The 71,555-nt window shown below is 42.2% G+C and overlaps 2 protein-coding genes across 3 annotated transcripts; both read left to right on the top strand.

Moving 5' to 3' along the window:
- Positions 1–3,075: 3,075 nt before the first annotated feature.
- On the top strand, positions 3,076–29,612 carry Anxa4 (annexin A4). Of its 2 annotated transcripts, none has more exons than XM_051203444.1 (12): positions 3,076–3,100; positions 7,673–7,760; positions 11,415–11,509; positions 14,222–14,335; positions 15,355–15,445; positions 17,792–17,871; positions 18,859–18,915; positions 19,659–19,752; positions 23,357–23,452; positions 23,877–23,935; positions 25,201–25,323; positions 29,423–29,612. In XM_051203444.1, the coding sequence occupies exons 1-12, from the start codon at positions 3,098–3,100 to the stop codon at positions 29,480–29,482; spliced, it is 960 nt and encodes a 319-aa protein (XP_051059401.1). In that variant the 5' UTR covers positions 3,076–3,097; the 3' UTR covers positions 29,483–29,612. The 2 variants fall into 2 exon arrangements, with proteins under 2 accessions (XP_051059401.1, XP_051059399.1); XM_051203442.1 differs by lacking the exon at positions 3,076–3,100 and adding an exon at positions 3,195–3,218.
- A 3,847-nt stretch (positions 29,613–33,459) lies between these two features.
- Gmcl1 (germ cell-less 1, spermatogenesis associated) lies at positions 33,460–69,965 on the top strand. Its single transcript, XM_051203283.1, has 14 exons — positions 33,460–33,898; positions 39,723–39,846; positions 42,702–42,798; positions 43,893–43,990; positions 46,389–46,501; positions 47,022–47,087; positions 49,686–49,770; positions 51,966–52,056; positions 53,183–53,320; positions 56,089–56,158; positions 56,946–57,021; positions 60,718–60,863; positions 63,675–63,762; positions 68,668–69,965. Exons 1-14 carry the CDS (start codon positions 33,645–33,647, stop codon positions 68,794–68,796), a joined length of 1,575 nt encoding a protein of 524 aa, XP_051059240.1. The 5' UTR covers positions 33,460–33,644; the 3' UTR covers positions 68,797–69,965.
- The last annotated feature ends 1,590 nt before the right edge of the window (positions 69,966–71,555 follow it).

The following is a 71,555-nucleotide window of genomic DNA, read 5'->3' as shown; positions in this document are numbered from 1 at the left end:
ATAGGAGAAACAAGTCTTCATAAATGAAGACCCTGAACACCCAAGGAAAATTCTGAGTTGTTTTTGTTTGTTTTGTTTTTTAAAAACAGGGCCCCACTGTGTAGCCCTGCTGTCCTGGAACTCACTGTATAGACCAGGTTGGTTTCAAACTCATTGAGATCTGTCTGCCTCTGCCTCCTGAGTGGTAGGATTTAAAGGTGTGTGTCACTGCACTAGGCCTGGGGAAACTTCTGACTTTATGTTTAGGTTCTGTGGAGAATGTATAGATGTGTGGAAAGACTACTGAACAGAAGGCTTGACCCAATAGTGGTTACCTGAGGCAGAGGGCCAGCAACACCTCTGTTGGGATTCTTCTTGGACTGTGCATTCCTTTCTCCTGAGTGTCATGCAAGAGCCACCTGCAATGAGAGTCCCATGATTTACTGTCAAACAAGAGAGATAAGAGATTTTCCTTATGGCCAGCTTCTACAAAGAAATATAGGAAAAGGTTAACTCAACATTCTAGGCCCTGTGGCTTACTCAAGGGGAAGAGCTCTAGAAGCCTGGTTTCCATGACCGATTTTGGGAAAGTCAAATTGGGAAGAGACCAGAGGGCAGGAGAAGGCCAGAGACCTGGGTTCTGAGAATGTTTTGAGGCCTTCCATTCTCCATAGTTAAGGGACTCTGCCTGCCAGTCAAGTGCCAGCAACCAGATGTTGGGGTGGTGGTTTCCCACACCAAGCAATTTTCAGTTCTTTCTTGGCTCCAAGTGGGTACCCTTCACCTTAATTCTGCTCCAATACTATTAAGAGCTGAAGGCTCTGTCCCACCACACTGCCTACTTCGGATGCCACTCCCAAGCCCAGGAAGTGCTTCTGGCCCACAGACAATAAACCAGGGGATCCCATAGTTCCCTTGTGTTTGAATGCTGGAGTGGCTTGCAGAACTTAGGCCAAGAGTTTGCCGAATTAATCACCAGTACCTTAGAAAAGATTTATCTCAGAAGCAGGTCTAGAAGGCAGGTATAGCAGATGCCGATGCTCCCTCCCTTTTGTGGTTGTCTTATTAGGACCTACAGAATCACTGGCCACACTAGCTCATTTCTGCCTCAGGGCCTTTGCACAACTCTTCCTCTACCTGGAAGAGACCTCTTGGAACTTAATGAGACTGCCTCTGCCCAGAAGTAGAGCCTTGTTCAGCTAAGCTGGGACTGCAGCTCAGTGGGCTGGATGCCTGCCCAGCATGTACTGAGCCCTGAGTTCAATCCTCAGCAGCAGATGAACGGAGGCATGGGTAGGTCTGTAATCCCAGCACTCAGGAAGTGGAGCCAGGAGGGTAAAATCAAACTCATTTTTTTACTATATAGATGGAGTTCAAGGTCAACCTGAGCTCTTCTTTCAGCGTAGATGGCATTTCCTCAGAGGTGGTTCTGGGTTATGCTATCGGGCCTGCTCCTTCCTGGTATCCTAATCATAATAACCTCCATGTTAAAGACAAAATAGCAATGAACCTAGCTCTGTAGATCTTAATGGACTTTGTTTATGATCCTGGACCCAGGCCAGAGCCCAGATCAAAATGGTCAGAACACAAATTCTGCAGCACCAGGTTTTATTTAAAACCAGTGTCCCGCGCTACCGTCTCGCCAGCAAGAACGCAGCACACTCAGGATCCTTCTGCAGTAAAGCTTTAATGCATCTTGAGAGGGAGAGCATAAGCTTACAGAGCGGAGACCCCAAACATCCAAAACCCAACCCTTATATAGGTTTACAACCTTCGCCTCGGACGTGTCACCTCCTGATTGGCTGCAGCCCATCGGCCCATATGACGCCATGGGAGAGGCAGAGGCCAAGGGAGGGAAAATCACCCTGCACCTGCGCACTGACTTGTTTATTCTCAACGCCAGCCGGATGCAGGCGCCATCTTGTAATGGAGAATGCAGGGACGGCTCCCTACAACCAGAAGAAAGGAAAGGGAGTGATGTACAGAAAAAGGGAAGGGAGGTATAAGAGTCTCAACTGTCTTATCAGAAGTTGGGTAGAACAGCTGCTGCTTGTGATTAGCTGATACTTAGCTGCCTGTCACAAGAGTAGGTTCCATGCTGGGGCTCTGGCCCAGAGGTTACTGCATAGTAGACAAGCATTCTACCAACTGAGCTACATTTACAGCCATGTCTCACTGTGTTGACCAGGCTGGCCTTGAGCTCACAATTGTCTGCCTCGGCCTCAGAGTTCTGTGAGTACAATCATGTTGCATCCAGCTGATTCTGCATTTTTCACAAGCTCCCAGATGTCTTAATCATTGGTTCCAGGAAGACTCTTTGAGTGTCGAGGTGCCACGTGCACATCACTTAGATGGGAACTGGAAGCAGTAGGCCTGTTCCTCACAAGGATGGGAGCACATAGGGAAATTTTTGCACACAAGCTTTCCTGATGAAGAAGGGGGCACTGAAAACAGAGACCAAATGTGAATATGTGATGTGTCAATGAGGGAAAGTCCTTCTAGTCCTGAGATGGTGCAGTAAAAATAGCATCTAGGAAACGAAGAGTCCAATGCTGGGTGGGCTGTCAAGACACATAGACATTTACACATATTTATGCAGACTCATGCATGTACACAAATTCAGGAACACACGTGATGTAGGTACATACACATTCATACACATGCAGGCATATGTGCAGACATCCTGGGCAGTCTTGAGTGCTGTAGATTCCTGGTTGAGATCTCTTGTCCCTTCTCTACTCTGCTCTGACCTGCAGTAGTGTAAGATTCAGAATCTCTGTCTGTCCTGAGGATCAGTTACAGCACTTCACCCCAACAAAACAGCAGCACAGGTGTAGTACACACCTCCAAACACAAGAGCAAATAGAAAGCTGCTGTTGGCACAATAAACTCAACTGTTCAACTCTCTTTAATGATTAGCCTAGTCCAGGACCTCTGGCTTCTTCACAGGTGACCTTTTGATGAATTTATGTATCATTTCCTCTTGGCTCAGCTTCATGCAAACTCGCTGCCCTAACTTAGCATTAATGCCACATCCCTGGTCATAGTAATTTCTCTTCTGCTTTTTCTCATAGGAGCTTCTACTGGGGTGACTGAATTCTCAACTTGACCTATAGACATGGTAAGTGCCTCACTCCATCTGGTGCCAGCCACAGGCAGGCACAGGATGTGTACTTAGGGACTGGTGGTTTAAACAAAGCTCTGTTTGTTCAGCAGTGGGCAGGGAAGATATGAAGCAGGCAAGTAGTTTCTCTCTGTGTCTCTCTCATCTCTCTGTCTCTTTCTGTGTGTGTGTGTGTGTGTGTGTGTGTGTGTGTGTGTGTGTGTGTGTGTGTGAGTGAGTGTCTCTCTGTCTCTTTCTCTGTAGGATCCTTCTACATAGCCCTGTCTGTCCTGGAACTCACTATGTATACTGACAAGAACTCAGAGATCTGCCTGCCTCTGCCTCTAAAGTGCTAGGATTAAAGGTGTGTGCCACCTAGCCTGGCTTGCTATTTCTTCCTTCCTTCTTTCCTTCCTTCCTTTCTTTCTTCCTCTCTTTCTTTCTTTTTAACATCATTTAGATTTATTTCAAAGTGGTGACTTGATCTGAAAATCAATTCTCAGACTCCCTCACATGTTTAATGTCCAGAGAATATAGAAACAAATGATGTTTTCCTCTCTGTAAAACAACTGTTTGTTTTAGAATAACAAGGCTAGTTCATAGGAAAGCCATTTTCTACTCGCAGCAGGGAATCACTTGGGATAGCTCTGTCATCTTAGGCTTGCCAAGAGGGATGTTTCCTTTGTATTTTGGGGAAGAGAGCACATGCTCCCTGTGTGGGAGGTTAGAGCACAATTTTGTGGAATTAGTTCTCTATTGTCTTTACATGTGTCCCAGGGATCCAACTCGGGTCATCATGGGGTAGGTGACAATAGCCCTATACTTACTGAGCATCTTGAGCCAGCCCTAGAGGGATGTTTCTTAGCAGTCCCCAATTACCATCTGCCCCCTTCTCACAGCTGCAGTCAGATTTCTTGGGACATAGTGATCTGGTCTTTAGCACAGGCCTGAGCTTGGGTCCCTTTGGGAGCTCAGTGAAGTAGCATGGAGGTAGAAGCTGGGCCTTTGGGCTACGTTAGGCTGGCCCATCTGCTGTCGCCACTCAGAGAGGTTTCTGAATTGGTAGACAACTGAGTCAGAATGAATGTGGACCTCTCCCTCTGAGCACCGTTTTCTCCAGTGTACCTGCTGTCCTTCAGTGCTCAGCCGTGGTCATCGTCTATCTTCTGCTCCATCTCATCTCACATCTTCCCTATTCCTGTAGTCACAATAACGTTTCTTCCGTTGTAGCATGGACCCCGTTTCTAGTGTTCATTTGTCATTCCTATGTGGTTGTCTTAGTTAAAGTCACTATTGCTGTGGTGAAACACCATAACCAAGACAACTTGATGAGGAAAGGGTTAATTTCACTCACAGTTCCATATAACAGTTCATTATAGAAATCAGTGAGGGCAGGGACCTGGAGGCAGGAGATGCTGCAGAGGTCACCACCCCAGAGATAACACCACCTGTAATGGGCTGGGCCCTCCCCCAATGATCACTTAATTGAAAATGCCTTAAAACCAGATCTCATGGAGGCATTTTCTCAATTGAGGTTCCCTCCTTTCTGATTATTCTAACTTGTGTCAAGTTGATGAAAACAAAACATCAGGATAGTGATGTTTCCTTTGCTACCACAAACTTTCCTGGTGTAGATGGACATACCCCCCCCCCCCCCCCCGTCTTCCTTGAAAAGATAATTGTGCATTGTGACCTGGAATTTGATCAATACAGACACTTATAAGACTGAGAAGGGAAAAAAGCTCTTGACCTTTTCTCTAGAATAAGAAAGAGTTACTCATAATGTTAATAGGTAAATAGAGTCACCCTGGCCAACTTCTCTATCGATTCCTCTCGTTGGAATTGATTTTCATCTTATAACAGTGTCATCAGCAATGCAGATTAAACTTGAACTTAGTGTTTGAGAACCATCCAAAAACCTTTTAGTACTAGAATTCCCAAGAATCTCAGGGGTTTCCTATATCTCCAGGGCGACTTCTCTCATTGTCATGCTTGATGGCTGGTCAGTCTTTGCTGGGCTGGATGTATCCAGGCTGGGAGACCCAGACTGGTCCCAACGCTGCTGCCTTCACACTTCACTTCTCCATAAAGGATCTCAACAAACCCCATCCAGTGCTGTTGGGCAATAAATGTGTATTTTTTAGGTGAACCTCTAGACTTGCCCTGTGGATCACTTCTCATGGGTGCTTAGCATGATGCCTAATAGAAAACATTTTGGCAGTAGAACTTTTAAACCTCACACCTGTCATGTCAGATGTGGCCGTCCTCACTCGGTGTCCCCTCTGGATAAATGTGGCATCACAGTACTGCTCTGAAATTTGAAGGCCATCTTTGATTTTTTTTTTTTTTTTTTTTTTTTTTTTTTGGTCTGTCTCCACCTCCATGCTAATCTGTCAACAGGTTCTGTCATCTTTGCTTAAAAACATGCGTGAAGTCTGACAGTGTGCATCCATCTTTTTTATTTCACCCTGTCCAGCTATACACCTCACCTGCAGCTCAGCCCTTACTGTTTCTGGTCTCTAACTCCACAGCAGCCTGAGTATATTCTGGGCAACGTCAAACTCTTTGTTATCAAGGATGGCCTTGAATTCTTGGTCGTCCTGATTCCCAGAACCATAAAACCAGGCATGTTGTCTCATACCTGGTATCCCAGCACTCAGGATCTGGAGGCAGGAAGGTTGGAAGTTCAGGTTCATTCTCATTTCAAGGCCAGGCAGCCTGGACTAGAGACTATCTGTCTCAAAAAAAAAAAAAAAAAAAAAAAAAAAAAAAAAAGGAAGGTGCGTGTAGGTAATTACAGTGCTCGTATGTGTGTGTGTGTGTGTGTGTGTGTGTGTGTGTGTATACATCTTGAGGTATGGAAATAGCTCAAGAAGTGGGTGTAGCAATGTACACTGGTAACTCAAGTATAGGCAAAGACAGGCAGATCCCTGGGGTTTTCTGGCCTGTCAGTCTAGCCAGTCAGTGATCTCAGGGAGAGACCCTGCCCTGGCTCAAAAAAGAGAAAAAAAAAAAATGGTACTAGATAGCTGGCTCACAGTTAAGAGCTCTTGTCACTCTTGTAGAATCCTGAGTTCAGCTCCTAACACCCACATCAGGTGCTCACAACCACTTCTAACTCCAGCTCCAGAGGGCCTGATGTCATCTTTGGGACTTTGAGGGAATAAAATTTTAAATTAAAAACCAAGATGGAGTAGTTGAAGTAGCACCTGGTGTCAATTTCTGGCCTCCACATGCATGCACACACACACACGTACACTTGAAAATAGTTATCTTTACCAGGAGGAAATAGCAGTTTTTGCTGGACCTCAACCAGCTCAGCTGCCTCTTCCCCCTGTTCATCCATCTGTAAATGTCCTTCATCCAATGCTTTACATCTTAAAGATAAGCTATTTAATATGTCCTTCTCCCTTAAAACCAGTGTTAACAGGGACACCAGAGGGACCAGAGATGATGAGAAAGGGGCTGTCTTCAGTGGTCCCCATGCCTGCTTTCTTCCCATCTCTTTGGTTAATTACTAACTTGCACTCAATTTTGTGTCCTATTTATCTCTACTTCCTCCCACCTGCGTTAGTTATTTTGAAGGTGATTCCAGATAACCTATCTTCTACCAGTGAGTCAGCTGTATAAAGGTAAACCTCTTAAAATGTAATCTCAGACTGGAGAATCTTAGGACTGACTCCCTGTGTTATAAAATGTCAGTTGTCCAGCTGTTTTATAACTGTCATGTTTCCTTATTCACTCCCTCCATTCAAATAAGGTTAAGCCCTATGACTTTTTTTTTTTTTTTTTTTTTTTTTTTTTTTTTTAGTGGTGGGGTGAGTTTGGTTGTTTGGTTTAGACTTTGGGTTTTGAGACAGGATCTCTTTAGCTTAGGCTGGCCGTGAACCAGGTATGTGGCTGAAGCTAGCCATGTATTTACTACTCTGGATTCTCCTACTTCTGCCTCCCAAATGCTGGGGTGACAGGCCTGCAGCACTGTGCTAGCTGCTGTTGGCTGCTGTGTCTTTTTAACCTCTTGAACTTCACTCCCTTCTACCACTCCTTCACAGTCTCCTTTGCAAGTTTATCCACTGGAGAAGCTATATTATTAGTTTGGCAATTACTTGTGAGTTATATTCATAGCTAATGCTTTTTTTTTTTTTTTTTTTTTTTGCTCTACAGACTTGAACTGATTGAATTCATGCCCCCCACTGGGAGATTGCATCACAGGAGGTGGTGTGATTTCTTCCACCAGCTTCTGGTTCCTTCAAAGCTAGTAACAGCCCCAGGGCCTTTGGGGTAGCATTTACTTTGCCTGTAGCTCCTTCCCTCCATTGTTGTATGCCCAAGTGCCTCGTCTGAACCATCTCTCAGCCTAAATGTCAGCCCTTCCTGTAGCCCACCAGGACTCTACTCACTTTGTGGCACCTCTCCTAGCGTGCTGTTTATGGGATGTGCATGTGTTGGTGTGCTCACTGTCTGCCTTTCTCAGAAAGGGTGGCAGCTCTACCAGAGTGAGAGTCTTCATGGTTGCTGCTGTTGCCCTAATACCTGGAGTAGAGCCTGGGATTCTGAATCTGTCAGTTATGTCGTTTTCTGTGCTTTCAGGCAACCAAAGGAGGAACTGTGAAAGCTGCTTCAGGGTTCAATGCAATTGAAGATGCCCAGGCCCTGAGGAAGGCCATGAAAGGACTTGGTAAGTATCTTTCTGAGTGTGAACTGTACCTGGTGTGGTATGTCACAGTCATGAGGAGGGCACCACAGGGACTGATATTTATGAATTGTTCACCTTATAGAAAGTTTTATTGGAGATATAGCCAGAGATATAGCACAGTTTGTAAAATGCTTGCCTAGCAGGCACAAGGAAGGCCCTTGGGTTCAATCCCCTGTACTACAAAACAACAGCAAACAAACAAGAATGATTGTCCAATCAAGGCAATTTGGATGGGATAGTGTGTAGTAGTGAGTTTCCTGCTACTTTAATAGATACCTTTAAAATACCTTTAATACCTTTAAAAGGGGGAAGGTTTATTTTTGGATCACAGCTTTGGAGATATCAAGTCCATGGTTGGCTGGTTCATTGATTTGGAACCTATGATTAGATAGCACATCAAGAATAAAGTTGATTCATATTATAGTTAGAGGAGAGAGAGAGAGAGAGAGAGAGAGAGAGAGAGAGAGAGAGAGAGAGAGAGAGACCTGAAGTAAGCGATTTATGAACACATCTCCCAAAGACCTAGCCTCCTCCCGTTAAGCTCTACCTTTTAAATGTTCCATCACCTCCATTACACTTGGGCTGCTACCCTGACTGTGCAGCTGAGTCAGTGCTGACATGCAGATAGCAATTGTATGTGAGCAGGCAGGGATGATGTTTCCCTGGCCTGGCCCTGCAGTTGTCTTCAGGAGGGCAGGTGCAGTTGTACAGCCCTGAACAGCTGTACTGTCAGCTGTCCTGGACACATTTCTGCCTCAAGGCTTTTCTTGTTGAATATGAGAAAAGAGACACATCCCCAGTTCCTACTTAGCACTGAGAATCTCTGAAATTTGGGTAAAGACTCTTGGCAACAAGACCTTGTTTCTCAGTGATTATATCTCAAACTCATTTTCCTTAGACTGTCTAATAACAGTGACCAGAGTGTCAGGTATTTTTCAATCTCCATCATATTAGCCTAAAGGCAGAGGCTTCCCAAGGACTATTGGCTTTTTACCCCAAGGGGCTGCTCATGAGAAGTAGGGTGTGGGGAGGTGAAGGAGTAGAGGGAGGTGATGGGAGATGTCATTCTGTAAATGTTTCTCATACTGGTTAATGAATAAAGCACTGTTGGCCAATAGGAAAGGAAGATAGGTGGGACTAGGAGATAAGGAGGAAAGAGGAAGGAGTAAGGAGGGTCAAGATGGAGAATCTGGAGAGAACAGAACTGCCATTCCTCCGCTCTCAGTAAGACCACGTGGAAATACATAGAAATGGGTTAATAATTAAGATAGAGCTAGCTGATAAGAAACTAGTAACTGAATGTTTGTTTTCATTTAATTGGACTTTGTTATATAAAATTAAATAAAAAAAAAGAAACTAGTAACTGGCCAACAGGTAACTGAGTTGACCCCCCAGGCTATCAGAACTGGTGAGAGGCAGGATGCTGGGAAACTGCAGGTAGGCAACCTCTAGCCATCAGACTTCACCACAGGGCAGGTCTAAGCATTGTGACTCTGCCATCCATCTCTGAAAGAATGTCATCCTACACTTATGTAGACCCCACCATCATTTTTGGTCTGCTTTTAATTCTGTATATTGCAAAAACAGTATAGTCCAGAATAGTCCAGAGTGTGTAGTGTAGCAAAGTGTCCAGAACTCCCAGAGCAAGAATCAGGAGACATTTGGCACAACCAGGCCTTTTCCACTGCTGATATGCACTGATGAAGTGAGCTATTGGAGGAGACAAGGATAATAAAACCTATTCCTGGTGGTCAGGAATCCACGGCTAAGAGTGTATAGAAGGGCTGGAGAGATGGCTCGGCAATGAAGAACATGTTCTTTCAGGGAATCCAAGTTATGTTCTCATCATCCACATCAGGCAGCTCACTGTGCATAACTCCAGCCCAAGGGGTGGAAGAACGTTTGCCTCTGCAGATACCTGCACAATCATACAACATGCACACAATTTAAAATTAAATAAAATGTAAAACATCAGATGGGCCAGGCAGTGGTGGCACAGGCCTTTAATCCCAGCACTTGGAAGCAGAGGCAGGCAGATCTCAGTGAGTTCAAGGCCAGCCTGATACACAGACAAAATTCTAGGACAGCCACGGCTACCTGGGAAAGCCTGTCTTGAAAAACGAAACATACAAACAAACAAGAAAATCAAATGGGCATGGGTAAGAACTCTGTGGGGCTAGGACTGTTGCTCAGTCAGTAGACTTTGTGTAGTAACCTGCACAAAGCCCTGGGTTTGATCCCTAGTAAAGGAGAAAGATAGGGAATTCATGGTCTTAATAAGTTTGAAGCCAGGCTTGAATGCATGAATCTGTGTTTTTAAAAAAAAATGTGGTTCAAGGAGAGGAGATCATCTTTCATCATCAGGCAAACCTTGGAGGTGTGGAATTTGAGATGTCTTGGGAGGTGGGTGGAATTTTAATAAGTAATGAAGAGAGAATGTGTTTCTGAAAGTAAGGTTGAACTTAGAGGAGTCACAGTGAAAAGTTGCAAAGCAGGAACCAGCCAGGGAGAGCTTCCTGAGATGGCAAGTCCTAAGGGGGATTCCAGAGATGCTACTGAGAAAGTCATCAATTGAATCATAGCCCTGGAGGGGTGGCCCAGAAGCAATGGCCAGGAAACCACAGGTATCAGAATTAGGGTGCTAAATGGGGAGACTGCAGGAGACAGAGAAATTGATAGACTGGTAATGAAGGGGTCAAAAGAGCCATGAAGAGGGCAAGTGGGAAAAGCAGAGCAATTCAAAAGCAGATTTGGAGCTAGGCATGGTACCCATCTGGAATCACCATCCTGGGGAGGCAGAGGCAGGAGGATTGAGAATCCAGGATCAGCCTGGGCTACATAGGAAAGCCCCAAACAAACAATAGAGAGCTAAGCTTATTAATCTGCCTGCCTACTCTCCTTGTTCATTCATATATTCTCCAGAGAACGAGAGACTGTGGGTACCCAATATGGTAGCCCCATTAGACCCCAGCTGACCACAAGGAGTCATTGTGAGTTTCTGAGCAGGCAAGGTGTGAGCTTTGTTTTTCTTATAGGAAAAAGTGAACCTAGCTAGAATATGAGAATTTAGTTAGGTTTCTACAGGCCTATGGAAAAGTCTTGAATGCATGTAATGCACAGTTAAAAGCTGAGTGTGAGTACAGCAAAGGTGTGGGGCCACACTTTGCATGGCTTGGAAGGAAATTTGAATCTGGAGGAAGGTGGGGCATTTTTTTTTTTTATTCTGAAAGCTAATTTTAGGGTTCAAAGCAGGAAGGGCTTCTCCTCCCAATGCAAAGAGCTCTGAAGGTTGGATTTGAGAGTCCTATGATCCTCCCTCCAACCTCTCCTTTCCGGATATTTAAACTTGTGATTCCTTACACATTCAAAACTTTCTCCCTACAGTATTTTAGCAGAGCAGTTTCTATGACCCCCCCCACTCCAGCTGTTTCTTCCATAAACAGAAAAGTCTTCAAACACAGTAATATCCAGCCTCCACCAGACTGCTGGGTGATAGGGCTGACGTCATTCTTGCTTCTAGGTTCTGTTTTCTTAGCAAACATTCAGCCTCTAAGAGGTAACTCCAGTGGCCACAGGGGAGACCATTTTCTCATGCCAGCAAATCATGGTCCCTTGCTGACTTCATCTTGTCCCCAGGTACTGATGAAGATGCCATTATCGGAGTCCTGGCCTACCGCAACACTGCCCAACGTCAGGAAATCAGGACTGCCTACAAGAGCAACATCGGCAGGGTAGGCCCAGTTTTTCCTGATCTTAAGGAGACCAGGGATTTGTCAGGTACAATGGAAGCAGAATACCCCACCCCTATCTCAAACTAGACTCCTGAAGTGGCCCAGTGCTTTAAGACTATCAGTGAGGTTAGGGTTACCAGAGTTTAGGAAGACTGGGAGAAGAGAGGAGATGCATCAGGTATGGGAGAGCAGCTAGACGAGAGGGTAACTCCTGAGGCTCTGTAGCATGGGAGAATGACTGTGGGTAACCCTTAGTCAAATACCTCACAATAGTGGTAGAGAGGATTTGGAATGTCCCTAACAAAAAAAAAAAAATGACAAACACCTGAAGCAACAGGTGTGCCAGTCACTTTACTTGATTATCACACATTGCATACAAGGATTGAAATGTCACACTGGGCCCCATTAGTATGACAACAACTGTGTGTCAATTAAAAACAATGATATAAGATGGTAGCTCAGTGGGTAAGGGCACTGGCCCCAGAGCTTGATGACCTGAGTTAAATACTTATGACCTGCCTGGTGGTAGGAGAGCACTAACTTCACAGGATTGTGCACTGACCTCCATATGTGAGGTCATGTTCATGGGTGCGCGCATACACACACACACACACACACACACACACACACACACACACAAATATGAAAAGAAATTTTAAAGGATATTTTTGCAAAACTCAAAGCAAAACAAGGTTTCCCCACATTTTAGGGAGCTGTTGGCTCATAGCCTCATGGCCAGGCTGGGTCACTTCCCACCCAAGTCCTCACAGGGCTGTGGGTTGTGTGCTATGGAGCCAGGTATACTGCACCTGCAGAGCTGTTTGGGCCTAGTGTTGAAGATCCCTGGCTGAAATACTTAGAAGTCCATCTAGTTCGTCTTCACTGTGCTTTCCTGGAATTTAGTGCCGTGACCTCTGCATATAAATACACGTTTAGATAGTCACCCTTTGATGGACTTCAGTTGAAAGACCTTCACACCCCAGAGTGGGGCTTTCTGCACAATTGCATGCACATGCATGGCAGCTTATAAACTCACTGTTCACTCTGCATGTGTTAGATTTTTGTCTGAAACTCATGCCCGTGATGAGTCTCAACTCCATTTCCAACAACCCCTTCACTAGAATTATTCAGGCCAGTCTTTCCACATCAAAGCACCCCCAACTGTCATGTTTATTGACAACCTCAGTCTGAGGAAACAGCCAATAAGTATCTGGGTAATCAGCATCAGTGACTTCACACCCAAGATATCTGTCTGTCTTGGGAGATGTCACAGACAGGAAGATTGAGGCACTGCTAGGCAAGGTATGGAGGGATGGGCAGAGCAGAGCTGATTAGCTGCTCTCCAGAGTGTCTGCGGGTGAACTCTGGGCATCTGTAGGGAATAGGACAGACTGTCACTGACTGTCTCCAGAGTGCCATAAACTGTTCTGCATCCCCCAGGAACTGAATGCACAGTGAGGTGTGAGCTACACATCTAACTGCTGTTGCAATACACACTTGGGCTTAACGTCAGAACTCAGCTAATCTATGGTAGTCAAGGTGAACAGTATTAATGGATTGTCTAATTTCTAATTCATTCCTTCACTCATTCATTCAATCCAAATTTGTGGATTCCTCATAAAATGTGCATGGTAGAAATATATATATAATATATATAATATATTTTATATATATATATATATTACATACACACACATATAATCCCAGTGATAAGGAGAAGACAGGAGGTCTATTGGCCAACCACCTAGCTTACCTATCAGTGACCTCCAGGTTCAGTGAGAGACTGTGTCTCCCAAAAATAAGGTAGGGAGCAATTGAGGAAGACATCAGACATTGACAACTGGTCTTTTTCACACACACTCGTGCTTATGTATGCATGCACACACACACACTCACATCTGCACACAAACATCTACACACATATGTTGTGTGTATGTCTAGACACAAACAAACAAAAACGTAGGGCCAGTGTATAAAAGTGCTTGCTACCAAGCTAAACAGCCAGAGTTCAATCCCACAGGATAGAGAGAGAACCTTCTCCCTTAGATTGTCCTTTGACCTCCACTTGTGCACTGGAGCACAGCTCCACACACAAATAAATGAATGTAATTACACATTTTAAAAAGAGAAAAATAGGGCTGGAGAGATGGCTCAGCCATTAAAGGCTAGGCTCACAATAAAAAATATAAAAAGAGAAAAATAGCCGGGCAGTGATGGCACATGTCTTTAATCCCAGACTTGGGAGGCAGGCAGATCTCTGTGAGTTAGAGGACAGCCTAGTCTACAAAGATAGTTCCCAGATAGCTTAGGGCTGTTACACAAAGAAACCCTGTCTCAAAAAACAAGAGGGTGGGAGGTATGTTTCAAAAGTAAAATTTATTAAGAACAATAACAAAACAAAAACAGCATTTAATGAGAAAGCTGGCATTGTTTTACAAATATCTCTAAAATGACCACACTCTTCTTATTTGCTGTACTGTGTGGTTTTGGTTGAAGTCAAATAAAATCTGATCTTAGACAGATAATTGGAAAATCAGTCAGTATTTTAATAGTCTTCTGGTGTGACTGAGATGTGCAGAAATGTCAAATGACCTGCTTCCAGTAAGGTGACAGCACAGAGAGAATCTTAGTGCCCAAGACATCCTTGCACCATAGAGAGGGTGGCATGAGAGACAATAGCAGATAAAAGCAGGCACCTTCTTCTCATTTCAGGATCTGATTGATGACTTGAAGTCAGAGCTGAGCAGCAACTTTGAGCAGGTGATTGTGGGGATGATGATGCCTACCGTGTTGTACGATGTGCAGGAGCTGCGCAGGGCTATGAAGGTCAGTGGTCCTCTTTGCACTCAGTGTCCTCAGCGCACATGGTGATGTGCAGCCCTTCAGAAACATGGCCAGCAGAGCTAGAGAGATGGCTCAGTGCCTAAGAGTGCTTACAACTCTAGCAGGACTATTGTTCACTTCCCAGCGCACATTGGGTAGCTCACAACCACCTGTAACTCCAAGGATCTGACATCCTCTTCTGGTTTCCTTGGACACTGGACTCACAGGCACAGACACACACATATAAAATAAAACCTTAAAAAAGGAGAAAAAGAACTATAGCTAAGCCCTTCTGAGATGCGGGAGAAGAGAAAGTGAGAGTCAGGTTTTTCCCTCTTGATACCTTGAAACATACATGGCAGATGTTATCTAAAAATTGTCCACCTCCAAAGTTTGCTGAGTCATTTGCTCCTTCCTGGGGCTGAATGAAGAGGAACTGGTCTGTGGTGCTGGTAGGATCCAGGCATCCTTACGTATGCTTCCTTTATAGCTGTCCTCGTTGGACATCTCAGTGAATCTGAGATGGCAGTATAGTTTCTTACCAATAATAAATACACATTGTAGAAGGTTCTGGGCTAAGCTCTTGGGAAATGAAGGTAACAACGTTTTGCCAGGACACCTGACTTTGAGAGAGAGAGAGAGAGACAGAGATAGACAGAGAGAGACAGAGAAAGAGAGAGAGAGACAGAGAAAGAAAGAGAAAGAGAGAGAGAGCATAGAGGTCAAGGAAAGAACAGGACCACAGAAAGCAGAAACTGCACCTAACTTGCTGTGACAAGCAACAGGTGGCAACCAGGCTGTTCAATAACAATTATGGTGAACACACTGGGCTTGGATATGCCAGTTAAAAGTTAACAGGCCCTGCTCCTGGACCCCAGTGGATTGGCCTTATACACTGGAGTTTCATACCTATCTTCCTCTGAGTGTGGGACTCCGTTTTTAAGTTGTAAACTTAATTATATTGTTTTATTTGTTTAACTTGATCCACTGTTTCATACCATTATCTCTGGCCTCACACTTAGGGAGCTGGCACAGATGAGGGCTGTCTGATAGAGATCCTGGCTTCCCGCACTTCTGAGGAGATCTGGCACATCAACCAGATGTACCAGCAACGTGAGTACCATCCTCCAGTGTAAATGGAGTTCTTAATTAATTGGTCTAGATAATAAAAAGCTGGAGTCAGATATGGAGGGAAATGCTGAGAGATCAGAGAGAAGGAGCAACCACAGCACACCTTACCTCCTTAGCATTTCAACAGACAAAAGAGTGATTTCCTGTTTCTCCCTGCTTATATCCTGTTTCTGCCCAGCCTACCTCACTTCCTGTCTGTCTGTACAGACCTCTATAGTTAGCTATTAGTAAGCTAACTATAGAGGATAGAAGCTAGCTATTAGTAAGGATCCATTCTCTGATCCTCAGACAGGTTTTATTTGTACAAGCAAGATATTGTCACACTCCAGGCTATGGAGTCAGGTTGTCTATGACTTAAAAGCAAGGCTGGTTGGTGATTGTAATATCTCAGCTATGAGATTAAGGTGGAGTTTTCTCCCCTTTATTTTACTTATTTTTCCTCAGTTTTCTGCCATGTGTATGTATCACTAAGGATGGGCCCTGGGGTCTCTTACAAGCTAGGCCAGAGCTATACCCCAGCACTAGTGTTCCTATGTTTTCAGAGTTAATATGCATCATTTCTGTGGAGAAAACTGTTGTGCAGGTTTCAGAGACTGAACCCAAACCATGAGAGTCTGGAGTTAGCTCCTGATCCTGAAAGTTTTGGATTTAGCCCCCCAACCCTGATTTCAGCACTGTGGGGGTTCTCTGTGACACCACAGTCAGAAGAGTAAGGAGAGGCAAGAAAGCAATTTGGTTCAACATGACTTTGACCCTGAGTCATTTATTTTAGCCATATTTAAGCACAGCACAATTTGATGAAAATTTTCCTGGTCATAATTAACCCAACCCTGTGTGCATAATAAAATTTAAGATATAACTACATTGAAACTCTTTGGAAAGTATCTGTGATGTCTTCCATAAAGATGGGTTCTATAGATTGATTACATGTGACACCTCCCATAAAGATAAGTTCTATACATTGACATGCGCATGATAAGGGTCTGGGGAGGATCTGGTGTGGTCTTGTCCACAAAGATAGCACAAAGGTCATCAGGCTATTAACCATGTCTGCTCTCAGACTTCTGGGTAGATAATAGGTTGTGTGTCCCTTTCTTTGAAGGAACAATCCTGTGTGTTTTACACTCTTGGTTGCCCTAATGCTTATCTGTGAGCACAAAAATCTCCATGCTTCTCACACAGCCCCACCTAAAGTTAGACTTAGCCCCTTACCCTGGCATGTGCCCACATTAGCTTCTGGTGGCTATGGAGAGTGTCATTCTTCAGAAAGATCTGTTAGAACCTCTCTGGGGACCTCTGTCCTGTGAAACTTCTCTAGCAGACTTTTTCTTTTAGGCCATTAACCAATTCCCAAATCATAACACAGAGACTTCTTATTAGTTATGAATACTCAGCCTAGTTTAGGCTCATATCTGGCTAGCTTTTTTCCTTTAACTTAAATTAGCCTATATCTCTTAACCTACATTTTGCCTTGGAGCTTTTTAACTTTCTTTTTCTATATCCTACCCTGCTGGCTGGTGGCTTGTAGCTGCCTGGCTGGCCCCAGGCATGTTCTTTTCTTTCTTCCTCATTCTCTTCTCTCCTTCTAAGTTTCTCTTCCTATTAATTTCTCTGCCTACCACTCCTGCCTATCCTTTTACTGCCTAGCTATTGGCTGTTCAGCTTTTTGTTAGACCAATCAGGTGACTTAGGCCAGCAAGGTGAAACAAATGTAACACATCTTTACATCATTAACAATGGCAGTAGAAACAAATATAATGTGTCTTTACACAGTTAAAGTGATATTCTGTAGCATAAACAAATGTAATATATCTTTACCTAGTTAAAGTAATATTCTACAACAAGCTTCCATTCAGACACATGCATAGAAGAGTCTCAGACAGAAGGAAACCAAGGAGGACTCCTGACCTGCTTTCTTGATCCTGTTCATGTTAAAGAGACAGCCATATTTACTAGGTCGTATTTACCATTTGTTTTGTTGTTGCCATTTTTATGACTTAAGGAGCTTCATTAGAATTGATTACAGGAGCATGGGTAAAGGGTTACCACAGGAATATGGGTAAAGGGTTACCACTGGAGCATGGATACCTTACTGATTGGGACACCACTGAAGGAATTGCCTCCCCACCCCCAGCAACCATCATTTCCTTATAGACCCTCAGGGAGGACTGGGCCACACAGAGTTCAGATTTTGAAAACCCTGCACAGGGTAGCTCCTTGGTTTGAGCTGCTCCAGTGAACATACTGCCTTGGAGGGACAGCTTGCTGGAGGGCAACAGCACTAGGCAGATCTCTGTTCTGATGTACCCACTTTCAATTTCTTCATAGAATATGGAAGGAGTCTTGAAGAGGACATCTGCTCTGACACATCCTTCATGTTTCAGCGAGTACTGGTGTCCCTGACAGCAGTGCGTGACTTCCTTGGTCGAAGCTTCTGATAGGGCATGCTTGGTTGATTGAAACCTGTCCTTCATCCTTTCAGCCTCCTAATTATGGGCATTCCCCAGGTGTCATTCTCGGGCTGCTCTGTCCCTTTATCTTATTTCTCCTTCAGGGACCCTGGCTAGGTATGCATGCCCAATCATTTCTTCTACTTTAATTTACTGGTCACATGTCCCATGTGCCTGCCAGCCACCTCTATTACAAAGTGCATTGGATTACAAGGATTTAGGGAGATAACTTCCTGTGTTTCAAATGTTTATATGGTAGCAGGGCTGGAGAGGTTGAGAGTGCTTCTTGCTCTTGCAGAGGACCTGAGTTAAATAAACCCCACATCCATGTTGGATGACTCACAACCACCTGTTCTCCAGATCCAGATTGGCTATCCTCTTCTGGCATCTGTAGGCATCTGCACACACATGACATACACATACACAACACATGCACTTTTTTAAAATCTTTTTTTTTTTTTAGAACAGTCTTCCAAACTAGAAGGCAGTGCTGTCTTATCACTCATTAGTACCCTTCAGGGGCTCCTGTGGCCCCCATGGTGGAGCTGCTGTATTTGGCACTGACATTTCATCAGCTCCAAAAATTCCACCTCAGGTCTAGCATTCTCTTGACCAATGAAGACTGATTAGTTAAGAAGGCTGAGTCAGCTGGGTCAATGGGGGGGGGGGTTAGAAAGATGTTAATGCTCTTCTACTGGAAGAGACAACTTCGAAACATCAGGAGTCACAGTGGGGTTCACACTCCACTGGGAACATCTCCAGGGCATAGGTCTAGGCCCTGGTGACACAAGATGGCAGTCCTAACTCTCTAACCTGAAGATCCAGCTTTTATTGCATCTTGTCTCCAGGCTTCTGCCTTAAGAGCACCCAGGGTGGCAGGGAGGAAGGGAATTACCTGGGTGATGTGCATGAGTACTCCATCACTCTTGTCTGTTTCACCCACAGGGTGGCAGGGATGAAGGGAATTACCTGGATGATGCACTTGTGAAGCAGGATGCCCAGGTTAGTAGACTGCAAATTCCTTCTTGCAGCTTCTTCTCTAAGACAGGCCTTACTTGGTTGGTGGGCAGCCTCTTCTACTTCAGGGTGTATTAGTCAGGCTGAGGTGTGATATGAAAAAGACTCCCATAGAAAATCTTCTATCAACAGGATTCTTTCAGGGATACATGGGACTTGGGGCAGCTCAAGGCACTATCTACACTCCTAGATTCTAAGTCTTCTTCTCACACTGGGGCCATAGGCCATATGAGGATCCCAGAGAATCATCCTATCATCTATTTTATCTATCTTTCTTTCTATCTATCTATCTATCTTTCTATCTATCTATCCACCTATCTGTCTGTCTATCTATCTATAGCTATATTTCTTTCTGTGTGCACGCACCTGTGGTGTGTGTGTGTTGCCAGGGAATGAAACCTAGAGCTTGGCTCATGCTATACAAGTGCTCAAACTATATAGACTGGCTCAGAGAAAAGATCAAAATTCAAACTTTGGAGCCTGATTTCATGTCAATATGAGGTTAAAGTAATTGAAGGACGGAGTGTGTGCATACATGCATGCATGAATGTGTGCATATGTATATAGTGTTTTTTTTGTGTGTGTGTGTGTGTGTATACACAGCATGTTCACCCTTCCAACTAATAAAATAAAACCAAGCCAGCTCAACTCTTAGAAGTTTTAGACCTATTTGCCCAGGTACTGGCACATCTTTTTGATGTTTAGACTCATGTTCTGTTTGGCACCAGGACCTGTATGAGGCTGGAGAAAAGAGATGGGGGACAGATGAGGTGAAATTCCTAAGCATCCTCTGTTCCCGGAATCGGAACCATCTGCTGCATGGTGGGTACCTACCTCACCATCTCACTCAAGTCTGCTAAAATGGTTGATAGTCTTAAAATTTTTAAGATTAATTCATTTTATTTGTATGAGTGTCTTAACTGAATGTATGTCTGGTGTCCTTGGAGATCAGAAGAGGGTGCCAGATCCCCTAGAACTGGAGTTACAGACAATTGTGAGCCACCAAGTGGGTTCTGTGAGGGGACCTGAACCTAGATCCTCTGTAAAAGCATCAAGTGCTCTTACCCACTGAGCCATCTTTACAGCCCCTGATAACCTTAAAAAAAAAAAAAAAAGAATATCTTGTTGGTAGTGGTATCACACGCCTTTTATCCCAGCACTTGGGAGGCAGAGACAGGTTCATCTCTGTGAGTTTGAGGCTAGCCTGGACTCCAAAGCTACAGAGAAACCCTGTCTCAAAAAACAATAACAAAAAATATTTTATTTATTCTTTGGCAATGCCAAACATGTATATAATGTGTCTTGATCATAGTATTCCCCCAGTTTGTGATGACCTTTCCCCCACCAGGATACAGAAAACAAACCAAACTGTTAGATTTTTACTGTGTAAATGTGGGAGTAAAATTATGTGAATGAAGGCCAATTTTGAAAGATTAGTTTAAGTAATTGACAGATATACGACATGTTGGTAATAATTTACCATTCCTTATCCCTGGAAAGCAGCCTTCATAGTTGGTCCTTCTAGTACAGCCCTAAGATAGTCACTTCTCATCACTTCCATGAGAAAGTAAACTACCTGAGGGACCAATTTAAACAAATGTCAGTTGATATTTATTTCTACTTAACATCACTGATAGATTTCTTCAGGGAGTAAGACGAGCCATGGGTAATTTCACTTTTTATTTCCTCTGTGTGATGTCCCTAATTTGCTTCTGGTAATTTCTAGACTTTGCAATGTGCTTTTAACTTCTTTGGGGGGAACGAACACTAAGCCATTATAGAATATAGTTGTCAGGCTGAGTCTTCTTATAAACAGCAGTAAGGGCTCAATAGGGCAGTTCTTCTTGTAGATGAGCTCTTTAGACCTTCATGGGCATCATAATTTTATAAACTACCATCTCCCTGTCAGAGGCATGGAGTTTCAGAACTTGTGGGGAATTTGAGGAGAATGAGTTTGCTAAATTGAAAATACAACGTAACTGCAAAGTTAGACACATTTACAAGTTGTAATTATCCTAGATACTCCCCAGCGGCAAGTAGTAATAATAATAATAATAATAATAATAATAATAATAATAATAATAATAAGCAGTTATTCCTGTCCGTAAATCATACACCAGTGTGCAACTTGGGGCCTAATGCTTTATTTTACTGGCTCCCTTTGCCTGTTTATAATGTGTGCTCCCCCTTGTGGCACTTTCCCAGAATTGCAGGTCCTGGGAGGCATTCATTAAGAAATGGTAAAACTCCTTATCTGTAGTTGGGCAGTTAAAAAATGACCTGTTCAAAACAAAACAAAAAAATTCCCTGTTGATACTGGACAGTAGTGGTGCACACCTTTAATCCCAGAACTCCAGAGGCAGAATCAGGTGGATCTATGTGAATTTGAGGCCAGCCTGGTCTACAGAGCTAATTCCAGGACAGTCAAAACTACAAAAAAAAAAAAAAAAAAAAAAAAAGAAAGAAAATTACTTGTTCATAAGTTACAAAGACAATATTTTAAGCACTGTTTAGGTAGTGTAAACTGAATAATCTTGTTACCAACCAACAATAATGGCCAGAACTAAGCTTTTGTTAATAATTTTCTGTCTTGAAGCCTTCATTCCAGTTTGTAGTGGGGGTCTGATTAGCTTCTTTGATTCTGGACAAACATAAACCCACAAAAAGGGAAATGGAATGTACCAGTGGCTCTCGAGATTAGAGGGAGATCTGAAACCCTTCATGAGAACAGAAATCAAACTGCTTCTGAGTACCTCCCTGGGAACAAACAAAAAGCTGGTTCCAGCATGCAGCAGTAATTCTAGGCAGGAAAGATGGGAGTAGGATGATTCTCAAGGCTCATCGGCCAGCCAGTCTGCTAATTGGTGAGCTCCAGGTGCAGTGAGGACTATCAAAAAATACAGTGGTGGGAAGATGGTTCAGTGTCAGTGGGAAGTGCTTGCTAGGGAGCCTCGAGGGCCTGAGCTTGAACTACACACACACACACACACACACACACACACACAAGCCAAGTATTGCCACATGTGCCTGTAAGTCCAGCATGGGAAGGCAGGGACAGATGGATCCCAGGAGCCCACTGGCCAGCCAGCCGAACTGAAATGGTGAGCTTCCACTTTCCTGAGAGTCGGTGTCCTAAAGCAGTAAGACAGTGGGTGAGAGTGGAAGACACCTGCACCCTTCTGTGACCTTTATATGCATGAGTGCAGGCATAAGCAGTGGTGAGTACATTCAAAATAATTTATCAAAATAAATTAAAAAGTAAGAAGACACCTGACACCAACTTTTGCTTTCCACATGCATGCACACACATTAAAACATATTGGACCACATCCCACACAATTTGTTTTGAGATAGGGTCTCACATGTAGCCTTAGCTGGCCTGGAACTTGCTATGTAGTTCAGTGGGCTCAAATTCACAGAGATCTTCCTGCCTCTACCTCCCAAACACTTGTTTCAATGATGTGCACCACCATGCCTGACCACACAAAATTAAAAAGAAAACCATCTCATTGCAGGGCAGGTTACTTTGAGGGACATTGCTGGGCCAAGGTGATGATGTGATTTGCTGGACATTGGTACCCTTTGACTGATAATTGAGAATCACATGGATGGAGGGGATAAGACAGTATGCCAGTGAAGGCCACTAAGGAGATAAACAAAACAGCAGTCTCTGGAAGAAGAGAGGGAAACATTCAACACATCAAAAAAATCCTTGGCAAAAAGCAAGAAAAAATTAATTATGTGAAAAAATCTATTAAAAGATGCAACCAACTGTTACCAGATGTGACTCAGTCTTGAGGAGACTGAATTGTTCTCATTTTAATGAGCCAATTGCAAGGGGAGTACATAAGTGACATCCAAGGCTGACATTTCATGTAGTTGATGCTGGCCTTGATCTCAGGTGACTGAGGAACTGCCAATCTTGCCTTCACCTGCCAGGTGTGAGCTACCATACCCTGTGTGCTTAAACAAGAAGAAAGCAAATGTACCCAAAGGCTCTCTCAGGGTCTGGTGCCCTACATATATCTCAGTACTCTTCCTCCTAATGGGCCTGGTCCAGCAGGCCGCATCCTGCCTGAGTTCCCACACACAGTACTAATTGGTTTCCTCTTGAAATATGCCAAAATTTAAGTAACATAAACTTGTTAAAATGTGTTCATTCTCTCCATAAATTTTAGTGTCCTGCATTTAAACTTTTATTACATTTATTTATATGTTTACTTATATATTTAGAGAAAGTGTGTGTATGTGTCATAGGTGTGTGTGCCCACATGCATGTGTACATGTGTATGATATGCAAATGCCACAGATCACGTGTCATTTCTCTTCTTCCACCCCGTGGGTTCTGGCTTGGCTGCAAGTGCCTTTAGCAGACTCATCACACTACCCAGATTTCTAAGTCACACTACCTTGTTATTGATTTTAGTGTTTGATGAATATAAGAGGATCTCACAGAAGGACATTGAGCAGAGTATTAAATCTGAAACATCTGGTAGCTTTGAAGATGCCCTGCTGGCTATAGGTAAGCTGGTAAACCTCAGAGTTAATTCTGTTGCTGTCCTCCTCAGTACCCAGATGTTGTCACAAGACATAGAACTGTTTTTCTGAAATTAAAGTTGTTTCAATTACTGAGGGTACATCCTAGAATTAAAAAAAAAAAAATGGATTCTCAGTAAGTTGACCAGGCTGGTCTGCAGCTCCTGGACACTTACCTTAAGTGGGTCTAGCAAAGCAATCAGGAAATAGTTCTTGGAACTTTGTAGAAACAGAGAATGTCTGTCAGCTTTCTTTGTTCTTGGATTTTTTTTCTGTAATCTTTCCACTCTTTTTTCTTTTTATGGAAACAAAGATAACTTATTAAGAGGAAGAAAGAGCTCCTGGAATGGGAGTGGGCTAGCAGGCAGGGGAGTGGCTTGTGCTCATTCTTTTGTTCTTTTCCTCCACAGTGAAGTGCATGAGGAACAAGCCTGCATATTTTGCTGAAAGGCTTTATAAGTCCATGAAGGTAAATGGCTTTGCTTTTATCATTTGAAATATTGTGATTTTTTTTTTTTTGTCCACTTTCTTAGGTTTACCACCTGAATTCCACCCTGGAATGTCCAACTTGATTCTGGGCTGTATTCCTCACTGAATACTGCTGCTGTTTATAGAGTGCTGTTCTCGGTGTACTTGTGATGTGTGGAGCCTTGCTCCCAGGGCATTACGTGTATGGATTAATTTATCCCCACGGCAGAAACAGGGACACAAACTGTCTTGTTTTACATGTGGAGAAACTAAGGCATAGTTTGTTTACACTGTTTGTGGAGGGAGAGTGCCCCAGGGAGGCACACTCTAGCTTCAGAAGCTAGGTTCTCAGGGCTGTGCTGGACTCTGTGCAGGTTACTCTGCCAGGGACCCCAAGGGGGATAGGAAACCAGGAACATAAGTGCTAGGGTTTTGTTGCTGTTCTTCTGAAACAAGTTCCCATGTCACCCAAGCAGGCCTGGAATTCTCTATGTAGCTGAGGATGTCCTTGAACTTCTGATCATCTTGCCTCAGCCTTCCAAGTTCTGGGGTCACAGGCCCGTGCCATCATGCCTGGTGGGAATTCTTTACTCTTGAAGACTATCTGTCCTTGAAGAAAAAAGCAAGCATGCACAAAACACCAACAATAAGTCATCCCACAATTATAGGAATACAAAGGAGAGTGTAGATTTTCAGTATTCTTGAGGGAGGATTTGAAAAGAATATATATGGAAATTGGACCCAGGCATGCTGGCACACACCTGAAATTCCAGCTCTTGGGAGGCTGAAAAAGGAGGTCTGCTTAGTTTGAGACCAGCCTGGGCTATATAGAAAGCCCTTATCTTAGTAAGAAGAGAGAGAGGAAGGAAGGAAGGAAAGAAAGAAAGAAGGGAGGGAGGAAGGAAGAAAGGATGGAAAGAAGAGCGAAAGGAAGTGGAAAAAGCAAAACAAAGACAGCTTGTTCTGTTTAAGCAGACCCTTAAGGGAAGCCTTGTACAGGGTGAGGGAGGGGTTAGCAGGCATATGTGGCTGAGCAGCACAGAGCCTGTCTTTGGAAAGGCAGAGCATTGTCTTCTGGTCAAGACACAAAGTGTTGTAAAGGTAGGCTGTGTCAAGCTTTGCGTCCTAAGTTAAGTCATGAGGATGTTCCTTGGGCCTCCCAGCTCATACAGCAAAGGATACTGTGGCAGAGTCACTATTGCCTTGCCTTGTCTTGCTGGACCACCAAGAGCATCAACTGATGCAAGATCTTTCTCCCTTCCTCAGGGCCTGGGCACTGATGACAACACCCTCATCAGAGTGATGGTGTCCCGAGCAGAAATTGACATGCTGGACATACGGGCAAACTTCAAGAGGCTCTATGGAAAGTCTTTGTACTCTTTCATCAAGGTAGGGCAGGCACCACAGTGAAGACAGGGCCTGGTTTCAGTGTGCATTCCCAACAAAGAGCCATCTGCCTCAGGGACCCCAAGTCCTTCCTTTCTCATGGTGTACAACACCTTCTAAACACAGTAATAAGGTTATGTGGTCCCAAACAAGAATGGAAATTCTGGGGCAGTGCTTCCGAACTGCTTTGAATAAAAATAATGTAGTATAACAAGCCCTAACATTTTAAGGAATTGACCTGTTCAAGTGAACAGAGAGCATGGAGGAAGAGCATCACCCCAGACCTCAGTCTCAAATATCCTTCTACCCAAAGGTTAGAATCCTAGGGGCTGGAGTTAAAGGCTAAGCAGTTAAGAAAACTGACTGCTCTTTCAAGGGACCTCAGTTCCATTCCCGGCACTCACATGACACCTTACAACCACCTGCAACTCTAGTTCTAGAAATCTGACACCCTCTTCTACCTCTTCTAGCCTTCATGGGTACTGCATACATGTAGTGCATATATATATCCAAATTACCCAGACACAGAAAATAAAAAATAAAAGAAAAAAATGTGTGTTAGTAATAACCTCACATAATTTATCCCAGTATCTGATATTGCAAACTTTAGGGCCTTTGAGATAGTAAAACCTATGTCTGTAACACCCCATTATTTGAGCCCTCAATTACTTTGTTTCTCTGTTTCTTCCCTCCAAGATCTGCCACCTGCCTGCCGTAAAGGCACCCAATAAATGGGGAAATAAATTGGACAAAAATTGTATGCTCAGCCAGGCATTGGTGGCACACAGAGGCAGAAGGATCTCTGTGAGGCCAGCCTGGTCTACAGAGCTAGTTCCAGGACAGGTTCCAAAGCAATACAGAGAGACCCTGTCTCAAAAAATCAAAACAAAACAAAAAAAATGTATGCTATCATTTACTTTTCATTGCTGTGAAAACACCAAAAGCAGCTTAAGGAAGGCATAGCTTATTTTGGTTTATAGTTCCAGAGATGGGAAGGCCTGGGAGTAGGCCAAAGGAGCAGGAAGCTGGTTGCTCACTTTTTATCTGCACACTGAAAACAGAGTGAACAGCAAGTAGAGTGAGGCTGTAAAACCTCCAAGCCTGCCCTCAGTGACATACTTCCTCCAGCAAGGCAACTCCTAAAGATTCCATGACCTCTCCAAAAACTTAGAGACCAAGATTTTAAACACATTAGCCTGTGGGAACATTTCTCATTAAATAGCCCATCACAAATTCCTATAGTCTACATGTTTCTCACACAAGATGCTTGTAATGAATGTGAAGGTGCTTACTGTTGGTCATGTATTCTCATGCGAAACCCTCTTCTCCACAGCACTAAGTTCTGTGACCCGTGAGGCGGACAGTGCCTATTCCCCAGGGTGAATACTTCTCCTTAGATTCTTGTATACAGCAATTGCAGTCACTTGTGGTTCCTCATTCTTCCTCTGAATATCAAAATTGAATGAATACTTGTATGTGCGCACGTGTGTGTGTGTGTGTGTGTGTGTGTGTGTGTGTGTGTGTGTGTGTGTGCACGCGCATAAGTGCATGCTGAGGACTGAACTCGGGGCTTTAGGTTCTGTATCACTGAACTACATTCTCAACTCTTAATGAAGACTTTTAAGAGTACAACTTCCTCATCTGCTTGGTAATGACAGCAGAAGCAGCTGAACCTAGAATTCTTTGCAGGGTCTGCTGGAAATGTGAGAAAGTATTCCCCGCTCCCAACCTCACATGTTTACTGTTCTTTACTTGGTACCAGACAGCCAGGAGTTCTAAGATGGCGTGGGTGTGGTGAAAGCTGACTCACCCCTCACAACCCTTCATTAACTCCTTTGCTTCTTTAAGAAGCCCGAAGAGTCTTGTAAACACGAAGCTGAGACTAATTTCTGAGAAGCTTGGGTTGCAAACTTCACATCAAGATTTGACCTGTGGATTAAATATCCCAAAAAGTAGGGAATACACTGATCATTTGAGAGCTGCTGCTAGGAAGAAAGAGTGTCAGGCATGGGGACATAGGGCTGGGGTGGATGGCTCAGTGGGCACAATGCTTGCTATATAAGCATGAGGACCTGAGTTTGGTTCCCCAGCATCCACCTAAAAGGGATAACAGCAAGTACCCTAGTGCAGGCAAAGGCAGAGACCAGAGCATCTCTGAGGCCCACTGGTTGGTGAGCTCCAGGTTCAATGAGATAGATACCTTGTCTCAATAATGTATAGAGTGATAGGAGACACCTGATATCAGCCTCTGACTTATAACACACACACACACACACACACACACACACACACACACACAGTTGGGGGTGGGAGGAGAGGGAGAGAATAAATTGTCACAAAGCTTTGGAACTCCTGCCTGTGTTGGTTAGTTGTCAACTTGACATGAACTAGAGTTATCTGAGAATAGGAAACCTCAGCTGAGAAAATGCCCCTACCTGATTGACCAATAGGCATGCAAGCCTGTGGGGCATTTTCTTCAATAATTGATGTGGGAGATACTAGTTCACTGTGGGCCTGGGGTGCATAAGAAAGCAGGTTTAGCCAGCTATAGGGGAGCAAAGCAGCAAGAAGCATCCTCCTTGGCCTCTGCTTCAGTTCCTGCCTCTAGGTTCCTGCCTTGAGTTCTGCCTTGGTGTCCCTCACTGAACTATGACCTGGGGTATATATGCCAAGTAGACCCTTTCATCCCCAAGTTGCTTTGATCACAGTCTTTATCATAGCAATGGAAACCTAACTAGGACAGACCCATAAGAAGACAATGGCAAAAGTCCTGTCAGTAAGCAACTTTACTACATACTTACTCTTTCACAGGTAATGGGACAAATTAATAATATACCACTTCATTTTGACAGATATTAAAATTTGAACTCTTTTTTTTTAATTTGAACTCTTAAAGTCAGAGGCCATATCTGTTTTAGTGCCCATTAAGAAGTAACCCAAACTGATTTATTGGGCTTAGGGTATTCCTTGTTTAGTGTGTACACAAGGCCCTGGGTTTAATCCCCAGTGGCAAAAACATAAATAAATAGGAAAACCACAATGTATTTATTAGGTCATAAACATTTGCATGTAGAAATTATAGGACCTCTCTGGAAGGCTATTTTGCAATGATATGAAAAGTATTAGAAAAAATCTACCATTTTAATCTAGTAATTTTCATTTTATGAAAAGTATCCAAAGCAAATTATGGGGAAAATTCATAAAAACTCAGCTTCAAGGTGCTTTATACAGCAAAGTTTGCTAAAATGAAACATCAGAGGCCACATAAGCATCTGACAATGGGGTGGGAAATGTTCTGTAATCATTAAATAATATTGTAATAAGAAAACTTGGGGGATCAGGGGTCATAGCAGGGAGGGAGGGACAGGGAACTGGGATCGATATGTAAAATAAGAATATATATATATATATATATATATATATATATATATATATATAAAAGAAAAATCAGGATAGTGAGGTTGAGTGTATGGTTCATTGCCTACACTTGCTTAGAATGAGGATGGCCATGAGTTCAGTCCCTGGCACCACCAAAAATAAAAAGAGTAAAATAGAGGCATAGATAATTACTTTACAACCTCATAACATAGAGATCTACATGCACAGAGAAAAGCTTGGGGATATGTCAGAATATAATTAATCATGGGATTATGGATGTTCCTATGCTCTTCTTTTAAGTGCTTTTTTAAAGACACAGAACAAATATTGCTTTTACTTTTAAAAGATTGTTATTTATGTATATCTGTATATATGTTTTAAATGTGTGTGTATGTGTGTATGTATGTATATGCCTCATGTGTGCAGTGACCAAAGAGACTAGAGGAAGGTGCCAGGTTCCATTGGATCTGTGGTTATACAGAACTGTGAGCACCAAACACCAAACTCAGGTTCTCTGTGAGAACAAGAAATGAAGAAATGCTCTTAGTTCCCAAGCCATCTTTCCAGCCCGAAGTATTACATTTGAAATAAAAAAAGTTTTTTTTAAAAGGACCTAAGAAAACTCTAGCCAAGCTTGCAAATGAACTTAGGTGATTTTGAACTATGTAACCATCAGAAGCATGAAGCATGTAACTGCTGGTAACCGTGCTCTCCTTTCTCCCAGGGTGACACTTCTGGAGACTACAGGAAGGTTCTGCTTATTCTTTGTGGAGGAGATGATTAAAACAAGATGCAGGACAGAAGGCTTCTTAACGATGGCTTTTTTTTTTTTTTAACTTCATTTTTCTGCACTGCTATTAACATGATCTCAAATGCTTATTTCCAATTAAAACGCCTCCAGTTGCCTCCTTTGATCCAGCCTGTGTTATTATCGTTTATAATTAATCATTTTGATGCTTTAAACTAGTTCTTTCAAAGTTTTAAAGACCTAAATGGAGATTTAGAATTAGAAATTAAAATGTCCTCCACGTCTTGAACAGATTATTTCCTCGTGCATGTTTTGCAAGGATTGAATGCACTAAATCCTTTGGGGTTTTCTTTTCAGTAAGAATTTTATGGGACAGAAGTGGTTCTCTTCTCTGGAAAGCCAGTCATTTCTTCATGAGGGACACTGGCATCTGCTACTAAGAATTTCCATCCGGTTTCCTATTTTACACAGCCGTAGTCTGAACTTCTCATGAGCCTCCTTTCTTTGGCTTTGTCTATCAAGGTAGCTGATAGTTATTGCGTTTGGTATGGCAGGCTTCATCTCCTGCATTGAAGTGTAGCAAAGTCACCAACTCATCAAACAAGTTCAATTTCAAGCGTGGTTAAACAGAGCTCATGTGTCTGTTCATCACACACACTAAGCATTCCACAGTCTTAGGGTTACTGTCCTAATCTTGCTCCAAAGTGATGGGAAAGAGTAAGGTTTAACTGAGGTTGTTCTGGGACATGATGCTCTGGATTGTAGCTGACCTAATGAATTTTTTTCTGCTAAAATTAATCTCTTTAGATTGTTGATTTGATTCCCATTGTGCCTTTTTGATCTTATAATCATTCAGAAATGGTGCTACATGTTTGGAAGTTTGGGTTATATACAACATGATAATTTTTTTTATTAAAAATGGTGACTTTAAAGGCATGTGTATTCTTTCTCTATTTGGTTTCTGTAAGACCAATGTTTACACTGGGGAGGTAGAAGCAAGAGGATCAAAACTTCAGGCTCTCCCTAGCTACATAGCCAGTGTGAAGCCAGCCTGAGCACATGAGTCCCTGTCTCAAAAAAGCAAACTAAAGTCTGAAGAAATGACTCAGTGAGTAATATGCTTGATGCCCAAGCATGAGAGCAGTGTTTGGATCCCTGGCACCAATGTGAAGGGCAGGAACAGCCAAAGGATGTATGCCTGTAGCTCCAAAGCTGGAATGTGGGCAACCCAATGGATCAGTGGGCAGCCCTTATAGATGAGTCAATAAACTTCAGGTTCAGTGAAAACTCTGTGTCTGAGGAGGAGGTGGATGTAGAGAGTAAGACACTGATAACAACTTCTGGTTTCCACATGGGCACACACAGCCACTCTCAAACACACACACAAACACACCCAAATAAATAAATAATGATGACATTAAGATAGCCTAATGGGTAAAGGCCCTTGTTTCGAACCCTAACAACCAAGGCTGACCATCGGAGTTCAATCCCCAGAACCCACATGGTGGTGAGAAAAAGGAATGCACCCTTCTCTCACACCAAAACAAAAACAAACAAAATCGTTAACATTTATGTATGTCAAAATTACTCAATGATATTTAACAACATGGTAGCTTGCTCTCTGAGTGATACTATGTCAGTGGAGCACTTATAGTAAATGTTACATTTAAGGACAGAGATGTAGCTCCGTGGGATAAAGCTATACCTTGCTTTTAATAGCACTACAAAGGACAAAAGTTATAGTCGTATAAAGAACACACACACACAAATCCCTTTGTTCCTTCTGCAATGGGGACTGCACTTTGGTGTGGGGATCACTGACAACATACCTACACGACCAGTCATTCCAATTAACACAGATTCAGGAATCAACGCTACCACCTCAGGACTGTGGAATCTCTACCCCAACTTCATTATGTTTTGAAAGCATTATGAGGTTCTTTGTCTTGGTTTTACCTTTAAATGACATCTTAGCTAGAATTTTAAAAACAAATTTCAAAGGTTGGTAAAGTGCTTTGTGGCTGAGTGAGTTCAGTGAACTGATTTTTCTTGTCTTGAAGTGTAAATTCAGAGGGAGGGTAAAAAGTCACAATTTTTCTGTTCATGGTTAGCTTTTCAGAAGTCCTACTGTGTAGCTCCTTAAGGTCCCAAAACAATGTCATTTCAGTCACCAACATAATAAGTCAAAATTCCAAGTGCAATTTGAAATTTCTTCCCTTGGTCTGTTCTGGCCTGCTGCTGGTGGGAAGCTGGCTTGGGGAGGGGAGGTGGTCGGCTGCTTCTCTTCTTTCTCCATCATTCCTGCTTGGGTTGTAACAGCAGGGAAGGAGCAGAGGGAACTAGATAACTTCTTGCCTGACTGCCATTGTTCTGTGGGTGGAAGTCCTGTGTAACTGTGGTAGGTTCTTAGGGACATTCCCATGGGTCATCTCAGTAATCCAAAGGACCAATATGGTTCTGTTTTACCATCTTAGAATTTAGTGACACTTGGAGTCACCATGTTAGTCTACTTGCCCATACACCAAGGCCTCCTGGACAATATTTGGGATGACCTTATGTACATGTTTTGCATTTTGTTCATGCCAGTGTATTCCCTTGTAGTCACCATTCTCTTTCTCCAACTTTTACTTTGACCTGCCTCAGCTGAGTGGCCTCAGAAATTTTCAGGGATGAATGGAGCACAAGTCCTCAGTGGCCTCCTAAGTACAGACACTGCCAAAAGGGAGTTCTGGGGGAAAATTGGCAAGACCCTGTAGAGTTGAAAATTTCCCAGAAATCTGTTTCTGGGATCTGTTTGATGAAACTTTTGTGCATAATGTTCATGTCTGTTCTGAAAGAGCATTAAAGGAGAAATAACTGAAGCCCCCACCCCCACGAGGAAGCATGTAAATCATGGGTCTTACAATGAGTGGTAACAATAACTAAAGATCTAATCCAAAGTATAGTTAATTATAAGAGAGGAGAAAGGTTCTGAATCATGGGTTTGGGAAGGTCTGATTCCATTTAAATTATATGTCTGAATGTGCAGCAGAAAAGAGCGTCTATGGTTATGCATGTAAAGACATGCACTGAAATGGCAAAGGGTGGGTACATGAAGGGGTTTTCTCATATTTTTATCATTCTCTGTTATATCTCAATAAAGATGAGGGGGTAAGGAAAACGGATCAAAATAAGTGTAATAAATTTTTAAGCTCATAGTGGGCATTTGTATGGCTCTATTTGAAACATTTCCCTATAAATATTTTAGTTTGAAAAGTATAGAATGGTGCTCACACCTTAACTCCCTGCACTCAGAGGCTGAGGCAGGAGGAGTGCTACGAGTTCCAGGCCAGCCTTGGAGTGAGAACCTTCCTAAAAAAATATAAATAAATAAAATAAAAATTCGGAGGCTAGGATGTAGCTGAATTGGTAGTGCTCGCTTAGCATTCATGAAGCTCTGGGTCGGATTCCCCAGGAATCGAATAGGCGGTGATGTGACATGTACCTGCATTCAAGAGGTGGACACAGGAGATCAGAAGTTCAAGATCATTCTATATAGAAAGTCAAATGTTAGCATGTAATACAAGATTCTGACACAACAAAATAATCAAATCAAAACAAGGCAGAAGAAAGGAGCCAGAACTGGAGGATGGCTGCGGTTCCAGACTGAAGTCTGTCAACAACGTTGGGTAAAGGCCGCCTAGCAGTAGACAGCCTGGCCCCAGAACCCGGAAAGGAAGTAAAGGCCTTGATGACCTGTCCGTCCACAAACTGACTGCACAGAGCTGGAGAAGCCTTCGGACTCAAGGAGCCCTGCGGGAAGAATCAACGACAAGAGTCCCCAGGTCCTTCGTGCAAAAGCACACAGCGTTCACGCCCCTCGGTTAATTCCGGAAGCACTAAAGTTTCGTCCTTACCCGGGCTGAGCCCGACGCCTGCGCACGCGCGACCGTGCCGAGCAGGCTCCACCCTCGAGATTAGCTGCTTCTCTTCCGGGGGCTCGCCGCACACATGCGCCTTACGGCGCGCGCTTTGTCGCTAGAACGAGGGGGCGAGGCTTTAAGGAGCTGGCCGGCTGGGGCGCTGCGGGCGGGGCAGAGGATGGAGATGACTGCGTTCTCAGTGACGGTTGGGGCTGTGCGCGAGGCGGCGGCCGAGTAGACGGTGGGGCGTCAGGCATGGCAGAGTGGCCCCTTGGCGCTCCCTAGGCGCTGGAGCCATGGGCGCGCTAAGCAGCCGGGTGCTGCGGCCCGCGGGTCGCGCAGATCAACCCGAACCTACGCCCGGTTCTGGGGGCGCGGCCCGCAGGTCAGATGCTGGCGAGGATGCGGCCCAAGGCTTCTGTTATTGTCCGGGCGGCCGCAAGCGCAAGCGCAGCAGCGGCGCATTCTGCTACTGCCACCCTGACTCGGAGACAGACGAAGACCAGGACGAGGGTGACGAGCAGCAGCGGCTGCTGAACACGCCGCGCAGGTACCGAGCGCCCAGCCGCCGGTGCCCTTGACGGGAGAGTGCGGGGCGGCCGCGCGGGGAAGGTCGGGGTGGGAACTGAGCGCGTGCGGGGCAGACCCAAGATCAGAGCGGGAGCCGGCGCGTGCGGGGCAGACCTAGGATCAGTGTGGGAGCTGGACCTTTGCACACAGACCTGGAGTCAGTTTGGGAGTTGAACGTTTGCACACAGACCTGGAGTCAGTGCAGGCTGGGCGTTTGCAGACGGACTTGGGGTCGGCGCGGGAGCTGGATGTTTGCAGACAGACCTGGGGTCAATGCAGGAGCTGAAGAACCCAGGGTTATGCATATTACCCAGAAGCTTCCTTAATGTCAGAGCTTCAAGCTGAGACGCCTAGTTGGGTATTTGCTTTCTTAGTGGTAGCCGCAGGAAAACTTAATGTGCATCCACTAGCCTTCAGTCAGTATAGAGAGGAACATGGCAGTGCCTGGTATGGACACCCCTCTGAGTTGTTCACTTGATGGACCAGTGATCGCACAGGTGAAGATTGGCAGTACTGTGCATTCGCCCGAATTAAGAACAAAGTCTTTGTTGATGTGGGCTGTGATGTGGGTTGTGTGGGTTGCCTAAGATTTTTGAGGGAAGAATTGGAAAAAAAAAAATCATTTCTTGTGAAGTAGATGTGGCTTACACCAGACTGTATTTTTATATAAGGAATCTGCTTGCTCTTTTTTCTCTTTTAAGGGCATTGTTAGAATCACACATGTGAATTTTCAATGAAATTTTAAAAAACTTATCTGCTTAGTATTTTGCTACACATGCATTGCATTTTAGTTGACAGAAAAGTATAGGTGCTAGAGATGTGGCTCAGTAGCAGAGTCAACATGTAAATATCATAGGTAAAAAGTAGATTAATATAAATATAAAACCCTTTCACTAGGGTTTTATGTGTGAATATATTTACAAGATGGATACACAAAAAATGTAAATATTACTCCCACTTCATAGAGTTCCACAGATTTAGCTCAGCAAAGTGGTACAAGCCTGAATATAATATGTACATACACTCTAATGGCTTAAGCAGGAGGATCTTTAGTTGGACCAAATAGTGAGTTCAAGACCCCAGAGAGAAGGAAGAGAAAGGAGTGGCTGGGGAGTGTTGAGAGAGAGAGCACAAGTATCAAGACCTAAGAATGAGCACAAGTGCAGGGCCTGGCTTTTTAAAGATTTACTTGTATGTATGTGTATGTCTGTACATGGGTTTGTGCACGTTCCTGCAGAGTCCAGAACGGTGTTGGGTTGCCTGGAGCTGGAGTTACAGGGGTTTGTTGTGAGCCCCATGTTATGGGTGCTAGAATTGTACTTGGATGTTATGTAAGGGCTGTGTAAGGACTCCACCACTGAGTCACCTCTCTGGTCCTCAGTGCCTGTCTCTTGTGCACTTGCTAAGTATTAGACCTCCTTGATGAACTGACCCTTATGTCACAAGATGTGCTCCTTCATTATTTGGCCTTAGTGACTTAGCCACTCCCACTTCCTTTTGGTAATTGTTTAATGTACCTGCTCCATCCTTTCCAATCCACACCCCACATCCTATCAAGCAACCACCCCACATTGAACTTCCCATCCCATAATCCAGCACCTTATCCATTCTAGTACTGCTATATCCCAGTGCCATCTCCTCACTTTTTACATATGCATACATGTACAGATGTGCTTGCATGTGCAGGCCAGAGGCCAACAGTGGAGCTTTCAGTATTGCTCTTCACCTTATGTTTTTTTGAGACAGGGTCTCTTTACTAAACTCGAGGGTCACCAATTGGCTAATCTAGCCAGCCAGCAAGGTCCAAGGATCTGCCTGTTTCTGCCCCTCTACCTGCCTCATTGGGATTATAGATGCTGACAATTCCACCTAGGTTTTTTTTTTGTTGTTGTTGTTTGGGTTTTTGTTTTGTTTTGTTTTTGTCATCAACAATCCCCCCATCCCTGCTCAGCCCCATCCAAGTCAGGTCTTTATACCTGAAAAGCACTTTATTGACTGAGTAATCTGCCCAGCCCCTGTTTGTGTGTTTATATTTAAGGTAGGTATGTATACAGTATATAATTCTTTTTTTTTACTCCAATAAGGCAAAGTCTGTGCCTTTTGATTAGTATGTAAACCATGTCTGTTTAATATAATTGTTGAAATATGACAAAGCCCGTCTTAAAAAAAAAGAGAAACAGCAATCTGTACAAGGAAATTTTAGTAGAAATCTTACTAACAAAGAACAGGAAATTAACTATTAAAGACAAAATATAAGGAGAAGAGGTCTAAATCTGTTTTCTTTATAGGTAACTATATTTTTTCCTCCTCTGAACTTTTAAATTTTTTCCTTTGGTATTTTAGAATATAATGAAGGCCTCTAATTGTGAGTCTTTTGACAGCTTGGTAATTGGTGAATCCTGACAATCCAGAGACTCAAATGCTTGTCTTTAAATATATCTGTCTTGTTCTGAGTAGCCCTTTGCTACTGCACCCCATTATCATTTTATAAGCCGTCATTTGAGAATCCCAGGTATATGAATATACTTTTTTTTTTTAAATTCCTATGTCCCTGTTGTGAGTTTTCCTTGGGTCTCTTGCTTTCTCTTTTCCTTATTTTATGTTTAGTGGTATTTCTAATTAGTTCCAGCTGTCAACTTGACAGCCCATGCATATGGGACATTTTCTTAATTGCTAATTCATATTGAAAGTCTATTCTTAGTTGTCAATGAGACTATATCTGGAACTAACTGAAATGCAAGGCTTGGGTATACCTATGAGGGATTTTTTTTCTTAATTACATCATTTGAAGTAAGAACACTTTTTATTTTGATTTTAATCTTGATCTTTTGAGGTAGGAAAATACAACTTTAATCTGGGTCACACCCTCTGGACAGCCTCATGAATTGAACAACTACTGGAATTTTGAACCTTAGGTTGGTTAGATTAGCTGGACCACAGCCTGTAAACTACTCTAATAAGTCCCGTGTGTGTGTGTGTGTGTGTGTGTGTGTGTGTGTGTGTGTGTGTGTGTGTTTTTAGAGAACCCTGACTAATTGTGATTCTAGATCTTGCTTTGTTTCACGACAGGGTCTCACTCAGACTTGCTATTTAGCCAAGACTGACTTTGAACTTTTGATATTCCTGTTTTAGGAGCACTGAGGTTATGGGTTTGCACCACCACACTGAATTTCTTTTCCTGTTGTTGTGATAAAACACCCTGACAAAACAGCTTGGGGAGAAGTGTTTTATTTTAGCTCACAATTCCAGTTTATTGTCCATCTCACAGAGGAGTGAAGGTGGCAGGAACTGGAAGCAGCTAGCACATTATATGCAGATCAAGAGTGGAGAACAATAAATTAATACATGCATACTAAGCTTCCTCCATGCTTACACAGTTTAGAAACCTTTTTAAAAAGGGAATGGTACCATCGACAATGGATGGGTTTTCCCACCTTAATTAACACAATCAAGACGATCCACAGACAAACCCAAAGTCTTACCCAATTCAGACAATAAATTTCTCTGTGAGACTTTATTCTCAGGTGCATCTAGAGTGTGTCAAGTTAACAATTAAAACTATCACATCCACCAATTACTTTGTTTCTAGAAAGGGATTTTAAAATGGTTTTATTGTTGTGTGTATGGGTGCTTTGCAGTAGCACCTGCAGAGGCTAGAAGAGGTTACAGACTTCTGTAAGCAGCCATGTCGATTTTGGAAATCAAACCAAGGTTCTCTGAAAGAGAATCCAGTGTTCTTAACCTCTGAGCCATCTGTCTAGCCCCAGAAATTTTAAAAAGTTTAAAGTACTAGAAAAGCTATCAGAAGTCATCAGAAAATTTAAGATAGGCTAGCTTGGGCTGGAAGTGGTTCAGCAGTTAAGAGCACCTGCTTCACTATCATGAAAACTGGAGTTCATATATAAACCCAGCATGCATGTATCAAACCAGGTGTGCTTCGCATGCCTGTGATCCCATCTCTGAGGGAAGGTGGAAGATAGAGACTGGAGAATCTTGGGGTTTTCCTGTTTTCCAATTTATCAGAAAGAGACCCTGCCAGCAGGTGGAGCTGAGCAGTGGGGGCCCATACCTTTAATCCCAGCACTTTGGAGGCAGAGACAGGTGACTCTCCCAGTACAAGGCCAGCCTGATCTACAGAGTGAGTTCCAGGACAGCCAGGGCTACACAGGGAAATCCTGTCTCAAAAAACAAACAAAAAGAGCAGGTAGAGAGCGAAAGGAGGACTTCCACTGCCTTCTTGTGACCTCTTCATGCACAAGCATGTACACCTACACATGTGCATTGCATGTATACAGGTGTATAGATAGTAAGTAAATAAATAACATCTTTTAAAATCATGCATTTTAAGCTGGGCATTGGTGGTGCATGCCTTTAATCCCAGCACTTGGGAGGCAGGTGGATCTCTGTGAGTTTGAGGACAGCCTGGTCTACAGAGCTAGTTCCAGGATAGGTTCCAAAACAATACCGAAAAACCCTGTCTCAAAAATAAAAGACAAAAGAAACAAGAAAAATTATGTATTTTAAAACTAGATCACCCTCTGCTGACCACCATTCTCTTACTTACTGGATCATCTGGAGCAGAGATTACAAGTTTTTTCATTTTGTTTTGGGTTTTGTTTTTTTGTTTTTTAAGGCAGGGTTTCCATGTAGTCTAGGCTGGCCTTGAACTTGATATTGAGCAAAATATGGCCTTGAACTACTAGTTGTCCTTCCTAAACCTCCCCAGTGCTGGGAATACAAACTTGTCCATTATACCTGGTATATACAGTGGTGAGCATTGAACCTAAGGACCTACATGCTATGCAAGTATTCAACCCTGTGGTTGAAGCTTTTAAAACTCAGTTCTATTACAATAAGTCTTATGCAGAAGTCTAATGTATTTGCAGATATAATAGGTAGTGCTCTGAGTAAGGTTACAGGGTATCCATATTTCATGGCTCTGCCCTTGGTAGTGGCCCCTAATATGCTTACCCTTTGAGTATAGTTTTGAAAAGCTGTGATGTAGTGTTGCAAACCATTTGTCTAGTGGGGAAAAGCAATGAGTTTAAAATTAAGTTTTAGTTAAGTTTAGAGTTGAAATAAGCTTGAATGTAATTATTCTCTCTCTCTCTCTCTCTCTCTCTCTCTCTCTGTGTGTGTGTGTGTGTGTGTGTGTGTGTGTGTGTGTGTGTGTGTGTGTGTGTGTGTGTTGCTGAGGATTGAACCAGGGCCTTTGCATTCATGTCAAGCATTCTGCCACCTGGATTATAGTTAAATAACAGTTTGCTGGAGCAGTATTAAATCTTCCATAGGACTGGTTTCTTTTTTTTGTTTTGTTTTGTTTTTCAAGACAGGGTTTCTCTGTGTAGCCCTGTGCTATCCTAGAACTCACACTGTAGACCAACCAGGCTGGCCTTGAACTCAGACATCTGCCTGCCACTGCCTCCTAAGTACTAGAATTAAAGGCCACCACCGCCCATCTCATAGCACTGGTTTCTAAACGAAGAAATAAGCAAAGTGTGATTACTGACCTGCCTTTGTTTGTTGAACAAATAACTTAAATTGGCTTAGAACCAACAACTTATAAAGGGTGGCTAGAGATAGCTCCCTCCAGCCTCACTGGTCTGCTGTTATTAAGAGCAACCCTAAGCCTCTGTTAATATGCCTTTTCCTCGTCATTCACACAGTGGGTAAGTTGCGCCTTACAGAAATGGGAGGAAAGGAAATTTTGCATGTTTTAATGTATTGACATTGGACAGGGCCTGGAGATACTAGTGCTTTACCACTGAGCAGTTTGTTTATATAATTTTGTGTTTTCTTAACAGGAAAAAATTAAAGAGCACATCTAAGTACATCTATCAAACGTTGTTTTTGAATGGTGAGAACAGTGACATTAAGATCTGTGCTCTAGGTGAAGAGTGGAGCTTGCACAAAATCTATTTATGTCAAGTGAGTATTTTATTGGGCACTGGGAGCTGCCTGGAGGAAGCTTGGGCTGTCTAAAGTGTGTTCTGCTGTTTGGTTAGATTTCATAGCGAGCTATCCCCTAGTGAAGTATCTCCTGGAAAGAAAGATGGTGGGCCCTTCGAGTGAAAGCTGGCTTCAGCTGGCAAACCAGGTTTTGAAAGTCTTGGTTGTACTACCCACTGTTGCCTCTTTATTGTCAAGAAGTTTGTTGTAGTGCCTTTTGCTGAAAAATGGAAGAATATCTGTTATGTTCTGGTTAAGATTGTTAAATTTCTTTAATAATGACTTGAATACATTTCTCTGAAATGTTGCTCTTTGTGGAAAGTGAATGAGAAGTTAATGCTTGTTCCTTTTCCTGAAAATCCAGTGGAGTTAAAGACAAGACCTGCAAGTGGTGATTATCATTTAACTGATGTGCCTATTTGACTTTTGTGCTAAAAGTTCTGTCAGTATTTTGCCCTTCAAAATGGCTCAAATATTTCAAAATAGAACACAATGTGGTCCTAAGAACTCAGACAATTTTTCTTTTTAAGATATTTATTGGGGATGGAGAGATGGCTCAGTGGTTAAGAGCACTGGCTGCTCTTTCAGAGGTCCTCAGGTCAATTCCCAGCAACCACATGATGACTCAGAACCATCTATAATAGGATCTGATGTCCTCTTCTGGCATACATGCTGACAGAACACTCATATGAGAAAAAAAAAATTTTTAAAAGCTTACTACTTTATTTTGTGTGTGTCTGCACACACTTGCCATTGTGGGTATATGTGTCAGAGGATAACTTGTGGGAGTTCATCCTTTCCTTCTACCAGTCCTGGAAATTGAACTCAAGTTGTTAGTCTTGGCAGCAAGTGCATTTAACCTCTGTTCTCTCCAGTTCCTCCTCTCAAGCCCCTCTGATGTTTTATTTCACTCATCTTTTCATCTATTCAGTGTGCTAGACCTTGTGGGCTCTTACCCATGGATTTCGTGCTCCCTTCATTGTCAGAGAATAATGGGCTGAAAGACAATAGAGCTAGAATTTCCCAGTGAAAATGCTTGAAAAGTAATTTTTCCTTCCACATGTAATTTTCTTTCAAGAACTTGTTTTTATTTCTATCACTTCAAATTTATGTATTTAAGTGTGGTACTGTGTGTGGCTTTGTGGAGAGTACAGTGAGTGTGGTTCCTGTGGAGCCCAGAAGAAGGTATTAGAGTCCCTGAGGCTGTAGTTTCAGGCAATTGTGAGTTGTTTGATGTGGGTGTAGGGCACTGAACTCTGGTCCTCAAAAATGGGCAGCAAATTCTCATAACTGCTTAACCATCTCTCCAGTCCCTCTTCCCTTCTTTTATTTTTGTTTTGAGATGGTTTCCCTGACTATCCTGGAACTCACTCTGTAGACCATGCTGGCCTCAAACTCACAGAGATTTCTCTGCCTCTGCCTCTGCCTCTGCCTCTGCCTCTGCCTCTGCCTCTGCCTCTGCCTCTGCCTCTGCCTCTGCCTCTGCCTCTGCCTCTGCCAGGTGCTGGGATTAAAGGCATGCATCACACTACCTGACTTTAATTAACTTTAAAATTTACTTTTGAACACATTTCCTTTGATTTGATGACTATAGTCCAGAAATTTTTAAGAAAGGAAGGAAAGATGATATCCTTTTAAAATCTTAAAGAATTTAATCAGAATACCAATCTTTACTGTATTTGTCTTTTGAATCCCTAAAAGAAAAAGCAGTTAAAATAAAGAAAGGAAGGAAGAAAGGAAGGAAGGAAAAAGAAAAAGCAGTCTCTTACTGATTTAAAGATGAGGTGGCTTCTATGAAACTGGATTAGTTATCATTCAAGTCTCACAATCCGTGCTAACACTTTCAGACAGAAACCATTGTCTGTGTCCTTGTTATGGCCATGGTAAACAGCTGGTTCTGTATCTGCAGGTTCCACAACCTCAGATGTAACAACTCTGTGTTACAAATATTTGGGAAAAAAAAAGACACTTGCATCTGTACTGATCATGGAAAGCTTTTGTCAACCCCTAAAAAGCGATGTGGTTATTATATAGCATTTACATTACATTAGCCATGACAAGTGACCTGCAGGATGCTTAAAGAGTGTGACAGCCTATGTACAAGTCACAGTGGAGCTGAGGTATTTGAGCATTGAATTCAGTGTTGACTATGTCCTGGAGCCACAGATGCAAACAGATGAGCATAAATTCTGAAGAATGTTATATTTTCCTCTATTTTAGTTATTTATATATTTTTGATCTGGAGTAAACTTTTAATTAGTTAATATTTGATCCATTCTAAGTACTACAGTGCTCTTTATGAGGAATGGGTCCAGCAGATAACTATAGACTTTACCTATGTTGGAATTCAGAAGCCATTGTGGCCACATAACACTAAATTGTAGGTCTTGATTTCTTTGGGTGCATTCTTTCTGGTCCAATCTGGGAGTGCTATGGATCCTTAATCACTGTGGGATCACAGGAAGAAGTTACTAGTTTGAGGAGAACTTTTCCCCTTAGTTCTCCTAAGTACAAAGTCTTACATCCACTGTGCATGCTGTTGCTTTTGAGAAATGCTGCAGTGTGTACTCCCAGGTTCCATAGTGATGCAGGGTTGGGACTCTGAGAGTATAAGAATCTGGTTTAGTTTTGCAATTTATCTAATTGAACACTGGTTCACTCTACCTCGTAATGATCGTATTTTAATTTGTTTTCTCATGTAGATGTTTTGATGCTCTTTTTCTCTTGAAATAATGTTAGATTAGTTTTGGTTAGGTAGTTGCTTGGAGTTAGAAATGAGAAAAATATTTGGAAGACAAAGTACTAGGTAATCTTTGACTTTTTTTCCCCCCCAGTCTGGCTACTTTTCTAGCATGTTCAGTGGTTCTTGGAAAGAATCCAGCATGAATATTATTGAACTGGAGATTCCTGACCAGAACATTGACATAGAAGGTATGACCTCCATAATTATTAGTGTATAAAAATCATAAGAACATAACCTTACTATTCTTTTGATGAGAAATATCCTAGCCTTATAGGCTAGGAAAAAGTTGTGTTATATACTGGAAGATTTCCTGTTAATTCACTCTATAGCTTATCTGTTTGTCCTTCCTGTCTCTGTCACAAGAATCCAGTCAGTCTGCTTATGTGTCTGTGGATATGAATGATGTGAGAAGAGGGAATAGAAAGTATGACTACATTTTTTGAAGGATGTATTGAAGGTTGGAAATACAGTTAAGTGTTAATGCCAAAAAATAAAAATAAAGAAAAAAAGAAAAATAATGTGTGAAGATCTTATGTGCAGCAATAAGCATATGAATTATATAGAAGGCTGTGTCAGAGCTCTGTGGCTGAGGACACAAGGCCAGGGAGAGGGTAGGTGGTTATGAGGACAGACCTTCCTCTCCTGTTCCTATGCTACTTCTCCTTCTGCTCATCTCATTTGATAGGCTGAGTAGGGAAACTCAAGGCCTGCTGCATAGGCAAAGAAACTTGAGGTGTTTACAAAGCAAATTGAGAAACATCCATGAAAGTGGTATTGGAGGAGGAGCAGTCTTAGATAGCTGTGAAGAGCTGGGCATGAGTTGGCACAGATATGGCCAGGAGTTAAACTCAGACCTTAGTGGCCAGGTGCCACAGGTCTGTAATACTGGCACGGAGGAGGCTGATACAGGAGGATTGCTGTGAATTGGGAGACTAGCTTGAGCTACACAGTGAGTGCACTCCTTGCTTACTCCCCTAAAGAAAATACTGCATGGAGTGGTGGGCTGTGTGCCTACATTTAGTGATTGATCTGCTAGGCAGTTCTGACACTGTGTTCCAGGATGCCTTAATTCTAACTTTGACTTTGTTAAGATCAGACAGAGAAGAGTGTAGCAAAATCCTTTGTAGCAAGCACTGTTTTATATTAATACCATCAGTAACAGTAACAATGCCTGCCATTTAAGCTGTGATGCTTCTCCAGGTGCAGACTGATGTCCTTGCTGCTTCTGCAGGAGCTCACACTTGCAGGTAGCATTTCATTGTGTGTGCACTTTTGCTTTCAGCACTGCAGGTTGCATTTGGATCACTGTATCGAGATGACGTCTTAATAAAACCCAGCCGTGTCGTCGCCATTTTGGCTGCAGCATGTATGCTGCAGTTGGTGAGTATGCCACCACTCAGCAGTGTCACAGTGCCTGGTATATCTTGGTGCACAGCTCCAAAACAGAAGTGAAATTCTGATTCTACAGTCTTCAAAACAAAATATATAAACTTGTCATTTGTTTGAAAATGCTTGACCAAAAGCTGTCAGTTAATGAGGGGATTTGTTTGATCCCTATGTGAAGTGGATGGGAGCTATTTCTGGGTAGCTTACTTGGTGTGTTACCATTTGGGAGCATTCACTTGACCACATTCTCCTGTAGACTTCTGTCCGTCAGTGACATCACTGCTGAGCAGATGGTTTATCATCAGTAATTTAGTTCATTGGGTCAAAGAAGCACTGAGTCTGTTATTTAAATATCCTAATTATGATATTATCCTTTATAAATGATGTGTGTCATTCAGTGACTGTATGTTGAGTATATTGTGCAGTGTGTGGGACTTAGCAAAGGGTGCCAAAGAGGATGAAGATGTAGTCCCTGAACATGGATAATTCATGTGTGCCTTCAAGGAGCTCACAGTGCAGTGAGGATCAGGTGAGAGTTGAATACATATCCCAAAGGTCCAAACAGTTACCCAGTGTTAAGAGTAAAACATCAATGCCTCATGGGTCTAATGAATTTGTGAAGGTAGGAAGGCCTGGTTCAAGCTAGCACCTTCGTAGGACACTGTATTTCTAGATTGAGTTTGAAGTGTGCCTAGCTTGCACTGTGTGAAAAGGGGCAAAACAGCATTTCAGACCATGAACAGAAAGACCTAAAATGCGAGAGGATGGAGGATTAGAGAAGTTCAGTAGACTGAGTTTCCAGCATCGGTAAAATAGAGTTGGAGGACTGGCAAGATAGCTGAGCCTAAAAAGGTGCTTACCACCAAGCCTGACAATTTCAGTTCTATCCCCAGGACACAAATGATAGGAGAGAATTAAGTCTCCCAGGTTATCCTTTGATCAGTACATGCATGCAACATAAATAAATAAACATTTAAAATAGCTAGGTATAGTGGTGCACGTCTTTAATCCCAGCATTCAGGAGATGGAAGCAGGCAGATCTCTAAGGTCAATGCCAGCCTGATTATATAATGACTTACAGGCCAGCCAGAGTTACATTGTAAGATTCTATCTCAAGAAACAAAACAACAACAGAAATTTTTAAAAAATTGGAGAGACAGGCCAAACCTAGCACTCTGTACAATATGAAGTTTAACTTTACCTGTGAGCACCTTTGTAGGATTTTAATCAGGAAAAGACAGTTTCTACTTTAGGGGTGCTGAGGGTACAGCTCTATAGTAGGGCACTTGCCTGGCTTGTGCAGGGCCTTGGGGTTGATTCCTAGCCCCACACCAAACAACAGAAGACTATTTCAGGTAGAATATGTTTAGGAAAGCTAGAATATTAGAGAATTGCAATTGTTCAGATTCCATCTAGATGAAGGTAGCAGTAATAACCACAGAGAGGAAAAGGCTCCCGAAGAGGAAATTGAGGCGGGAGTGGGGGTTATGCAGCAGTGAAGCTGAGGTGTTAGGAAAAGAAGGGTCTAGAATTGAGGTAAGTTCAAAAACAGTGTGTCAGTGTTGTGCTTTAATTTAAGCTTATGTGGTTTGCCCAGCTGATCTATTTGAAGTGCTAGTTATTAACTTGTTTATTTTCCTGGCTGATAGTATTTTTTCCATTATTTTTTTAATCTTTCCAATACTTCCTTTGAATATATTCTCTAATTTTGGTCTTTTGGGAATTTTTCTAAATCTGCTTTCTGCCTTATTTTTATAATTTACTAATTCTAACTTAATATAGTTGCATGATGAATATATTTCAGAAATCTGAATGAAAATGACAATATTCTTTCTGTACAGAGGAGGTGGTTTATTTGAAACTTGTGTGAATCTTTTAGATTAAAGTTTTAGTATGTTATTTAGAACTGTGATGTACTTGTTTAGAGGCATCTGTTGAGTATTGATGGTGCTTTAAACTTTACCGAGCGATATTGTATACATCTGTATTACTTCTTTGTCTATCCTGTCTCTTGATTAGCTGACTATGTAAAGAGTTCTTAGATTAATAAGAATAGGAAAAACTATGACAAAGTGTTGTTGAAGAACTTTGCAGAGATCCAGAGTGGAAAATAGAAAATGAGAAACACAGCGTCTCCTTCCCTGTCGCTGTGCCTCCCCTGCCCATTTCATTCCCAGTGCCAGGTGTTAAGTGGGTTCTTGCTGGATTCTTTTTTTCAGTATTTTTATTGAAGTTAGAAAATAACTTAGGCTTGCTGCACTTAATGAGTTTTCTTCCTTCTGTCCTTCCTTCCTTGCTATTTTGCTTTGTTTCACTTTAATATTTGAAAGCACGTATGAGAGCTGATTTTCCCAGGTGAAATGGCCTTTCCAGTGCTTGTTTATATTTACAGGATGGTTTAATACAACAGTGTGGTGAGACAATGAAGGAAACAATTAATGTGAAAACTGTGTGTGGCTATTATACATCAGCAGGGACCTATGGATTAGACTCTGTAAAGAAAAAGTGAGTCACTTTTCCTATTTTTACCCATCCCATTTCTGGGAATTTGGTTGTTTTGGAGTTTTACAAGAATATAATAAGGAATTAATGGGGTAAAGAATACAGTAATAGAATTGTTACTCTGAAAGCTTGCTTTTCTTCTGGACTAAGCATTAAGTTGCTCAGAGTTGCCCCTGTCAGTGACCACAGTGGGGCTGAAATATGCTCATACAGCTGTGGCCATCACTTAAGGAGTAGGCACCGTAGACGTTATACTAATACAAATATGGGCAGTTTGACTCTTGAGAATTGCAGAGCTCATTTTTAGATTGTACAGAAGGTAATGTCTCACAAGGTATTTAACTTCTTAATGAAAAATGATACTAATATTAAGGGAATGTCCCATAATAACTACTGACAAAAGCTGTACTAAATTCATCACTGAGGTAAAAACTTTGAGCATGATTAATGTCTTGCCTCTAAACTATAGACATGAGTCAATTACCAGTTCCTGATAACACAGCTAACTGCACTTTACCCTCAGGTGCCTTGAGTGGCTGCTGAACAACCTGATGACTCACCAGAGTGTGGAGCTTTTCAAAGAACTCAGGTATTTGGATTCCAAGTAACTTCACAGCAAATCACCCTTAAAAGTGACACTTTCTACTTGCTCAGGTATTCCAGGAACTTTTGTAAAACACAAAGAATATGAAAATTTGGCCTACTATGCACACCTTTAATCCTAGCACTTGGAAGGCAGGGGCAGGCGGATCTCTGAGTTAGAGGGCACCTTGATCTACAGTTCAAGTTTCAGGACAGCCAGAGCTACATAGTAAGACCCTGTCTCAAAAAACAAAAGAAAGGAAAAAGAAAAAGAAGAAGAAGAAAAAAGACAATTTAATGAAAGGCATCCTGACTATATACACAAACTGAATGAATGCTGTGCATCTATCTTGTTGTAAATGATAAAATGTACATTGTTGTTTTAACAATAGTAATAGAAATGTACCACTCCTCTAAGACTATAAAGACTTTCCAATGTTACCTCACTTCTCCAAGCCTATAGAGCTTTAAAAGGGATAGATTGGCCAGGCAGTAGTGGTGCATGCCCTTAATCCCAGTGCTCAGGAGGCAGAAGTGGTTGGATCTCTGTGAGTTTTGAGCCCAACCTACTCTATAGACAAGACAGCCAAGGCTGTTACACAGAGAAACCCTGTCTCAAAACACAAAAACAAACAAAAAAGTGGGTGTGGCTTGAAAACAATTTTTATCATAGAACGTGATTTTGGAAAAAAAAAATCGAAATATCTTTTAGGGCAAAACAAATTTCTTTAAGGGCAAAAATATTTTTTTAGAGATTTATTTTAATGTAAGCTTGTTTGCCAGTATGTATGCCTGTTCAGGAGTCCTTAGAGACCAGAAGAGGGTATAGGATCCACTAGAACTAAGTTAAAGATGTTTGTGAGCTGCCATGTGGGTTCTAGGAAGCAGTAAACACTCCTAACTACTGAGCCACCTCTCCAGACCCTATTTTAAAATTTTTATGAGGTAATAGATGGCTCAGAGAATGGGGGCACTTACAAAAAAAGCCAGTTGACCTGAATTCTATCCCCAGATCCACAAGAACCAGTCCCTAAGACCTGTCCTATGACTTCCAGACACATGTCATGACCTGTTCTCTCTCTTTCTTTCTTACTCACTCACATATACACATATAGAATAAAATTGAAAGTAATATTTAATGAACCTGATGAAATCATACTCATAGTTAGCTTGGCCCTTTGAACTGCATCTACTTATCGTTCACTCTTTCTTCCTCTCTTTTTGATGTCCCTAGAATATTAATGATATATTGAGGGGTGTGAATGATGCAGTTAGATTGTGCTGAGTTTACACTGTCAGAAGTTCCTGTATCAATGAGTCTGGAAAAATTTTAGATAGAAATGATTTTTTTTTTTAAGCCTCAAGGGTATAACTGTCATAAGTACAAAGTGTTTTTGTTTGTTTTTGTTTTATGGGTGTTTGTTTTTATTGTTGAGACAGGGTCTCACTATGTAGCTCTGGCTGCCCTGGATCTCACTGTGTAGATCAGTCAGGCCTTGAACTCACAGAACTCTGCCTCTGGAAGCTGGGATTAGAGGAATCTTGATAAAAAAAAGTATACAACAAAGGTTTTAGTGAGTTATGGCTTCTGAGGTAGGAGAGATATTAGAGATCACACTGAACTTTGTTAAAAAGAAGGTATCATAGAAGAGTCATCTTAAAAAACTGGAATGCTTTTCTGGTTAAAGGAAAGGGAGAGAAAAAGAAATAGAGTGAGCAGGCAATGATTACATTTCCATCTAAATTTAAACTACTGTATCTCTTCATCTTACTCTGAGAGTAATGAAAATTTTGTTTGTTTGTTTTTTGAGACAAGGTCTCACTTTGTAGCCCCAGCTATCCTGGAACTCACTGTGTTGATCAGGCTAGCCTTGAATTCACAGATATCTGCCTGCTTCTGCTGTAATTATAGGAATGAGTTACTATACCTGACTTAAATATACTTTCTGACTAAAAGTTCTTGTAAGCATAGATGTTTAAGTTACCTTAAATAGTATGTGGTGGCATGCTGATAAGGCTGAGACAGGAGGATGGTAAGTTTGAGAAAAGCCTGGTCTAGATAGCAATTTCCTGCTTCAGGAAAAGAAAAAAATTACTTAGATGCAGCTATTTTAGTGAACCTTAAATCTGTTTTGCTTTTTATTTTTACTTAGAAATATGGGGAGGAAGATGAGGGGGGCTGTGTTTACTCAGATTCTTCAGTGGTTTTTCAGTGTTGGTGAATAGATTCAGGCTCTGCAGATCCTTCACAACCCAGTGTCAGAGTTCAGAGACTCATGTAAAATGGAGTGCTAACAAAAGTGTTCTGTCTTATGCAGATAAAAATTGCTGTCATTTTTAATTCCATATTTCATTTAACAGAGAATTAAAAGTTTTTAGGGCCAATGAGATAGCTCAGCAGGTAATAGCAATTGCTACACAGGTCTCTGAACCTGTGGTAAAAAGAGAGAACTAAGTCCTGAAAGCTGTCCTCTGACCTCCACTTGCACACTAGGGCACATGTATACATATCGCGCGCACACACAAATAAAAAATTTTTAAAGTTCATCAGAGTCCTTCAGCTGTGTGTGAAGACAAGCTCACTCCTTTGTTTTGTCTTTTCCAGTATAAGCGTCATGAAACAGCTCATTGGTTCATCTAACTTATTTGTGATGCAAGTGGAGATGGATGTATATACAGCTCTTAAAAAGGTATTAGTGTGTGTATACAGGGATATTACTTTAGATTGTTCCTAGACTGAAAAGCTGGAAATAGGTGCTCAGTTAGACAGAGGAACTACATGTGCTGCTTGGTTTACAGTGGGTTGTGTCTTGGTAAATCTATCTTCATAAGCTGAAAATAAGCTGGTGAGCACCACCACAGCTCAGCCTCACTCTCCTTAGATGAATGCTTATTAGCCAATAGTGGTCACATCACCTAACCCAAGACACTTACATCATTAAGTATCACGTAGCTACTGTAATTTGTTCAGTTCTCTCCTGGAATGAAAGCAAGTGATCTGTTTTGCATTTCTCTATCACCACAGGTAAAAACCCTAAGTCAGTCTACCAGGCTATCTCAAGCAAGTAGCCATATGCCAAAACCTAAGTGTTCATTTAGATTTAGGGGTTCATGACTGTCTTAGTTACTGTCCTTTTGATGTGAAGAGACACCATGATGATGGCAACTTATAAAAGGAAGCATTTAATTTGGGCCTTGCTTACAGTTTCAGAGAGTTAGTCCATGATTATCATGGCAGGGAGCATGGCTTCTGGCAAGCAGGCATTGTGCTAGAGAAATAGCTGAGAGTTTATATCATTATCAGCAAGATGAAGGCAGAGAGAAAGATTGGGCCTCTGGTGGGCTTTTAAAATTTCAGAGCCCACCCCACATTGACACTTTGAAAAGGCCACCTCCTAATCCTTCCCAAACAGGTTCACCAACTGAGGACAAAGCATTCAAACATATGAGCCAGTGGGGGCTGTTCTCTTTCAAACCACAACAATGACTTGGTTTTGCTTTTTTTCTTTCTGGAAGCAGGACCTCACTGTGCATCCCACACTTCTCACCAGTCCTGCTTCAGCCTCTTATAGGCTGTGGTTACACTTACGAGCACAAGGCCCAGTTCTTTTCCATCCTTTTGATGGATTTAGGCCTTATCTTGTTTCACAATTGACTATTGGTGAGTGTTGGCATCTGTACTCAGAAGTAGACTTGAGGCAGAAGCCACTGCTCTTGCCCTGCTGTGTCATTGATAGTCCTTTGTCCCTGTGCAAAATGTAGTGTACACTGAAGTTGTGTTCCCTCCAAGTCACAACATATCTATGGCGATAAGACTGAAGTTGCTGGTTTTCTTCAAGGAAACTTAGCATTTGGGCCGTTGAAAAAAAATGCATTTGGGGGTCACGCTTTTACCTGTGAGCTGCACTGGCAATTCTGTCGTGTAGCTGCTTTGATGCCAGGAGTGATGAGTGCTTACTCTCACTCCATGCTTATAAACATTCAATACATATTCCCTTAGTGGCCCAGAGGGAAGCAGTCCTTCACACTCTGCTTGCAAATGAAGAAATTTAAACACAGAGAAATTAGGTGACGTGTTCAGCTTCTACATGATGGGTGGAGGTTGAACACACTCTTCACTGCTTGCATGCTGTCTCAACATCACAGAGCCAGAAATTCCTTTTCCTGTATTCACATTCTTGCTTTTGCAATCTTATGATCTTGCATCATATTTAGTGTTATTTGTTAGTAATTAGACTATATTAGTACTGAACTACCAATGTGTCATATATGTTAAAGCTGTAAGTGTTTCATTCAATAAGGTGTGTTTGCAATTATTATATGCACTGAGTTTTTATTACTGGAGCTCCATTTCATGCATGATAACTTGAAAGCTTTAATAGACTTTCTTGCAGTTTCTTGTAAAATGGAAATTTTAGCTATTATCTTGGACTGATGATGTAGCTCAGTTGGTAGTTTGCCTAGCATGTTCAAAGCCTTGGGTTCAGTTCCCAGCACCTCTGAAACTAGTGGCTCCCAACCTTCCTAAGTTCTTCATGTTGTGGTGACCCCCAACCATAAAATTATTTTCATTACAACTTCATAGCTACAATTTTGCTACTGTTATGTGTCATAGTATAAATATTTTTAGAGATAGAGGTTTGGAATAGGGATTGTGAACCACAGGTTGAGAACTTAAACCAAGGATAGTGGCACAGGCCTGTAACCCCAGCACTCCACAGGTTGTTCGAAGTTATCCTCAACTACATATTAATTTCAAGGTCAGCCTGGGCTATATGAGACCCCTATCTCAAAAAAAAAAGATTTTTTTTTTTTTAAAAATAGGACTATTTAAAAATATAATGGTGAAGTCTTACAATTCTTTTATTATTTTTTTTCACACTAGTGGATGTTCCTTCAGCTGGTACCTTCCTGGAATGGGTCTTTAAAGCAGCTTTTGACAGAGACAGACATCTGGTTCTCAAAATGGAAAAAAGGTATACTGACATTGTTACTGAGAATCCCACACACTTTTTTTTTTTTTTTTTTTAGTGGTTCTTTTTTTATTTTATGTGTAACAGCCCTGGCTGTCCTGGAACTAGCTTTGTAGACCAGGCTGGCCTTAAACTCACAGAGATCTGCCTGCCTCTGCCTCCCAATCACTGGGATTAAAGAGGTATACCACCACTGCCTGGCTTAATGATATTTTTTAAAATCAGGCCTTGGCTTTCGCTTACAGACTTGGCTCTAGAAGTGGAAAACAGCTGAGAAATTTCCTACTTCAGCCTCTATTCACAGCAGGAAAGTGAGTGCTGAATGAGGAAAGACTCCTGAGTTGTGGCCATGCTCTGACCCCACAGCTACTGTTCTCCTGTTGTCACCAATTCATCTTGGGAATTATACTTGCTTGATGGCCAGATTAGATTTCCCCTGGTAAGATTTGCCCCATCTAATCTCTCAGGAAGTGTTCCTGATGGAACCTATGGACTGCTTCTGTGCATCACTAACTGGAAAGTAGATACAGTGGTGGTATGTGACATGTACTGCTCAGTGTATAAGCAGCCCTTCCTGGGGCCTGGAGGCACAGCTCAATAGTTGTTAAGAGTGTGTACTGGTCTTTTAGAGGATATAAGTTCAGTTCCCAGCACCCATATCAGGCAGCTAACAACTGCATATAGTATCCATCAGTGATGTAAGTTAGAAGGATGGATAGCTGTCCCTGTTCTGGTTATCATGTGAAGACCTTCACATGTCCTTCTGGGTTCCTTGGGAAGGGACGAGAGAGGAAACTGACATGAGCCAATTCCTTGATCACACCTCTCCTTCCATGCCGCCTTGTAAAATCAACCACAAAAATAGAAGGACAGCTGAAGTCTCAGTCCAAAGACATAATTACTACCAAAATTAATTTTAGAGATTTTTCAAAATTCCTCTAAGGTTTCTCACATCTTAGATTTGTAAGACTGTTGAAATCCTTGAAAGTATTTACTTGCACTCAAGCAGGCGCTCTCTCTCTCTCTCTCTCTCTCTCTCTCTGTGTGTGTGTGTGTATGTGTCCATAAAAACATTTAGTAAAACAGCACATTTGACAAGAATGCTGTTTAATTAAAACTTTCTTAATAGACTTTGAAGGGACGACTTTCCTTGAAACTGAACAGGGAAAACCGTTTGCGCCCGTGTTCAGACATTTAAGGCTACAGTACATTATCAGTGATCTGGCTTCTGCAAGGATCATTGAGCAGGATTCTCTGGTACCTTCAGGTAAGGAAACCTGATATGTTTGTGATTTGAAGTCATGTTTTTCTGATTGTAGCATTTCATACTTGCATAGGAAAGAACAATAAAGAAACCAGGAAGTCATCTTTGACCCCATAAGGTACGTATCTTTGTACCCACGGAGATGAGCATGTGAATAATCTGTGCTCACACTTCATACTGCTTTCTCGTATCATACTTCACTATTACAGTACCTGCCACAATATTTAAGTGACTAAGAAGCATTTTGCAGTACTGTTTTGATTAAATTTTCTACTGAGGATCAAGCATGCTAGGCCCTAGCAGTAAGCTGTAGCTTCAGCCCCAGCCTGAAGCATTGGATCCCTGACTTCTACCCTTCAAGTGCTGCCGTTAGAAGCATGCAACCACACACTTGGCTCTTAGCATTTCTCTAGTGCACCGTTTTGGATAATAGCCTGAGCAATTTTTTTATGTATTTAAAAGTATCACTGCTCTATTAGTTCCTCTTATATTTTGCTTAGTTTCTGATTTTTCTTATTCTGAATTCTTAAACATGTTAAATCAAGTAAACAAGTATTTATTTTTATAAGTCTGTTGTAACAAGTTGCATTTAGTAGTGTTTAAGTACATTAGAGCTTTTGCCTAGCATGTTCAAGCAAAGTTTTGGTTTTGAAGCAAAGTACAGCAAAAAAAAAAAAAAAAAAAAAAAAAAAAAAAGAGAGAGAGAGAGAGAGAGAGAGAGAAGAAAAGCAGGGTGCCAAGCCTATAGTAGTTTTAGTGTGTACTCAACAACAGACGGAGGTGTAAATTAGATGCCAAAGCTATGACAGAGCCTTCATTAAGTCTCTCTAAAGATTGTTTCTAATTATATATAAGTGTGTGTCTCATGTGTGTGCATTTGAATGCAGGGGCAGGCATTGGATTCTCTAGAACTGAAGGTTGTGGGCTGTCTGTGGGTAGGGAACCAAACTTGGGTCCTCTGGAAGAGTGGCAAGTACTCTTAGGCAGCCATCTCTCCAGCCCCATTTTAAGTATTGTTAAGTTTGGAAATCAGTCTGATATGATGTACATTAGGTGTGTGTGGTACAAGTGGACACGTTTTGTGTCTGAACGGCAAATCATATAAACAGCTGGAGTCTAAAGCATTTTATTTGGTATAAATTTTTTAAAATAGATTTATGTCCAGATTTCAGTGGTTTTTTTTTTTTTCCTTCCTGATGTGAGCAAATGAAATGAACAAATTTTATTCTATCTTATAATTATAAACAAATATAAATATAAACAAAATGTCAGCTTAAAAAGCAAAATATGTTAAAATTAAATATCACACTTTTGTGAAAAGACAGCAAATGCCATGTGGTTCATTGGCTGGCATATGCACTCAGAAGGAAACTGAGGGCCTCAGATGTAGGTCAGAGGCAGAGCTCTTTAGTGTTGCGTACATAGCCTTAGATTCCGTTCTCAACAGGAAGGAGGGTCTTAATTTTAGGCTCAGTTGAAGTTTGTTATTTCATGAAATTAGATTTATCATAGGTCATCTCATCAGATGTCTTATTCTGTATCATACTTCCTCTGCTCTCATCCTGTCTTATTTCCATGCCTCTTAAACCTTGCTTTTCTTCCTTTCTTTCTTTCTTTCTTCCTTTCTTTTTTTTTTTTTTTTTTTCTGGACTTGGGATCAACAAAAATCTCAAAATCATTTGTCTCCTCTCTGCATTTATTTAGCTGTAGTAAAGAGAACCTAATCTTTCATCCTGTTGACCCAGGGCCAGGAAGTTGTGGCAGTCACAGTCCTAGCCCCTAGTGTCCTTTGTAGTACTGCTTGTGACCTGACCCCTAACCCTTCCCCACTTCATAGGATTTGGATGCTTGAGTCACCCTCCTTCCCAACTAGTCAGTTTATTTATATGATTCCTACCTTCTCATTATTTGACTGTGGCTCTGGGAAATTTTACCTTTGTAGAACATTGGACACTTACCACCCATAGAAATGCCATGAACTTTGTTTAGCAGTCTTACTCTGCATCAGAAGTCTGTGTTTTCAGGCTGTTATCTCACCTGCCATTCATAGTCACATTCCCTTTTCACAGCCCCCGTCTCTGCAGCCCACTCTTTTCTGCTGGCCTGTGGAACCTCTCCTGTCTTTCCTTAGTTCCTGACAATCTTAGATTTTGTGTAGATGGCAGTCAGTTACACACAGTTGTCCTTCCACTGAGTAAAGTTCAAAGCCAGTGAAACCTTCTTTGTTCACACCATTGCCCTGTGCACTCCACAACTGGACAGACCGCTTTCCCCCATAATGAAATGTTATTACAGATATAACTTAATAGATGAAGAAACCATTATTAAGTCCCCAATACAGAACTTTATTAAAAACTAAAAATAGCCACGCAGTGATGGTGCACACCTTTAAGCCCAGCACTCAGGAGGCAGAAGCAGACAGATCTCTATAAAGTTCAAGGCCAGCCTTTTCTACAGAACGAATTCCAGGACAAAGCTACACTGAGAAACCTTGTCTCAAAAAAAAAAAAAAAAAAAAAAAAAAAAAAATCTGAAAACACTCTTAGGAACAGTGTTCACAGTGGAATCCGTGTGCTTCCAGAGGCAACAGAAGTGCCAGCAGGGCCTGCTTTCTCTCCTGGGAAGGAGGCTGACAACTCAGTGCCCTTTACCATGGTAGACAGCAGAGTCACATGGTTCCAAAACAAGATGCCTCTTTGTAAGTTGCTGTTTTAAATACACATTTAGAAATAAGTTTTACTAACTACTTGTTAATTGATGTTTATACTTAGAATGGCTGTCCTCAGTGTATAAGCAGCAGTGGCTAGCTATGCTCCGGGCTGAACAAGACAGTGAAGTGGGGTAAGTATGCTACATCATGTTACTGGTTTTGCAGTGTGGGAGACTGAACCTCAGGCTTGGAATGTGCTAGGCTGAGTGCTCCACCACAAAATCCCTAACCCAGAATAAATAATAAAACTTGCTATGAATTATATTTTTAGTGGAGCTCCTTAGGCATGGCTATCTAACAAAACAGGTAGAAAAGATGACTAGAAGGAAAAGCTGCATAATACTGGAAGATTTTGAGAATGCCTGTGAGCATGAACGAACTATGGGAATCAAGAGACTTATTCCAGGCAGAGCCCCAGGAAACAGAAAGCTGCAGTCAGTGCTGCCTCAAGTACTGCTATTGTCAGGCATGCAGCAGATATGATTTCACCTGAGCATAAACTCTTTTCACCTCACATGATTGCCATGACTTTTTAAACACCCCTGTTCACATACTGCAATGTTATTTAAACTGACACTTTTAGAAGGTATGCTTTTCATATTTATGTACAGATAAAGCTCATTTTCATATTGTGGTATGATGTCAAAATATGACTAATAAATAGGTTTTGAAGGTATTTACATTATGTGAATTAAAGCCACTGGGTTATATCTTTATAAAAGAGGCCTAAGAAAGCATCCTGGAACTCACTCTGTGGTCCAGGCTGGCTTCAAACCCACAGAGGTCCTCCTGCCTATGCTTCCCGAGTACTGGAATTAAAGGCAAGTGCTACCACTGCCCAGGTAAAGTTAGTTTTTTTTTTTTCAACTACTAGTTGCCTATTTTCTATGAAAGCTCATGACTCTTATATCATTTTAGGCCTCAAGAAATCAATAAAGAAGAACTTGAGGGAAATAGCATGAGGTGTGGTAGAAAGCTTGCCAAAGATGGCGAAGTAAGTATGGCTGTGGTCTGTATGTTCTCAGCTTGCTGAGAAAATTCCTTTACACTCTTGCTTTACTTTCATGTGTTTGAGGCTTTTCCTAATATGAAAAATTAGGGCTCACTGTGGCACTCATACTACCTCAAGAATAAATAAATACATGTTCTTTGAAAGTAGTTTAAGCGTAAGAAAGCAGATGTTTGGGACGCCTGATCACTAGAATGTCATGGCTTGAGAAGACCTTACTTGCTCTTTTCTGCAGCTTTGTGTCCTGAACAAGGGCTACAGCCACTGTGCTCAGTAATTACTCCATCTTGCTTGAAACCATCGTCCTTGGATTCAGAGTCTAGACAAGAAGTCTGAGAAGGTCCCTCTGCAATACAGAAGTTGAGATCAATTGTGTGGGAGGTGTTGTGTAGTCTTAGTGAGGCTCTGTTTGATAGTTACCATAACTCAAAGTCATCTGTCCCCTCAGAGTGCTCTCCACACCAAGAGCTGCCTTTGCTCCTTACAAAGGACTTTGAGATGCGGGAGCAAAAGGAGGAATGTTTACCGCTGTCTCTGGAGAACCTGCTCTGTGTTGTTTTAAAATCTAACTGTGAGCCATTAAATTGATTATGCAGCCCAGCTGTCATCATTTCCACCCTCAGGTTCCAGCCTAGTTTCCACCTGGTTCTTTTTTTCCCCAAATTCATCTCCACTTTCACCTTTCAAAGGTTATGTCATGCTTGCCTTCAGGACTGTGGCCTGACAGAGAAGGGGTTGTCTTCTTCACTCATCTTGTTGCTTCATCCCTCAATGAACTGCAACTCCTTCAAAGCAGATGCAGTGGGTGCGTGAACACCTGCTAGCTGTCCTGGCACTGTCATCCACAGTGCTCAGTCTCCTCAACACTGCTCTCGGTCACAGGCTGGACAGTGTCAACATCTGTGTCCTGACCTTTGCCCAGTGATCTGGTGTGCTACCCTACCAAGGCATTCACTCGCACTGATGACATCACCTTCAAACTCTCCATTTCCAGTATCCATTACAACTTCCACTTTTCCTTTCTCGTTCTAGCTCTCTGTTCTAGGATTTGAACATTGTTTTTACCCCCACTGAAATGTACAGTGTGTCCTTCCTTTCCTGTCACCTTTTTTGTCACCATCCACTTTTTTATTTGACTTACATTTCACTCCACCTTAAAACCATTCCCTTGTTTATATTCATCTACTTTTCCTTTCCCCCGTTTGATGCTGTGAGACCCAGCAAGTACTCATCCAGCCTAGGTTAGGCTGAAATTCCTTTAAAGGTCTGTTTTAGTTAGAGTTTCTTTTGCTGGGATAAACACCATGACTAAAAAGCAACATAGGGAGGAAAGAGCTTATTATCGTTGTAAGTTATAGTCCCATCACTGAAAGAAGTTAGGACAGGAACCTGGAGGAAAGAGCTGATGCAGAAGTCATGTAGGAGTGCTGCTTACAGGCCAATTTGGTATGGACATTTTCTCAATTGAGGTTCCTTCTCAAATGACTCTAGCTTATGTCAAGTTGATGTAAAACTAGCCAGAACAAGGCCAGAGACAAGCACTTTTCCCAGTGGGTTTCCCTTAGTATTAGAGCCAGGAACATCACCCAGGTCTGTGATGCTACAGGGTAGGACACCTACTTTTCCCTAGTGAACATATCTTCCCTGTCTGAAGTGACTTTGCCTTCTCACCTTATGAGGGCCGTGCTATTCATCTGACACGCAGTGCCTTGCCTTTTGCTGTGGTAGGAGTCTATACACCTTCCTTCCAGCAGTCTGCTGTCCTTCCTGATCTGTCACAGTGCTGAGCTGTCTGTCCTGTCCTTGTCCATCATCTTGATTCCATCTTTTTGTTGGATTTTTGTTTTTCAAGACAGGATTTCTCTGTGTAGCCCTGGCTATCCTGGGACTTGCTCTGTAGACCAGGCTGGCCTCAAACTTAGAAATCCTCCTGCCTCTGCCTCCCAAGTGGTGGGATTAAAGGTGTTCACCCCCCCTAACTGCTGTCATAGATTTTTTTAACACTGAGAAGCCTGCAGTCCTCATCTCCCTCTGCTCTTCACCTACTTATTCAGAGTGTCCCTGTGGTCCCTTAGGACTGTCCTTGGCTGCACGCTCCCTGCTCATTCTCACTCAGTATTTCTTCTGACTCCCCTCCAGTCATTCTCACCACTCCACTGGAACTCCTGCAGCAGTGTGGTAATGATCCTTGTTCAAGTGGAGTTCTGTTCTTGTTGCTCTTGGCAAAAGTGACCTTTTTCATTTACTCCTTGTTGGAGAGTCTCTTTCCACTTGACTTCTAGGACACATGCTCAGACAGTGTCCTCCTACTTCACTGACTGCTCCTTCCAAAGTCTCCTAGATTCTTCTCTTCCTTAGCAATACTCCTGGGACTGAGGTTCAGGTCTTGGTCCCTGTCTATACTCAGTCCCATGTGCTCTCATTTATTTCCTTGACATACAGCCTGTCTGCAGAAATGCCTGTTGACTCCCACTGGGCATCTTTCTCAGATATGTAGAGCATTTCACATGGAGCATCTCTGTTTTCCCCAGGGTTCCCTACCTGGAACAGCACCTCTGTTCATCTGTCACGTATGCTCCAAACTGTATTTATGTGGAGGCCTAATTCTTTGCTTCCACTCTTGGTGTCCATGAGGAACCCCTGAATAGCAAATCCTTCAAATGCATTAATACTCAACCCAGGTCACCATCTGTCCTACCTGGGCTACTGGAGGATCCTCAGAGTACATCATTTCCAAATATAACATACAAGTTTACAGACTATTCCCAATTTCACTCTTATTTTTTTGCATCCTGTCTCCCACACAACAGCAAAAGTAGTCTGATAATGTAAGCTAGATTATGTTGCTTCATTTCTTAGATTCTTCTTTTAGTCTACCATACTTTTCCCTTATCAGGAACTAGACTGCCTCTGTGAACCCATCTCCAGTTCCTGTTCCTGCCTGTCCTGGCTTAGCCATACAGTTCCTCTCACTGTCTATTGGATAGGCCAAGCATATTTTTACCTGCAGGGCTTTGGACTTACCTCCCCAGCCAAATCCCTAGTTGCAAGTCCCCTGCTCTTTTCTTCCATCACACATATATCCATCCTCTGTCTGTTATGTGAACACTCAAGAGCATACTATAAATTCTACTGGGGCAGAAGCTTACTGACCACTGTGCCTCCACTCCCTTGAATTGAGCCTGGTGTATAATAGGTGCTCAGTATACATCAGTGAATACTGAGTTACTGTGTAATCCAAGGCATACCTGCCTTTCCCACATTGCCTTACTTCCCTCTGTTTAGCTGTAGCTATGGAGATAATATCTGGAGTGGCCTTTGTATGCCTGGTGGTTGGTTGAAGCATTTTAGAGAACTTCTGGGCCTTGTAAATTCTACTACAGATGCCAGGTACCCAGGCTATTCTTATTCAGAACTGCAGTGGGAGACCTGGTTCCCTGGGATGGCACTGCAATGTGAAGGGAAGTATAGGATAAAGCTTGGGAATCTGTCTGTAAAGGGTGTCTCAAGTCCAGGGCTGATGTTTTGAGCAGAGCCATATGGGAGAAACACTGACAGGAAGTGCTTTCCCTTGCACATACTTGAAATGAAGGGAGGAAAAAACAATACCAAAAAACCTTGAACTTTTAATGTATGACTTGCTAATATAATGATCTGAAATCAATCTTTTGTTTCTCTTAGTACTGCTGGCGGTGGACAGGTTTTAATTTCGGCTTTGACCTCCTTGTGACTTACACCAATCGGTACATCATTTTCAAACGCAACACACTGAATCAGCCATGTAGTGGATCTGTCAGCTTACAGCCTCGAAGGAGCATAGCATTTAGGTAGGATGACACCCTATTTCCTATACCACCGGAAGGGTAAGAAATAAAATGAGCCGGGCAGTGGTGGCACATGCCTTTAATCCCAGCACTTGGGAGGCAGAGGCAGGCTGATGTCAGTGAGTTAGAGGGCAGCCTGATCTTCAGAGTGAGTCCCAGGACAGCCAGGGCTGTTACACAGAGAAGCCCTGTGTCAAAAAACAAACAAAAAGAATGAAATGAAATGAAACCTTGATTACCAATTTAGGACTTGGGTAAAACACAGTATATGGGAAAGTACCAGGAGCTAAGAAAATTCCATTTCTTTGAACAAATGTCAGTAGACAAGAACAGAGGGTCTTGAGTGTCAGGATAAGCAGCTAGAGTAGGAATAATGGACAACTTGATTCTGGACTTGAAACTGTCACCATGTTACATTCCTAGCAAATGAAATATGCAAACTAGAGTAAGTCAGATGTTCTTGAAAATCACCTTCCAGGCATGCTGTGTCCACCTCTGCCTGAAAGCTAAGGTGGCATTCATTTCCTGGAGATGATGCTGTGGACTGGTAGGAGCAAGTAGCTGACTGATGCTATTTGCAAGAATTAACTCACAGGGGCCAAGCATGGTGATAATGTCTTTAAACCTAGCACTTGGGAGACAGGGGCAGGCAGATGTTTGTGAGTTTGAGACTAGTCCTATCTACATATGTGAGTTTCAGGACAGCCAGAGCTTTGTAATGAGACCCTGTCTGCAAAACAGAACCTCAAAGGGATTTTATGTAAGATCTAAAGTTGTTGACATAGTTGGAAGATGATATGGGGCAAAGGCTTCATGACATTTGATTTGGTATAGACTTCTTTGATATGATGCACTGGCTCAAAAGTCTATCTAAATTGTAAGCATATGTGTCAGTGATTACAGTGAAAAGGCAGCTGCAGAGGGGAGAGAACATCTGCAAGCAGACCATATCCCTACACTGAATGGGATTAGCATTCAGTGTACACAGCAGGACAAAAAAAAAGAAAAGAAAAGAAAACTACAACTGAAAACTGCCAGGTGGGGGAGCAAAGTTTTGTAGTTTTAGCTAAGTAGCTAAGTTTGAGACTAATTACATAGTTCCAGCTAAAAAGGATGGGGCAGGTGGAAAGATGGTTCCATGGGTAGGTTCTATTGCAGAACCCACATGACTCACAACCATCCATAACTCCAGTTCCAGGGTACCCAACACCCTTTTGACATTTGTAGGCACCAGATATGTACGCACTGCACATATATACTACAAGTAGCCAACAAACACCCATACACATAAAATAAATTTTTATGATTAAAAACATACAAACTAAAAGAGCAGTCATGGAGCATGTGCAGGATTTACTCCTGCAGACCTAGAAAAACAAAGCACCAAAGAACTTGCCTAAAATTTCCCCAAAAGGCTGGGAAGATGACTCAGTCAATACAGTGCTGCCAGACAAGCATGGGGGCCTGGTGTCCAGCCTAGTTAGCCAAATGGGTAAGCTCCAAGATCTAGAGGACGGTACCCCAGATTGGCATCAAGCTTCTACGTATATACATACACATACATATATCCCCCCACACACACACACAAGGAAGATATATAAATTTCAGATGAACAAAAAGATGTTTGACATCCCTAGTCATTGGGGGAATGAAATAACAACCACAGTAAAATTCTGCTGCACATTTTTTATCCAAAGCACTAACAAGGATGGACAAGGCTGTAGAATAACCAGATCCTTGTCCCCTGCTGATAACCTTGTACTAAATGGCACTGCTACAATACAAACAGGATACTTTGCAAAAAATAAAAATAAATAAACAAGTGCTTTGTGACTCAACAATTCTGCTTCTGGGTACATCCCTAAAGATTTGGAAGCAGGGGCTTAGATATTTATATTTTTGGGCTTGCAGCGCCATTGCTCATGGGAGCTGGATGGTAGACACATGATAGATAACTGGATAAACATGGATGGTAATGTACACACAGCACAACACGGGTCATCCTTAAAAGAAAGCCCAGCAAAGACCGCATTAAGTGTGTCACAAAGGACAGCAATCCTGACTCCACTCATGCCTAGAAAAGCTTATTTTCTGTTCCCATACACTTCTCTATTCCAGGCATGAGTGGAGTCAGGATTGCTGTCCTTTGTGACACACTGACTCTGGGGGAAGAAAAATGAAGTATTACTGCTTAATGGGATGGTGTCAGCTGGAGAAGGCGGACATGCTCTGAGAATGGGTATGGTGGTACCATTGCAAAAAAAATCAAATAGAATGCTTCATGTGGTGTGTGTTTCTCTACTTGGGACCTATTGTTATATAATAGAATAACACAAATTAGAAATCTGAATGGAGCAGATTTTACATTTTGAAAAGACTAAATTCCTTTATAAAGGACTCAACTTATATTGGGCACACTACTGTAATCCCATGACTCAGGAGGTGGAGGCAAGAAGATCATGGTTCAAGGCCAGGCTGAGCTCCATAATGAGGCCTGTTCCTAAAAAACCAACAATTGGAGCTGTAGCTGTGGTAGCATGTTTGCCTAGCATACACAGGGTCCTAGGCCTGTGCTCAGTCCACAGTACTCATTTATGTAAGACTTTCAACCAGGCACTTGGGAGGCAGAGGCAGGCGGATATATGTGAATTTGAGGTCAGCCTGGTCTACAGAGCGATTGCCAGGATAGGTTCCAAAGCTACATAGATAAACCCTGTCTCAACCTCTGCCCACCCCCAGAAAAAAAGACTTCCAGGGAATATATGAGTGGGGAAGGGATTGTTTATTTTATAAAAATTTACTTTTTTATTCTAGATTGAGATTGGCATCTTTTGACAGTAGTGGAAAACTCATATGCAGTAGAGCAACTGGCTACCAAATACTGACACTTGAAAAAGACCAGGTAAGTGTGCTTGGGTCTTGCCGCTTTGCTGCACTGTATGTGCACTTGGAGTCTTTGAAGCTAATAAGTAAAACTGACCTTAAAATGAAAATGTTTTGATGTGAAAATTTGTTGAATGTTTTTCAAAGTAAAAGTGAAAATGTCCTGGCCACCTCTGCAGAGCTCCATTGACTCCAACACTGTAAATATGGTGTCCTGGATCAAAAACCCAAAATGCTACATTAAAATCTCAAATATTTTAAGCACCACAGGGAGTGTTCTGTCATGAAACAGTGTTTTCAATAAATAGTGCATAAAATTGCCTTGAGTCTGTGTGCATGACTGTATGTATGAAATACATATGGATTTGTGTGTGTGTAAGATGTTCTAAAATCTGGAAAAGTACAGTCTGACACTCTAGTCTCAGGGTTTTCAGATGAGAGCTACTCAACGCTTTGAAACAGAATGGGACCACAGAAACAAAATGGTCATCTGGCCAGGTGGTGGTGGCTCACACCTTTAATCCTGGCACTCAGGAGGCAGGGGCAGGTGGATCTCTGAGAGTTCAAGGCCAGTCTAATCTATAGATGGAATTCCAGGACAGCCAGAGCTGTTATACAGAGAAACCCTGTCTGGGGCTGGGGGTGGGGGGGGGAATCAAAAGAGTTGGCAGTAGGGACAATGCCTTTAGGTATCATCACAGAAAAATGCATAGTGTTTGCTCTGCCCTGTACCTTGGGCGTTCATTCCCACTCTCACCGAAGATGATGAAGATGCCTGACAGCACTGTAGTCCTCCTGAATAGGAAGGAAGAGGGAGGACATCCATAATATTCTCCATATTGTCTCTGAAGCCATTTGTCATGTCAGACATCCAAATGTGTATATAAATTTTGAAATGTTAGGATACGAAAGTAAACTGTTTTCAGAAACAAAAAATTAGAGTGTTAAATGGTAAGGAAGTTTGTTTCTTTTAAAAAAGCCTACCGCACTGGAAACCGTGTCCTGTTTCAGCGTAGGACTTTGAGCCCTTCCTTCCTCAGATGGAGGAGCCAGCATTGGGGGTATGTGGGGGACCAGTAGCTATGCCCTCACATGCCATAGGGTCCTGCTCATGGCAGAGGGCTCGGCCAGTATGAGAGTGCACTGAAGAAGAAGTAGATGCAGGCATGGCAGGTAGTATCAGGTAGTATGTGGGAACGTCCTTTTCAACCATGTGGAAAGGTCCTTCAAATCCCTGTCTTCTTGCACTCAAATTCCCTGTTGACCCTGGAACCAAATGAACAATGTCTGACCTTACCTTCTATCTGGAATTTCATAACAAACAGCCACAGCTCAGAGCATCCAGAAAGCTAAAAGACTGCAGGCCAATTTAATCACACCTACCCATTTTATTTGCCTAATACTTATGCCTACTGCATGCTGTGTTCTGTTGCTGTGGTGGAGGAAATCCACGTGAGCCTGCGTTAATGTAGCCTCGTACAAGAAGCACTATGTCACAGTGCCATAGTGCTGTGGGATGTTGAGGGAGAAGCCCCAACCCCTGTTACGTGGTTGAGAGTGAATGTGAGTGATAGCTGACAGTTTTTGAAGAAGCACCCCCTCCCCCCAACCTTTCACCAAGCTTCAGAGTTGAAGGTGTGTGTGATGACTGACAGTTCAAGGAAAATTTGTGCTGAAAAGTGAGCATAAGAATCCTCAGGTGAATTCTTAACCTGGCAGGGGAGATACCATGATCACGAAAGTGGTTTTCCCAGGGCAAGGCTTGTGCTTTGCACTCTGGATGTACTAAACTGTAGCACCTGTGCTACGATCTGTTCCATGAATCCGGCAAAGCCCTAGAGATTGAAATAAAGAGACAAGACAGCGGGTCATTTCGTTCAATAACAATGTTGGAATGCCGAACGCCATTTATTGAGGGGATGGAACGGGCTTACAGCACAGTGGAAAATAACAGGATTTTTAGGCTTAGCTCCTCCCCACGAGGTGTGTGTTATTATGAGGTATGTGTTATCAAAATGGGAAGAGTACCAACAACAGCTTTGGGGCAAGGAGCTCCAGCCAACAGCTTCAGGCTTGCTCAGGGTGCCTCGGGGATCCATGCAGGGCACTAATACTAAACCCTGCGATTTTCCCAAATGTGGGAAACTCAACTGCATAATTTGTGGTAATGGGGGGGACTGCATTTGCTTTCCCTATAATAAAAAATAAAAAAGGAATGCTCAGGTGACTGAGATACAGACAAGAGAGCTGCTGATCACTTTAGACTGAAAGGAAGTAGAGAGAATTCAGTACCGATAGACCTGGTGTTATAGACTGCAGGTGAAGGCTGGAGGCTTTTGGTTAGTCACTTATGTATTTTCCATGTGTTACAGGTATTTTCACTGGGAAAAATAGAAAATACCATAATTTAGATCATTCATCTTTATTGGGTAAAAGTTATCTCTTAGTGTTTTTACTATAAAAAAAAATGTATACATACCCACATACATTTTTCTATTGTTTATGTGGTTCTTTGTTTTAGCCCAGACTGGCTAAAACATTCTCCTGCCTCAGCCTTCTTATTACTGGTATTGCAAGTATGTACTCCTGGCAACACATGCATTTTCTAATGGCCAGATTGCAGCCCTCTAAGCACCAGAGAGTACATCCAGTAAAATATTGCATTCCTTCTAATCTTTTACTTGATGCAGAAAGTGCATGCAGGGGCTGGAGAGGTGACTCTTACAGAGGATGTGGGTCCAGTTCCCAGCACCCACATTTGTTAGCTCACAACTGTGTAACTCCAGTTCCAAAGATCAAGTGTCCATTCTGACTCCTGAGGGCACTGCATGCACACACATGCAGTCAGGCACACACAAACATGGGAAATGAATAAGTCTTTATGAAAAAGAAAGAAAGTACATACTGGTATGTCAGATAGGAGCTAAATAAATGAATTAATTACCTGGGGAGACATTCAGGAACAGGGATGGGAAGTGAAGGCCAGTGAATGAAAGCATACAGGGACAGGTGGCTCAGAAAGGAGCAATTAAAGCTGCTTATCTCCTGAAGGTGGGGATTAGATGGGCTATAGATGGGAACACAAGGTGGGGGGCAGTAGAGACACCACAGAGCACACAGCATGAGCTCCTGTCTGGAAGCAGGCCCTAGTGTAGGAGGATTATTCAAGGCCTCCACAGCTTTACTTCCAGAGTGGACCCAGCAGGGGCGCTTCAACAAGCAATTTCAGTGGAGGCATACAGGGTGGAGTTAAAAGGTTTGAGGATACTGAAAGACCAGGGATTAATGTAGTTTATGCAAGGATTGATGTGTCCATTTGGCTTCAGTCAATGTCCATTTCAGCCTCCCCTTTTCCCTGGAGTTTAACCCTTTGATTCAGACACCTGAAGTGTGGTTTTTTATCATAGCCTTTGTTTTTTTGTTTGTTTTGTTTTGTTTTGGTCAGTGCTGAATTGTGATTTTTTTTTTTCTTTTCTGATTCATCAGTGTGCATGGTTTGTAAGATTATCACCAAGTTTGGTAAATGTGATGCAAAAGTTTAGTAAACTTATATTCAGGTTGAATGGACAGGTTTTGTCCAAGGCAAGGTGGCTCAGATGTGTGCTGACATTCCTTTTGGCAATACTGTTTTTCCATCTGTCAGTATAACAGTGTCCTGGTTTTATTCATTGAGAATTTCCTGAATACCACCTTCCATATTTGAATAAAATTTCTGTATATTTACCTAAATGTATGTGCTTAACCACAATTACCACCACCACCACTACCTGCCCCCCCCTACAAAAGTTGTACTCTTAGAGGTGGTAGTATATACCGTTAATCAGCATTTGGGAGGCAGAGGCAGGTGGATCTCTATGAGTTTGAGACCAGCCTGGCCTACAGATTACTTTCCAGGACAGCCAGAGCTACATAGAGAAACCCTGTCTCAACCCCACCACCACCACAAAAAAAAAGTTGTACTCTTTAAGCCTACTTTGGTCCCTCACATAAGATGGTGCTCCGGGCTCATTTCAACAGTGCTTAAAGCAGCTCCAAAATGTATAGAATAATATGTCCGGTGCCTGCAGTACCTGGGATGTCCCTAGGGCTAGGTATTGGAATGTTGTTTCAGTGTTGCTTCTTTTAAGGACTTGTCTGCTCTTTGGTCCTGGTAGATCTGTGAGGTCCAGAGAGACAAAGCATCACTGGTTCCCTTGTGGTTCTCACCACCTGTCTTGGGGAGGTTTCATGTGAATAGATATAGATGAACCCAGAATGCTTTTACATATATACTATGTGTTGTGTTCTAAGCACAGTGGGTGATTTAGATGAGGGCAGCAGCGGTACTTGGTGACGACAGCAGTGATTCTCTGCCTTACTCCAGTTATCTGCTGTACCAGACTCTTAAAAAGTGAAACCAAGTAAGCAGTTCAGTTCAGGAGTTGGGGATCTAAACTGGAGCCGTGTGCATACTAGATTCAAGGTAGTGACAACTTAGTGACACTAGCATGTGCTCTGCCTCTGAGCTGTGTGGCAGCCTTTGTTTACTATATGCTCATAAAATATTTAGGAACTTGACAGAGAATCTTAGAAAAGGAAAACAGCTGCACCTGGTGAGTAGCTGGCCCTGTCAGCTTTAGTTCTCAGTGCCGTCCTGTGAGCTAGGAGCTAAACAGTGAGGACTGTGCAGGTAACAAGCTCACCACACTTCTAATGGGCTGGAGTCTACAATTAACAGCTGTGGTGAGTGCTGCATCCCACACTGTTCTCTTTCATTCATTTTACTCAACTTGATGTACAAATATATAATTTGTACTCAACAACTTGATGTACAAATATATAATATTATATTTATAAATTATTTATGTCTAATTATATTCTAATAAATTATAATTATAAAATATTTCTGTCTAATTATCATTAGACCTACCAATTTGTCTTGTAGGAACAAGTGGTGATGAACTTGGACAGCAGGCTTCTGGTCTTCCCTTTGTATATCTGCTGTAACTTCTTGTACATATCACCAGAAAAAAGAACTGAAAGTCATCGTCACCCAGAAAACCCAGGAAACTGAGGCGCTTGTCCGTGGGAAGAAGAGCACTTTGAAAACTGTAGAGGCCTGCTTAAAGTACTGGCCTCCTGCACTCACATCCAAGGTGACTAACAGGGTTGGGCCTTATTAATTTTGTGGACACCACAGGAGATGTCCTCATCCTCAGTACGTTTCTATGCACATATGAAAAATTATCTGTCAAACCATGTATGTTAAAAGGATATCAACTCTTGCTTTAATTTAGTAGCAGTAGAAAATTGCTATAGGTAAATTTCTCATTTCTTTGCAACAAAATATAGATTTAATTTTGAGCTTGAATTTTGATCCTACCTAGTGTTAGTGAACTTCACTTTTTCATCTGTAAACATGTTGCTATTTTGTTAAGGGAATGCTAAGGGCATAGTTTAGATGGCCAATTATAAATGCTCTTTCAGTTGGTGCCTTTAAAGCTGTCTGTCTTCTTTGGCTTTTTCAGTCGCTCGTTGAGTCTCCAGTTTAATCTGATACCTTCCCAGTCCCTGCCTCTTTTACCATCAGATCCTTTTCGTGGTTTGGGAGACTAAGCTTAGCACCTTGCTTGGTTTGATTTGTTTTTCTAAACGAAATTTAAACATTTTTCAAATTTTTTAAACTTTAACTTTCCTATCATTTTAATTGACAATAAAAACAATCAGCTTTAGGACTTGAAATAAACTTGAATAAGGGAAATCAGTTTGATTCTGAGGATATTCCTTTGCCTTATGTGTGTGGTCTTGTCTAACACGCTGTGTTCTCTGTTACAAATTATTTATGCCACATTTTCAAACATTTCATGTTATCTGGTTGTTGGAATTTTTGTTCAAATTTTACTTGGGAATCTTGTTTCCTACTTGAGCTCAGGACTTTGAACCTCTGAACTGAGTGCCTTTGAGTCACACATGCAAACAGATTTGTGGTGAATGTACAGGGGGAGCTGGGAACAAAGGGAATGTTCGTGTGAAACAACTTATTTTGTCAAGAATGAGATGTATGCATGTCATGGTTTCTATATGTTGGTTCCTTGTGTTTATTGCTATTTTGAAAATTGCCACTCTCATTTTCCTCCAGTCAGAGTAAGTGCTTTTGTGGTTGATGTATGTTTTTAGTGTTTTTTTTAAATTGGAATCATTTTTATGTATCTGTTCAAATAAAATGCTCATTTGGAAAAGGAATATGTTTCTCTTTAAAGTGGACTCGAAAACCTCACCTGAAACTACATTCTCTTTTTTTCTTGAAATTCAATTTTTTCCAAGTACTTGTTTTGTTTTAAAGCAGGATTCTATTAAAGAGAAAAAAAAACAGCTGGACTGGAAGTCTAAATCTCAGCGGCTTTTGAAAAAAGGAACTGGAGCTAGAGAAGCTTCTCCCTGAGTCAGAGAGCGCAAGGTAGACTCATCTGGGGTCTTCCGGGAGGACACCTGGCTCGGTGGAGCTAGCAACATCAGATTTGGCTGCTTGGTTTTTATTTATTTATTTTTCTTTTGTTTTATTTTTCGAGACAGGGTTTCTCTTTGTAGCATTGGCTGTCCTGGAACTCACTCTGTAGACCAGACTGGGCTCTTAAATCACCTGCCTCTGCCTCCTGAGTGGTGGGATCAAAGGTGTACACCACCACAGCTAGGCCTTGGGTGTTTTTAAACAAACAAATGAAGGAACAAGAAACATAGAAAACAAAAAGGCTGAGTTCTCACTCAGGCAGCAGACAGGCTGAGCTCCAAGGATCCTAAGCCCCTACTCACAACTGCTTCTAGCTTTGAATTACTGGCGGTTTTTCTTTCCCAGTAATATGTTAATAGGGTCACAAATTATCTCTGTTTTTTTGTATTTTGGGGTTTCCCCCCCCCCAAAATTTAACTACTTTGAATGCCTTCTCCCTCCTAAAAATGGTAATGTGAAGATTTCTGAAGGTTGTTCCAGTGACAGCCTACATGTCTGAGCTGTACATCTGGGCTTAATTTTTTTTCTCCCTCTTTTTGTTTTCTTTCAGCAGCATAAGAAATTCTTTACTCTTTATATATTAAAAAATAGCCCAGCAGTGGTAACACACACCTTTAATCCCAGTGCTCAGGAGGCAGTAGCAGGCAGATCTCTGTGTGTTCAAGGCCAGCCTGGTCTACAGAACGAGTGCCAAGACAGCCAGGACTACAGAGAGAAACCCTGTCTCAAAAAACAAAACAAACAGAGCATATACCTGTAATCCTAGCACACAAGAGGCTGAGGCAGGAGGATCACAAGATTGTGGACAGCTTAGGCTGCATTGTAAGACCCTACTTTAAAACAAAAAGCTATTATACTCCAATATATCCTTATAAATATTGGAAAGTAAAGTGTGATTATATCAAAAAGGAAGACTACCTACTTCCTCTCACTGGCCAGGTTCTCAGCTTATAAAGTTGAACAGTTTCAGGTGATGACTGCAGTAGCCACTAGCTTTTGGGGTTAGATTTTCTTTAGAGAGGCTCTCACTGTGTAGTCCAGGCTGGCCTCAAACTCAAGATCTCTCTGCTTCAACTTCTCTAGTGTCACTACCTCCCAAGTAGGTCACAGGCTTGCCCTGCCCTTCCCAGTACTCACTGGAAATTTGTTTCCTTGTGCAATAATGTTGATAAGTGATGTGTAAGAAGCGATCAAGCCCCAGTACGGTTGTTTCTAGAATGGTGTCCTACCTTCTCCTTTGTTGCTCTCTCACCACATGATGCATTCTTGCACCTTGATACTAGACTCCACTTTTCCAGAACTACAAGAAAGAAGCAGCTCTGGTA

This window comes from Phodopus roborovskii, unplaced genomic scaffold (assembly GCF_943737965.1).
Source record: "Phodopus roborovskii unplaced genomic scaffold, PHOROB, whole genome shotgun sequence".
Lineage (NCBI taxonomy): Eukaryota > Metazoa > Chordata > Mammalia > Rodentia > Cricetidae > Phodopus > Phodopus roborovskii.
This window is presented reverse-complemented; position numbering and strand designations above follow the sequence as displayed.

What these genes read in the sequence shown, in the direction of transcription:
- Anxa4 (XM_051203442.1), top strand. An exon ending in AGCTGCGCAGGGCTATGAAG is followed by an intron (nt 14,336 to 15,354) that starts GTCAGTGGTCCT and finishes CCTCACACTTAG; the next exon opens with GGAGCTGGCACAGATGAGGG. An exon ending in GGCTTTATAAGTCCATGAAG is followed by an intron (nt 23,936 to 25,200) that starts GTAAATGGCTTT and finishes TCCCTTCCTCAG; the next exon opens with GGCCTGGGCACTGATGACAA.
- Gmcl1 (XM_051203283.1), top strand. Translation starts at nt 33,645, where the DNA reads ATGGGCGCGCTAAGCAGCCGGGTGCTGCGGCCCGCGGGTCGCGCAGAT. An exon ending in CAGCATGTATGCTGCAGTTG is followed by an intron (nt 43,991 to 46,388) that starts GTGAGTATGCCA and finishes TTATATTTACAG; the next exon opens with GATGGTTTAATACAACAGTG. An exon ending in GTTCTCAAAATGGAAAAAAG is followed by an intron (nt 52,057 to 53,182) that starts GTATACTGACAT and finishes CTTTCTTAATAG; the next exon opens with ACTTTGAAGGGACGACTTTC.